The sequence below is a fragment of the Malus domestica genome, chromosome 17, assembly GCF_042453785.1.
Source record: "Malus domestica chromosome 17, GDT2T_hap1".
NCBI lineage: Eukaryota > Viridiplantae > Streptophyta > Magnoliopsida > Rosales > Rosaceae > Malus > Malus domestica.
The window spans coordinates 8,153,657-8,223,915 of NC_091677.1; the positions used below are offsets into that span (position 1 = coordinate 8,153,657).

At 38.0% G+C, this 70,259-nt stretch overlaps 7 protein-coding genes and 2 long non-coding RNA genes across 11 annotated transcripts; 4 read left to right on the forward strand and 5 right to left on the reverse strand.

Annotated features, from left to right (window-relative positions):
- Window positions 1-2,320: 2,320 nt before the first annotated feature.
- Window positions 2,321-5,399, reverse strand: LOC103442613 (transcription factor MYB101). Its single transcript, XM_008381419.3, has 3 exons — window positions 4,924-5,399; window positions 3,337-4,291; window positions 2,321-2,930 (listed from the first exon to the last, which is right to left on the reverse strand). The coding sequence occupies exons 1-3, from the start codon at window positions 5,263-5,265 to the stop codon at window positions 2,647-2,649; spliced, it is 1,581 nt and encodes a 526-aa protein (XP_008379641.3). The 5' UTR covers window positions 5,266-5,399; the 3' UTR covers window positions 2,321-2,646.
- Window positions 5,400-9,862: 4,463 nt separating this feature from the next.
- On the reverse strand, window positions 9,863-11,716 carry LOC103411267 (probable membrane metalloprotease ARASP2, chloroplastic). Its single transcript, XM_008349914.4, has one exon. The coding sequence runs from the start codon at window positions 11,539-11,541 to the stop codon at window positions 10,174-10,176; it is 1,368 nt and encodes a 455-aa protein (XP_008348136.3). The 5' UTR covers window positions 11,542-11,716; the 3' UTR covers window positions 9,863-10,173.
- A 4,059-nt stretch (window positions 11,717-15,775) lies between these two features.
- On the reverse strand, window positions 15,776-18,686 carry LOC139193699 (uncharacterized). Its single transcript, XR_011578118.1, has 2 exons — window positions 16,807-18,686; window positions 15,776-16,725 (listed from the first exon to the last, which is right to left on the reverse strand). It is a non-coding gene; the product is annotated as an uncharacterized lncRNA (long non-coding RNA).
- Window positions 18,687-29,098: 10,412 nt separating this feature from the next.
- LOC103404826 (uncharacterized) lies at window positions 29,099-31,637 on the forward strand. Of its 2 annotated transcripts, XR_011578120.1 has the most exons (3): window positions 29,099-29,265; window positions 30,444-30,957; window positions 31,189-31,637. It is a non-coding gene; the product is annotated as an uncharacterized lncRNA (long non-coding RNA). The 2 variants fall into 2 exon arrangements; XR_011578119.1 differs by lacking the exon at window positions 29,099-29,265 and having other exon boundaries at window positions 29,943-30,957.
- An 817-nt stretch (window positions 31,638-32,454) lies between these two features.
- Window positions 32,455-33,407, reverse strand: LOC103404827 (aquaporin SIP1-1-like). The gene has a single exon (XM_008343794.4). The coding sequence runs from the start codon at window positions 33,279-33,281 to the stop codon at window positions 32,559-32,561; it is 723 nt and encodes a 240-aa protein (XP_008342016.2). The 5' UTR covers window positions 33,282-33,407; the 3' UTR covers window positions 32,455-32,558.
- Window positions 33,408-48,427: 15,020 nt separating this feature from the next.
- LOC103425941 (L-ascorbate oxidase homolog) lies at window positions 48,428-52,118 on the forward strand. The gene is made up of 8 exons (XM_070817234.1): window positions 48,428-48,851; window positions 48,942-49,051; window positions 49,949-50,219; window positions 50,394-50,496; window positions 50,586-50,931; window positions 51,009-51,374; window positions 51,483-51,561; window positions 51,656-52,118. Exons 1-8 carry the CDS (start codon window positions 48,711-48,713, stop codon window positions 51,866-51,868), a joined length of 1,629 nt encoding a protein of 542 aa, XP_070673335.1. The 5' UTR covers window positions 48,428-48,710; the 3' UTR covers window positions 51,869-52,118.
- Window positions 52,119-53,502: 1,384 nt separating this feature from the next.
- On the forward strand, window positions 53,503-54,741 carry LOC103425976 (glycine-rich cell wall structural protein 1-like). Its single transcript, XM_070817235.1, has one exon. It carries the CDS (start codon window positions 53,607-53,609, stop codon window positions 54,522-54,524), a length of 918 nt encoding a protein of 305 aa, XP_070673336.1. The 5' UTR covers window positions 53,503-53,606; the 3' UTR covers window positions 54,525-54,741.
- A 1,721-nt stretch (window positions 54,742-56,462) lies between these two features.
- LOC103404830 (DNA repair protein RAD16) lies at window positions 56,463-62,987 on the forward strand. The gene is made up of 16 exons (XM_008343796.4): window positions 56,463-56,853; window positions 57,148-57,252; window positions 57,512-58,575; window positions 58,823-58,945; window positions 59,034-59,107; window positions 59,350-59,413; window positions 59,501-59,647; window positions 59,728-59,813; window positions 60,086-60,155; window positions 60,416-60,535; window positions 61,077-61,304; window positions 61,475-61,579; window positions 61,659-61,811; window positions 61,923-62,011; window positions 62,136-62,216; window positions 62,316-62,987. Exons 1-16 carry the CDS (start codon window positions 56,808-56,810, stop codon window positions 62,386-62,388), a joined length of 2,628 nt encoding a protein of 875 aa, XP_008342018.2. The 5' UTR covers window positions 56,463-56,807; the 3' UTR covers window positions 62,389-62,987.
- A 924-nt stretch (window positions 62,988-63,911) lies between these two features.
- Window positions 63,912-68,869, reverse strand: LOC103404831 (dihydrolipoyllysine-residue succinyltransferase component of 2-oxoglutarate dehydrogenase complex 1, mitochondrial-like). Of its 2 annotated transcripts, none has more exons than XM_008343798.3 (15): window positions 68,663-68,869; window positions 68,214-68,275; window positions 67,979-68,056; window positions 67,755-67,815; window positions 67,615-67,639; window positions 66,684-66,754; window positions 66,516-66,590; window positions 66,264-66,319; window positions 66,105-66,149; window positions 65,694-65,975; window positions 65,506-65,600; window positions 65,072-65,162; window positions 64,819-64,929; window positions 64,457-64,651; window positions 63,912-64,359 (listed from the first exon to the last, which is right to left on the reverse strand). In XM_008343798.3, the coding sequence occupies exons 2-15, from the start codon at window positions 68,247-68,249 to the stop codon at window positions 64,168-64,170; spliced, it is 1,413 nt and encodes a 470-aa protein (XP_008342020.2). In that variant the 5' UTR covers window positions 68,250-68,275; window positions 68,663-68,869; the 3' UTR covers window positions 63,912-64,167. The 2 variants fall into 2 exon arrangements, with proteins under 2 accessions (XP_008342020.2, XP_008342019.2); XM_008343797.4 differs by having other exon boundaries at window positions 67,755-67,818; window positions 68,663-68,860.
- Between the last annotated feature and the right edge of the window lie 1,390 nt (window positions 68,870-70,259).

The following is a 70,259-nucleotide window of genomic DNA, read 5'->3' on the forward strand; positions in this document are numbered from 1 at the left end:
TGTGCCAATGTAGTGAACATTCATGCGTTACCTCCATTCCCTCAGGCCACTATTATTCTCCCACAATCCCCGCAAGCTACCAGTCCTGACTATCTTACATATGATCTGTTGCAAGATATTGCATGAGGTACTTAAATTATTGGATTAACATAAACTCTTACATTAGACTTAGGCCTTCCACAGTGGAGAATAATTAATCATAAAATAGGAAAAACGAAAAATTAAGTAGGTTCCACGCTTAATAGTACAATTTAGCTTTATTGTCACTATTGTAGCAATAATATTATCATAGGAATCAAACTCATCAAGGGTTTTGATTTCTGTTTATATGAATCAAACCACCAGAGCATTGTGGAAGTTCTACTTCCATAGTGGTATGGATAATGATCTGTGTTCCCTCCATAGAGGAACCTACTTGTCCCACCACTTATAATTAACATATCTTCGTTGTATGAACATCAAAACCGGAACCGTCCATTCTCTTTATTATCATCTAAAGATCATATCTGCAAAATTTCATTTACTTTGGAGGTCTTTTAGCTATTCATGCGTATTAAACCAATCAAAGGTTTTGGTAACAAGTAGCACCTCATGATGAACCATTCATTTGTTTGAGGCATATGAAGGGCTAAAAGACATCTAAATTTTTTTTTTTTTTTGTGTGTGGATATAATCTTTAGTTGATAATAAAGAAAATGTGCGGTTCCGATTATGATTTTTGTACGATAAAGATACGTTAATTATAAGTGTGGAAACAAGTAAGTTCCCCATAGGAGGAACAACATTATTATGTGAGTTTGATTCCCCATTTACAAGAGAATCAAGATGTTTGAGTTTGATTGCTATAACATGATTTCTTTAGCGGGGTGTGAGTTTGATTCCCATATACTATAAGAATCAAACTCATGAGACACATTACACTCAACAATTGGAGTTCAAGTTTAAATTCCGGCCCATTGTGTAAATTTACTTTTAATTCATAACAATCAAACTCAAATTCCCAACCCATTGTGAAAAGGTTAAGTTGGAAATATTTGACTCTTGACTGATTTTACATTTCTGCGTATAAGCGAACAATGAATAAGAAAAAGAATGCTATTATTGAAACTAATAATACTTCATTGTGCAAACACTCATAAAAAATTTATATATTTTAAGTCAACTATGAAACGCACGCTACGTACTTCGGTACTTGAACATTGATCATGCCAATGGTTAAGTAGGTATATTTTGTTTTTTTATCCAACTCAACAATTGATCTAGTACATAGATGTGAACCAGAAACTGAAAAAGGTCAAGCAAAATCAGTAACGGATACAAGATATACATTGTTTCCCCATTGACCAATTTCCCTTCCCTCTCGACTCACTGGTTCTATAGTAGTGGTCAATAAGTAAAACTAGTTGAAGTTTACTATTGGCTTTTTTTTTAAAGTTATTTTCTGCACCTTTTTAAAAAAGTTTTTTTGGGCTTTTTAAGGAATTTTAGTGATATATACATCGATCATTACCAATTTATGATGAATTAGAAAAGCAAATGGGGTAGAACTTGAAAAAAAATGTTTGCGTGCATGGTCACTCTCCAATTCAAAAGCAGCAACTCCTATGTTTGATCTTACATTTTCAATACTTTTTTTATTACAACATCAGTGAGGGAAGAAGCCAGGCGGTGAATAGGGAAAAGTGGTTATGCGTGAACCCCTTCTTTTTGCCAAAATAAGCCAACCCAACTTGAGATCGAAGGATGGGTTGGCTCCCGAAGGCTGCAAAGAACACCTCTATATTTAGCAAATTTTCAGTGATATTTTTGGCTGAATTTCGTGATAATGTTGTCTTCTTGTCTCTTGGATTTTGGATTTATTACATCACAAGCCCTAAGTTTGGCATGGCATGTGCTAAAAAATTTAGAAAAAAAGTTAAATTTTAGTGCAGATTAGGAAACGTCACAAATAGATGAAAAATCGTCACGACAAATGTGAGGGTCACATAAACTTTTGTGATGACATTGTTCGGCCACAGCCAACACTCAAAAGTTTCTATTCATTGGGTTGGTTGAGTTCCCTATTTTTTGAAGCATAAAACTTCTCCATTGGGTTCGTTTAATCCAACAGCTAGCATTTTATCATATTATAGAAAATTAAGAAAATTAATTGAAAAAAAAACCCCACAAATTAATAGATATTTAAGAAAGGAAAACATAAAATAAGATAAATTTAACAAGAATCCATGAAATGGTTCTAACTCATGAAGAACTGGTGCCATTAAAGCTGAAACTAAAACTCTAATTAAGTTAAACACTGATGATATATACAACACACGCATAACATAAACAACATTTTGATTTTGGTTTTTGAGTTTAGTTACTCGACTTCAACATAAACGCTGAACTAAAATAGAAGAGAAGTTTCATTAACCCTAAGACAATTTTTGTCTTCCTTACTGCTAGAATAACTAGCCCTAATTATGAAAACTCTAGCTAACTAAAAAGATAAAACCCGCGAGACGGATTCACTAGCCTAGTGAAACTCTCTAGCATACTAACCATATGCACACTAAGCTCTAGTCCTCGTCAGTACTCATATGTATGGACACTCTCACTATCTCTAGTCTGTTGAAGCAGATGATCTCAGCATGAAGCTTTCAATTCTCAGCATATGCCGGGCATGTTGTTCCAGTAGCAAGATCCTAGGGAGCGCTTAACTTCGGATGTTGCCGCAGTGTTGGTCTTGACTGATGGTGTCATTAATGGTGCATTTTGCTGAATCTCTAGACTCACATTGTCACTAGTAACGACACCTGACATCGATGCGCGGTTGGACATGCATCCTTGCACGTACCATGACTCAGACACTGCAGGTGCAGAGGGAAAGTTGAGCAGGTTCAACAGGTCATCATCCATATCCTCTAATGGATCCTCATTTTGTTTCATGCCTGTGCAACAAAACCACAGGATTATACATAGCATATATATATATATATATATATATATATATATATATATATATATATATATATATCGGTATGATCAAATGATAAAAATCAACTTGCTACATTCGTCAAATTTGTTTACTAAATTTTGTTGTCCAAACGTAAAGAGTTAGTATTTCAGTTATAATTTGAGCCCACTAGATATTGTCTAACGACTAACAACATAAAATGCTTATATTGTCATACTATTGATTAAGTCGGTTTATAAATGTGTTTACAAGATAACATTAGTCTAACAAGATAGTATTACCATAACATGCGTACTCTTCTATTCAATTTGGTGAACAATTTTGATGACACTATTAATTACACTAAAACACAAAAGGCATGCAAAAGTTTTTGTATTTACCAATTGCTGACGGAGAGGAGCTACCATCCCTCTGATTGTCAGCACTATTCTCGCCGCTACTCTTCGATTCAACCTGAGCGGTGTCTTCGGCCTCCTCCTCAGCTGACTCTTCCCCCTCCTCTTCCTCCTCTTCCACCATAAGACCTTTCTCTTTACTGGACCACCCTGACGAACAGCTGTCGCCACTCTTTGCTTTCTTATTCGATTTATTCTGAGCCTCCACCAAAACATCATCCAACAGACCACTATTCCCTTGGGACGGCACAGGTGCAATATCATAGTGATCTTCACCAGCGGTATAGCCTGAGCCCCCCATCTGACCCTCACCGAGGCCATTAATACTCAGCAGTGTTTGGTTGGAAGGGAGCTCTGGATTGGACCCTTGAACCAAAGGGGTTGGGTCATAAGTAGGAGGCCCCATGATCATGGAGCTCGGACTAAGATTGTTGTAACCACCAAACCCTCCATGAGAATTGTACTGACCTATCAAGGCTTGGTTTGGAATGTTGCTTTGGTTGAAGAGAGCTGAAGTCGATGACGACCCGAATGGAGAAAACGGGGACAAAGGCGTAGCAAAGCCACCATTTCCATGGAATTGAGTCATGGGATTGGAGTAAAGAGAATAAGAAATGTGGTGGTGGTTTTGAAGAAAGTAATTGTTATTAGGGTTTTGGTGGTCTGAGGTGGAGGAGAAAGTACTTGTGATGTGGTCGTAAAGAGAAAGCTGCGAGGGACTGAAATTGTTAGGTTCCCGAGGCTGAGAGGAAGACAGGAGTGATGAGAATGAAGAAGCAGAAGACGAAGAAGAATGTCTAAGTTGGTGGTGGTGCTGGAAGGCGGCAGCCGGTGCTTCTTGTTGAAGGTCACGAGGGTAAATTGGCAAACCGGCTCTCTGGCGACGCTTCATTCTAGTATTCCAGTAGTTCTTTATTTCATTGTCAGTCCTGCCGGGTAACTGATGATCGATGATATGCCAAAAAAAAAGCAACAGACAAACATGAGCTTCAGAGAAAGAGAAAGTCAAACAAATTGAAAATTAAAGAAAGAAGATAATCAAATAGGTAAGAAAATTAAGGGAAATGGGGAATCTGGTCAAAAAAATGAGATCAGTACCATATATACAATAAGAACACATTAATTTTTTGGCATATACAAGAACAATGGATTCATTATTAATAAAAAAATTTGAGCTAGCAAAACTCAGAAACTAAGATTTTTACACCAAAAAAAAAATTACAAAAAGGGGTTTCAAACTCTGAATCTCTAACTTTACTCAGAGTTTAGAATTTTATACTTCTGAATCAAATAGAATAAGGAAGAGAATCCTCCACTAGGTTTTTATACATTTTAGACAGATAGTCCAAGAAGACCAAAAAAAGGAAGTGAAAGTAACTCAGGTCACAATCAGAATAAAAGATAAGAACGAAAAAAGAAAAGAAAAATCACATAAAAAGGTTTAGACCAAGGGACAAGAAAAAAGAAACAAAGAAAGAAAAAAATTATTCCATAGAGTACATAAATAAAATAAAATAAAATCCAAAAAATAAAGAAAACCAAAAACAAATGAATGAACAACAAAAAATTAACCTGAGAAGCCATACGAGCCCATTTGTTGCCGAACTTAGCGTGAAGCTCGATGATCAGTTTCTCCTCCTCAGGAGAGAGTGAGCCTTTCTTCAGATTAGGCCTCAGATGGTTAGCCCATCTGAGCCTGCAGCTCTTACCGCATCTAGCCAGCCCTGAATTCTTCTGCACCGCATTCCAGTTTCCCTCTCCGTGCTTCTTCACGTACTCAATCAAAATCGCGTCCTCTGCAGCCGTCCAGGGCCCCTTCTTGAGGCTCTGCTGGTGGTGGTGGTGGGAGCCGCCTCTCTGAGCTCCTACCGCCGCCTCATGAACCCCGTCCATGACTCCGCTGTTGAGCATCATGATAATTTTTAGGCCTATACCTAGCTAGCTCTATATTGGTTATATGTGTAGCTACAAGCCTCCTATGTTTCTTTCTTAATTCTTTGAGGTTGGTTTTGTTCAATGTGGCTTTTTGTTTTATGGGATGCTTGAAATGTTACTTTGAGAAATTGGGAGAGAGAGAGAGAGAGAGAGAGAGAGAGAGAGAGAGGAGATGAAAGTTTGGAAGGGTTGATCTTCTCTCTCCTCTCCCAGGGTGTGAGAGAGAAATGCAAGAGAGAAAGAGGGGAGAGAATTGGAATCCGGAGAGAGAAAGACAGATACAAGAAGCTAGAGCTTAGATCTTGTCTCTATTCTAGCTTTGTTTTTGTTTTAGATAGGGATTTCAGATTGAGAGAGAGAGAGAGAGAGAGAGAGGATGATAGGAGAAAGGAGGGTCTCTGAAGTTTGGGGACTTTGGTGGGGAGGGTGAGTGTGTGAGGAGAGAGGAGGGAGGGGGGGGGGGTGATTTATTTAGAGGTATGAGCTTCCATTTCGGTCCGGGTTGCATGCTAAGTGGTACGTCCATGGACACGTTTTTTATGTCCGCCCTTCATTGCTATTAAGCCACACTCTTCCCCTCTTTCACTTCTAGAGCACCATTTTGGACATTTCCACTTCCCCTATTTCTTTTTTCCTATATATAAAGGAAATCAAGTATTGTAAATTCAAATCATATTAATTTCATTTGTTCTTCTTCTTAGGTCAAACTTCAAAGATACATTTTAAGAAATACGTTTGAAATATACCATATACTAAACCAATTTGGACTACATTTACGAACGGCATTGCTCGCCGAACCTCTCACGAGTTCAGAGTTCATGTGGGGTCCATCGAGAGTTAATTACAAAAGATATCTTACCTTTTTAAGACTAAAACGACATGCGGAATTAAAAGGCGGACGACTTTTCTTGGCATTCTTATCCAATCAGTATTGAAAGTTATTATTAAAGTTACGTCAGCTGTGGTCTGTATTATTAGTTTTTGTCGTATGTTATTATGAAATTCTCATCGAACTTATCAAGGGAAGAATTCGCATCGCTGTCTTAAATTTATTCCAGGAGAAATTTTCTCTTTATATTTAAATATATTCGAGCATTTTTTATTTGAAAAATAAAAGGACGGAAAAAACAAAGTTATCACCAATTCTCTTTTTCTGACTCCTTTTATAATTAATTACGTGGATATAAAATATGCAAAATTCGACACCACTTAACTTATAGTGCTTGCTTAAGTTTTTATTTGCGGGGTGAATTTATGAATATGATAAAAATAGTTTAATTTATCAATCAAGATTAAGTAGTACTATTGAAGTTTACTTGACTCACAACATAATTTAAGAGTATCATCATAAGTTTGTCAACTAATATACTTAACAGTGAAATTTTAGTTACATTGGAAGGAACATTTAAACTTAATCTAGTCCTCACTCATTTTCACCTTCCTCTCTTGCTATTTGAGCACTCAATGGCAATTTTGTATTTCTATTAAAATGAACGTTACCTTCTCTTTTATTTTGTATGTTTGTGATTACTTTATATTCACTCCCTTTCTTTCCATCAGTAAATATTTGAATTTTTTTTTCTTCTTTCTATAAAATGCTAATGGCTTTCCTTAAAAACGTATATGCATTTTGACTATATTAATTATTACTTGAACATGGTGTTTTTAGAAAATTTTGTTTATGAGTAATGTGAAATAGTAATTTCTTCTTTTTTAGAAGTTGAGTAGCTTGTTTGGTATGTAAGCAAACAACATGGCGAGAAACTCAATTGGGTCAACCACAATCCTTTGTTCTTTGAATTTCATCCTAAAAGTTATAGAAGTTAACTCTATTTTATTATATTTAGTTGTGGTATGCAGCCTTGTCTGGTACGAAACTATATTCACCAGGATTTTTATTTTTTATTTTTAAGAAAACCTCGACGGTGTGAGGGAATTTTATTGATATCGAAAAAAAGATACACCTAGTAAAACCTAGTAAAGGGGACATAAACCTAACCCCTTATAATAAAAGAAAAAAAGGATAAAAAAAATACATGAAAAGAAAGGAGACATAAACTTTACCCTTCTAGAAATAAAAACAACAAAGATACAAGGAAAAGAGGGGGGACATGAAACCTAATCCCTTTAAAACCGAACCTAAAGGTCTAAATCTGCAAAACAGAACAAGTAACATCACAAGGTTAAGAAAAAAAAACAAGAAAGTGAGACAAACATGTATATCGAGAGACATTAATTTGAGAAGCGGAACCCAAGCAAGCCAACATAGTCTGAAAGCATAACAACACGAACCATCATTGGAGAAGACAATCCCATATTAGCAAAATTGTCTGCAACTGTATATTCACCAGGAATAAAATACAATTTTTTTTCTTAAGACCATTTTTATTTATCATAACTAGAATGAATTGTTCTAATTATTTATTCAAAGTTGTGATGGAGGTATCTAAATGAAATGCTAATTGTTATAGAATTTTGAAAATTAGTTGTGAGTTCAACTACAAGCTGGTGGTTCGGTGATAAATGACGGATTGCGAGATTACTTTCAAACTAAAAACTAGAGATCTCGGGTTCGAAATCTGCTGCTGGTGTGGAAGTCAGACTTGTAGCTAGTGAAAGGCTGAAATACCTCTGTGAGTCTTTCCGGCCCCTGGAATGAATGGATAACCATGGTTTGCCACCAGTTGTTCTTCTTAAAAGAAAAAATAATAATAAATTGTGAGTTCAATTTATACGGATTATTCCCATAAAAAAGTATTAGAAAATGTGATCGTTTTGATTTAATTTTACAATAATGGAATTAGTTTTCGTAGTCTCAAGTTCAGAATCTGTGGATCCATGTCTTAAAATATTGTAATTGTTACTCAGTTACATTTACATTTGTTACTCAATCGTATTACATGTGTAATTGTCGTGTTAATATCATATTTATACAATAATCTTTTTCAATGCCTATTACATGTAGAAGATTTGTACAATTTACATGATACTTTTAATCACTCTTTTACATTATTTAAATTTAAACTTATTATACTTTACAAGCTTTTTTATACACATTTTTCGGTCAAGTAGAGATAATGTCGAAAACAATTAATGACAAGTATTTCAATGAATAATCTATAATATTTTGATTAAGTTAATAATATAAAAAAACAAATACAGACATATATTTTTCATAAAATATTTTTGTATGAACTTACATATTCGTTTCTTATCAATTTTGTGTCGAAGCTTTGGTTAACAAGCTTGTTCCTCAATGTGTTAGCATAGTATACTTTTCTTGTAGACATTGCATAAGTTGCAAATTCAATTTTTTTTCTCATATTACTTTGTACAAATTAAATAAACAAACAGAGAATGAGAAAATCATTTATCTTTTTTCATTTGAATTTAAGTAACAAAAGATACATTTTGTTGATTTTTAAAATTCCAATCACAAGACAATCATGAACTACAAAAGATTGCGGCCCATAAAGGCTTTCAGGCCCATGTAGAATAAAGCCAAATATAAATCATATCTTTTTGAAGGATTAAAGAACTTTAGATATAATAGTTTAAAACGCACTACTATAACACTATCAATCAACTACTCAAACACTACAAACTTTTAACTAAAACACTACCCATGCACTTTAAAGACACAAAAAAGGGACTTTCAATGAGACTTACCAAGAAATCATTTGAAAATTCTCTCAAATGTATTGCTCTAGTATTTTCTAATTTTGTATTGCATTACTAACAATTTTAGCCTAATCTCAATGAAGCTTTATAGTCCCATATAAAAGTGCACCAGTACGCTTTGTGATAAAGGTATCTAAAAGCCTTCCTCTTTCTCTCAAATAGTGCCGCGCGACACACACCCACGACATGGAAGTTTCTCAACTTAGATACGAGTCAAGGAGTGATCTTCTGACTTCTAAATACCAACACCAAAAATAAAAACAAAGGTTTGATATCTTCACCACATCTTCTAACCTCTGCATCATCGCTTACGGCACATCTTCTAACTTGTGCAACCTGACTTCATACTCCGAAGACCGAAGTAGCACCAGAGTATACCATATGATCTTCAAATCAATTGGTGCCGTTTGCATTCAAATAAGGAAGAATGACTTTTAAAGACCAACTCAACATAGCTAACTCCAATATAAAGTCTGAAAGTATATCTATTGGTCTGTATTAAGTCTCTCTTCCAAGACAATTTCGCATTTCTTTCTAATCATTGTGCTGGAAACAGAAAAACTTACTACATTGATTCTCCGGAGGACGAGAAACCTCCTTCTGCATCGTGAATTCAAGTTGTTGCCACTTGTGTTTAAATTCTAACACAACACAATAGAGGTGCAAACCACACCTGGAAAAAATTGCTATGACTCTACTTGCTAGTAACATTTAACAAAGCTAAGTCCTGATAGAGGTCTTGAACCCGTCAAATCTAACAAAGCCGGACTCATTTAGTGTTTCATTTCGTACACAAAGAGCATGAGCAGCAATCAAACACCAGTGATGACTCCACTGTTTTACGCATAAATTTTCTGATAAACACAAACCCAATTACCAAATATTTGCCACAGAATTTGAGTATAACAGTTATATTCATGGACTTTCATAAGTCAAAGCAAAAATGTAAACAATGTTGCCAACGGGGTTTATAAAAAATTATGATTTACAGGACCATAAAGAACCACATTTTGTTAAACAACTTGAAAAGAGAAGATGCCCGAAGTACCTTCTACACATTGTTCGAATCAAAGCAACGATATATGTCGAGAATCCCCAATGTTCTTGGTTTGTTTCCTTCTTCAGGCATCAGATGATCTAATGCCAGCACCACAGGGCTTTCCCGGAACCCAAGTTACATCCAAACTTCTGAGATTTTGCAAGCAATTACAACATGTCCTTGATAAAATCGAGATTAAGCGTGTCCTTAACGATAAGGAACAATCCTAGGAAAAGAACAAGGGTTATCCCTGATGACATAATCCCCTGCTCTACTTCTAGAGGGAGCTTTCGCCCGCCCCTAGCAGCCTCTATGAGGATGAAAGCCAAGGTACCACCGTCTAAAGCAGGTAGCGGAAGAAGGTTGATTACTGCAAGGTTGAGATTAAGCAAGGCTGCAAACTGATAGAGTCCATCAATATTTGACCTTGCAACTTCTGCCCCTACAGCTATGATTGCAACTGGACCTGAAACCTTACTAGCTGTCTGTGAGAAGTTTAGAAAAGTCTGCTTTAAACTATCTAAAACATTAGATGACAAGCCCCAAAATTCTCTCCCAGTATAATTAAAAGCTTCTGAAACACTTTTAGGTTTAACTTTCGTAAACTTAACATTTGGCGATAATTGCACTCCGATTTTGCCTGTTCCATCATAATTCTCATCCGGTGTGATCCCAATTTCAAAATCCTGCTGTCCCCTCGCAACCTTAAGAACCACATTTCTTTTGGGATTCTGCTTAATCACATCAACAATCTCTGAAACACCATTAGGACCTCCTCTTGGCAATTCATTTCCGTTAACCTTAAGGATCACATCACCGGCAAGCAACCCATCTCGGGAAGCAGCGGAGAATGGGCGAACCTCGGGCACAAGCACCCCAGGATAGGCCTCTTGTACAGGCAAACCAACAGACAACACTTGAGTAAGTATTATAAGATAGGCAAAAATAATATTGGCAACCACACCAGCTGAAACCACAATTATTCTATCCAATATTGGCCTGTTCTTAAGCAGATTCTTATCGTCAACTGGAATATCACTATCTGGATCATTATCTGGAAACCCCACAAACCCACCTAGAGGAAAAGCTCTAATAGAATACTCCACATTGTTTGCATTGAATTTAGCTAAAATTGGACCAAAACCAACTGCAAACTTACTTACATGGATGCCTTGGAGATAAGCAGCAAGGAAGTGACCGCTCTCATGGACAACAATTATGGCCGTTAACACAGCAGCCGCCTCCAAAACCGACTGAGCACTTTCAAAGTTGCCATAGTCGAACCCAGGAATCGCACAAGTCCTAAACTTGAACCTTTTCCCATGTGGGCACCTGCCATTTTCAATGAAAAATCGATCCTTGCAGTGAAAACCAAGGTCTGGTGAAGAAAATGAGCAGCAAATGGAAGAAGATGGAGGTTTTGGGTGGTGGGTTTTGGGTTTTGATGGAAAATCAGATATGGGTGATTTGGAATTGGATAACTTGATGAGAGAGAAAGAAGAGGAGGGTGGAGAAGCTGAGAGATTAATGATCATGGTTTATTTCTGTGGTTTTCTGGTAGGTGTTGTTTTAAGAAGGTGAGGTTTGGTTTTGTGATGGAGGAGGGATTGGATAATTCATAATGTCCTCCCTTTTTTGGGTTTTGTGGAGGGCAACTCAACTGAATCATTTGTCTTCCCTCCCTCATATTTTTCAGCATTCGGGTCATCGGGTGTGTCGTGTTCTCTGTGCTTTCTTTGGTTTTTGGATTAGTTTCTGTGCTTTTTAGATGGGCCTGTGGGCTGTGTCGTCAATAAAAAGAAGGTCGTGTAATCCGGTCTGGTAGAAAACCATCGACGACGTCTTTGTAGCGATATTTCAAGTAAATCATACATCGTTATATGAAAAGTTCTTTTTTTAATTACCTGCAAGATTTGATTTGCAGTCGAGAATCTTAAACGTTAAGACTCTTTGATTTTATTTATAAGAGAACAAATAATTAAGTTTGTTGAGTAATTAGAAAGATAGACATATCAATGCATAAATCTAAAGTTTTATTGTTGATATTTTGAGTTTGTCAGAGCAATCGAACTTGGGTGAAAAGAGGCAGACAGACTGCCTTAACACCCACAAATTTTAAATTTTATTATTTGAATAATTTCACAATATTTTAGTGGCTACCCTTATCATTTTTTGGTTTTCCAAATGAGTTTCACCCTAAAAAAATTGTAGTTGTACACAATTCCCATGACTCAAGGATGGCTTTTGCTTTTCATTGTTCAAAATCCATATCCATTTTATGGTAGTCTCATTTAAAGGTAGGAGGGCCCTAAAACTTGACCCAATGGTGTTTCCCCATGGTTTACTTGGCCCAGTTGAGGTTGCCAGAATGCTTTGCATACATGATGCACGAGGTTTTAAGTTCTTATCTTCTTCACCAGCAGGTGTGTGTTCATCTCATATTGGTTGTTTGATTGCTTGGAAACTTGCGTGTAAATCTGAGTATGCTAAGGTTATAATTACAACATATTTGTATGTGGCATGCTGTAATTTTCGAGTAATGAGAAATAACTCATTAAATATATAGAACTAATTGCGTTCTATAGTATAAAATCATGATAATAATCATACAAATGTGTAAACTACATAATAAAAGTATAAGTATTCTTAGTCATTAGTACTGTGGTAGCAAATTTATGTCGTTTTCAGTCTTGATGAAATTGTACCTACAAAACAAATAAACACTTTTGATCAAGGCCAAAGCCACACGCGAGCCCACGAGGTGTTGGGAGAGGGAGGGGGTTTGGCCAGCAAATCTTCGATACCTAAGTTAGTTTCTTTGTAAAAAGAAAGTTTATGACTTTAGTGCATAAGAGCATTCTCATCACTTATGAATAAAAGTCACGTATCAGCTCCAATATTTTATGTACTATTTTTTGCTTCACAAGTAATTGACCAACTTAACGAATTAGAATACTGTTATTTCCCTCAAATCAAATGCAAAATCTAGCAAAAGATAAGAAAAGGTGAAAGATCTTTTGTTTGGAAGGAACAAGACGGCTACAACAAAAGGGTTTGCTTGCAAAAGTAAGCTTTTCGAAAGGAAGAAGAAGCTACTATTTGGCTTTACAGGGTACTTTGAATTTGAACATTGTCACACCAATTATTAAAGAGCTGGTGAAAAGGAAAATAAAACTTAATTAAAAGTAATCAGATATTTCCATGATTTCTACTCAAAATCCAAACATATCTGCTAAGTGGGACTAGGATTTGATTTCTTAGGAGGCAAGACAAACGGAGCAGAGAAAAGTTGGAATCCATCAAATTATCAAAAATTGAAAGGGGGCCATGGGTCCTTGTCAATAGCCCCATAAATGATAAATCTAGCAGCTCTGGTTGCTATCTTCTTCTTGACCCACCCACCACCTACCCACACAACCTTCACAAAGAGCCCTTCGACCAGCAACTGATGCTATTGATGATGTTTCTCTGACATCAATGCATGGCCAAGCTTAAATGCTACTCGAGAGAATCTTTTCGTTTTTCACGTCCAACCATCTAATATCAATAATTATATCGATAGGTTATTGATTGTCGATATAATGTTTATATTACTGAGATTATATTTTGATACTTTGGTATTGCATAGCTGTCGAAATGTTTATCAATAAAAATCTACATGAAAAAGCAAGTAATGACGTCGTATCATCTTATTAAGTAACGTGACCGAAGTAGTTTTTTATCTTAATTTTGAAGAAAGTTATGAATACAAGTAATTGCACTACGCGATCTTTTTGTCCAAGATACGCACAAAGGAAACCCTTCATTAAGGTCTATCAAAATGTGCCTATGTGAGATCTGAATGCAGGTGTCTTGTTATGTATGTTTTGAACAGGTATGTTATGTGACACGATTATCGTACCCAATACTTTCTCCTAGTATTTGCTCTTCAAATCTTTGCTTCTTTTTTTCTTTTCACTATAAAGGTGTATGAATACATGTAAAATGAAAGTACTAGTACCAACAGGATCTTCTCTGGATTCTTTGGTGAGGATCCTAGAGATCCATAAATCGTGTCCGTTCATCATACATCGTACGATCAGGTACTATTTGTATTTAATTTTAAATAAAAATATTTAAAATGATTTCTGATCGCACGATATATGATGAACAAATATGATTCACGAATCCCCGGGATTCTCATATAGAGGATCCGGATTCATACTAGTATACACCCTTTTTGTTTCAATATTAGTAATTGAAGGGTAAAAAATAGAATGATAGTTTGAAGTCATATCGAAGAGGATGACTTGTATAACACATGTATACCATTAATGAAAAAAAGATAAAGGCATGTTTAAGTTTTTTTCCACATATTTTTGTTTTATTGAAATGAGACATCACATGCTTATATTCCTATGTCATCTAAGTTGTTTTCCGTATCAAGAGGCTTTAGTAAAAGTTTTATAACGATGAAATGAAAAGAAGGTCAAACTTTTGAGTCATGTCACATAAGAAGATGATCTCTAGGGTGAGTATCAAACCAACCGATTCGAATCACTTTGGTTTGGTTTTGACCAATAAAAAAAGTCAAATAATTTAAAATTTGAATTGAACCAATATACTTTTGGTTTTATTCAGTTTTGAAGGAAAACTAATGAAAAAGGCTTGAAAACTTTGAGTTTTAATGATAAGGACAAAATAAAGGGTAAAGTGAATAGTACCATGATTGACTTTTTAGTGTAAAAATATGGTTTTTCGTTAAAGTGAACAGTACCGGATGTTTTTCGTTAAAGTTCCCCAGTTTTGATACTTTTGAAACTAACTAAAACCAAAACCCAACCATGTATCTTTTAATTATTAATTAATTTATTTTAAAATATCAACTTATTATAAGTTAATTATTTAGAGGTTTTACCATACACATATTATTAGTTGTAATGATTATTAACAATTAAGAGATTTTTTATATCAGGTTGTAAATCTACTCGAAATAGATCGAGCTTGCACCGAGTTTGGCTTGTGTTTGGTTCGTCAAAGCTCGACTCATGAAAGAACCAAGCCAAGCCTAGTTCGTCTTGATTTAAAAACAAGTCAAGCTACCATGTATTTGGAGGCCCAAGTCAAAGACAATCTTTCTGTTTATTTTTTATAAAATCGAACCAACCAACTTACTATATGAAAGAAATAGCTCGAAACAACTTGAGCTCAGTATCGAACTTGAACTTTTTAAGGTTGCTCAAGCTCAGTTTGAATAAGAAGCAAGCCAAGACTAGCTCAAGCTCAAAAATTATTAAACAAGCTAAACTTAAGAACATTGATATTGGTTCGACTCGCCTCCTTTACAGCCCTATTTATATGTATTTTATTCTTATGTGAGTTTGTAATTAATAAATTGTTTGCTAGCATGAGATTGTATTAAATTAAAACTTAGTTCTATTTGACTTGATAAACTTTTTATGTCTCGAAAAACTTAATCTTTCAATCGAATTGGAATGCGTGAAATGTTTGGATGTTTAAAATATTAAAACTCTTGAAATGTTGAACTTTTTTTATTGATACGTTCAATAAGCTTACTGACTGAACCAAACCAATTCCCAATGATTTGGTTTGATTCGATTTCAATGGTGATATTGATCAAAACCGAATCATTCTCTCTTTTTCTGTTTAGATTTCTACGGACAAACATTTTTACAACTATGCAATCGAAGTATCAAGATATAGTATCATATGGAGAGAGTAATGTCGGTAGTTATCAATATGGTAAATTGAAAAGGACCACATGACAAGAAACAACAAAAGTGCATTACCCCTTCCATAAACATGAAATTAGCCTCCAACACAGTTTATTACATTGTCGGTAGTTATCAATATATATATATATATGGTAAATTGAAAAGGACCACATGACAAGAAACAACAAAAGTGCATTACCCCTTCCATAAACATGAAATTAGCCTCCAACACAGTTTATTACATGTACTCATGTGATGTGATCATATTAAAGCACGAAAACACAACAGACAATAATTTCTCAAGATATTATAAACAAGTAACCAAAAGGGTTAGGATTTCTTACCAATTTATTTGGTAACAAATTGAGAAAACTCATATAACGTACTCTAGTGCTTTTCTTTTAGCATAGACACTCTTTCTTTCATCCATTACTTAAAAAGATAAAGATCATACACATACAATTACATGTACAAAACAAGTAAACAACAACACTCCTTTTTTTTATTTTTTATAAATGTTATATAAACAAGGAGACGTATATGATCGGCTATATGTAATTTTCTTTCCATAAACCACACATATAAATACTCAATTGGGCGTTTTGTGAGAGATTCGTTTGTTTCATAGATTATATCTCCATAAGTCTACAAAACCGATTAACCGGCTCAATACTCGCAGTTGTATGAAAGAATCTTTTCGGTGTTGCGCATATGAGATACGTTGATACAGTGATAGATACATATATTCCTTAGACTAGCCGTTGGAGAGCTAGTACTTGGCCACAGAGATGGTGAAATGTTTAATGCAAAGCCAAGAGAAAGAAAAGGGACGTAGGACCTACTCACATTGCAGTTATGGTTACCGATTCACCAGCTCGGTTCTGGATCTGAGATTCCTGAAGCCTTTGGTCCATATCTAATTAATACGATGCCTTGACAGTCCTTCATGCATGTCTGTTTTCTCTCTCCCCAAGTCTCTTTCACTTTTAATGTTTTTAGAGTTTTCTGTAATTTTTTCGTCATCTGAAATTTTAGATCAGTTCTATTCCTCTAGTGAAAACGAAACAACGAATGAATGGTTTATACCTCAAGATATATACAACTGTGAACTGTTCTATCTTCTATGTTCGAGTCAATGGTAATAGCCACAGTTAGGTACAATTTATATATGCTGGTCCTGCACAAACATAGGTTTGAACGTGCTACGGAAAGCAACAGAAAATCAAAGAATTAGAGAAAAGAAGAACAAACTGAATACAAAGTCGTATTATTATTCCAAACCTACCACATAACGTGAAAATACATCTTATCAAACTTAAATTATATTGAGTTACAAGAGGATATTAACACCTAGTGCATGTTACAAGGAATAGGAATTGAATTCATTTTGGTTCTTGAGCTCCTTGCATTTGCTAAAGTATATGTATGACAGTATGAGAATCATTTAACTTCTTAATTTTACTTCATGTGTTTAATAACACGTGAAATAAGAAAAATGCTAGTTTTTCCATGAAATCCGTAATCAAATACCTAAACTTTAAGAATCAGATAAATTAGCCCAATGCACTCTTATTTCCTTACTTTCCCCTATTTCTAAGTTCTCTTATTCCTTCTCTTATATCTTTAAGTAAACATGCCCCTAATTCTGAAACAAACAGGAAAGCAATCTAAGTTATCTAACCATAACATAAAATATGAAAGGAATCATAATCCTTATCTCACTAGAAAATCCTAAGACATAAAATACCAGAATACTCTAACATATACATAAAATACGCACAAAGATCATGCGTGTATGATGAGTTGATTACACGATCTTAAAATTTAAGCAATTTTGAAGCATTGCTCCTGCTTTAAGGTTCCTGCTGGATTTATTTTATTTAACATATACATAAAATACTAATTTGATATCTCATTTGTGTTAAAGCAAGAAAGAACGTGTTTTCTTCTCTTTCTTTTGTTTTTATAATTTATTTGTTTTTCTGTTTCAAAAAATCTGGAAGGATCTTTCTTCCTAGATAATTGAATATACAATGATATAGTGGGAGAGAAGGGCATGGCCCGACCTGGAGCATCTGCCCTTAATTTTCTACCTACTCTCTTGAATGACAATCACCTACATCATCATGCTTTTTTCAGCACCTTTCCAATTTCCAAATAATTATCTTTGTCTCTCTCTCTCTCTCTCTCTCTCTCTCGCTCTCTCTCAGACATATGGTATCACCAGTCGGCAGCAAACCCTAGCTAGCGGGGAGGAGGTGATGATATACGCATATATGTTATGATCATTTCAAGTTTCTTTCCAATTTTCTTTGCCTAATTGGTTTGATATATAGAAGGTATATATATGGATCTAATAGGAAGCATGCATGGATGTACAATTATATCTTAACACAAAAGACTATTTCTAATAGAACCCAGAGAGAATCAATTAAAAGAAAAATTAGCGCTTAAATCATGGGGTTTCTAATAACACCCAGGGAGAAATTGAGGCTCTAGGAATAAAAGAAGGAAGGGGGATTTTGATCAAGAACAACATACCATGAATATCTGATGATGAGTTGAAGGGATGGATGGAGAAAGATGCAAAAGGAGATATTGACGCGGCTCAATTAGAATCGTATGGCTAAGTCTCCGATATTAGCCACGCGTTCAAATTGAGGCGCGCCAATACCTTTGCTATGTATTCACAACTTTCTCCATCAAAACCTAGAAATTGAACCAGACTTTCTTCTGTGCGTGCATCTTCTTCCTCCATAACTACTGAAAAACCCAACTGCAGCTCTCTCTCTCTTAAAAGTTGCTTTTTATAGACAAAAACGGCCAGTTTGATGCATTTATCTCCTTTCTTCTGTTTTGACTTATTAGCTAGCTTTTGGCATCTCGCCCACACTGCCTAAACGGAAGCAAAAGACGAAGGCTCATAAAACTCACCTGTCCCAACTTGAAACGGTTTTTGTGTTTATGTACGTATTGCCAATTTGGCAATATTTTGACTCATATTTATGATGAAATTGGGTTCCACCATAAAACCAATTGGTAATATGGGAAGTAGCCTAAGATCATATAAGCACATAGTAAACCTTGTCTCTCACCGATGTGGGACAACTCTCAACACGCCCTCGCACGTGTGGCGGATTTTCAAGCCTACACGTGGACAATAACTGGATGACGTGGACCGCGTGTGGCCATTTGGATTCACACGAAGACAACCCGCTCTGATACCAAGAAAAGAATGCTTTTATTCTTCTCAATGAGAGGTATTTATACAAGGTGTACAACCATAATGTAATAGGAAGAAAACTAATTACATGAGATTACACGGAATTGATATCAATTAGGAATCCTACCTAAAATACAAAGTCAACACTCCCCTTCAAGTTGGTGCATATATGTTACTCATGCCCAACTTATGTAAGAAACTTGAAAACTTATGACTTGAAATAGCTTTCGTGAGGATATCTACCAACTGATCTTCTGTTCTTATTGTCGGTACCTCAATTATTTTTTCTTCTAATTTTTCTTTGATGAAGAACCGATCAACTTCAACATGCTTTGTTCTATCATGTTGAACTGGATTATGTGCAATGTCACGGGCAGCTTTATTATCACAAAATAATTTCATGGGCTGATCATGTAGTATACCAAATTGCTAAGCATGAGCCTAAGCCACAAAATTTCACAAATCCCCAAAGCCATACCTCTATATTAAGATTCTGCACTGGAACAGGCAACCACATTCTATTTCTTACTTCTCCATGTAACCAAGTTACCCCCAACGAATGTAAAGTAACCTGATGTTGAGCGCCTATCGTCAATCGAACCTGCCCAATCTGCATCAGTATAAACTTGAACTCTAAGATAATTATTCCTTTTAAACAAAATTCCTTTGCCGGGACTTCCCTTCAAATATCTCAAAATTCTCATCACTGCATTCATATGTTATTCTCCGGGATCATGCATGTATTGACTCACTACACTTAAGGCATAGGCAAGGTCCGGTCTTGTGTGTGCCAAGTACATTAAACGACCTACTAACCTTTGGTATCTCCCTTTGTCAACTGGTACTTGATTAGGATCAACGCTAAGCTTCAATCCTTCCTCTAATGGTGTAGCTACTGGTTGACAAGCTGACATGCTGGTTTCGTGCAACAAATCAATAATATACTTCCTCTGTGATAAGAAAATTCCCGAACTCCTTCTCAATACCTCAAGCCCCAAAAAATATTTCAAAGATCTAAGGTCATTCATCTCAAATTCTGTAGACAAATATCTTTGCAAGGCTGCGCGTTTTTCTGGGTCATTACCTGTTACCACCATATCATCTACATACATAATAAGTGCAGTAAGTTTCCCATTTAGTCTTTTCAGGAACAGAGTATGATCAGAGTTACTTTGTTTGTAGCCAAATGCTCTCATAGATTTTGTGAATCTTCCAAACCATGTCCGAGGGGATTGTTTTAAACCATATTGGGATTTCTTCAACCTACACACTTTTCTTTTGTATCTATCTGGAGCATTACATCATGGTGGAAGATCCATATAAATCTCTTTTGTCAAGTCTCCATGCAAGAAGACGTTCTTCACATCGAACTGTTGTAAGGGCCAATTAAGATTTGCAGCCAAGGACAACAAAACACGAACTGTGTTGATCTTGGCTACAGGTGCAAATGTATCTGTGTAGTCGATTCCATATTTTTTTAGTGTATCCTTTTGCTACCAGTCTTGCCTTGAAACGATCCACCGTCCTATCTGCTTTGTATTTCACAGTATAGACTCATTTTCATACCACAAGTTTCTTGCCAGTTGGCAAGTCTGTGATCTCCCAAGTAGCATTCTTCTTCAAAGACTTCAACTCTTCATTCATTGCCGCTTGCCAACGTGGATCAGCTAAAACCTCATGCACACTGTTAGGAATATATATAATAGATAATTGATGCACAAACGACTTATTTGATTCTCACAGGTGACTGGTAGACACATAATTACTTAACGGGTATAACACATTAGACTCAGGGTTGAGCTTACTCACCGGATACCTAGTTTTGCATTTAGGGTCAGCTTCATAAGTAAGTTTAGAAATACCTTGGTTAGCGCGATCAGGAAGACAACGTGGTGGTGGTGCATCTAGGATCGAAGACGATTGATTATAGTTATTAGGACTCAAGATCAACTGTGAGGTAGCTGGCGACACAGGGCTGTCCGGTGGTGAGGAGACTGGCAGTGAGTTATCTAGCGATGTCGACTCGTCCCTTTTAAGGTTTTCAACATTGTTTCCATGTGAATGATCACCACTTGTCTCCAAGACATTACCACTTAATTCCAATTCATTCACATCATTATTTTCGTGTGAATGACCACCACTTATTTCTAAGACATCACCGCTTAAATCCAAATCATTCACTCTATCTATATCCGGAATAGTATAATCAAGAGTTTGAACTTCTTTCTGATTCTCCCCCTGAAGTTAAGACTTAGGATTGGCAAAGTACATATCATTCTCATGGAACGCAACATCCATAGTGACAAACAACTTATTTGTCGATGTGTGATAACAACGGTATCTTTTCTGCCTTGATGCATACCTCACAAACACACATCGTAAGGCTCGAGGTTCAAGCTTACTTCGCTGTTGTTTATGAAGATGAACAAAGGTCACACAAGCAAACATATGAGGTGGAAGATTAAGGACTGCTGGAGCATCAACATGTGAAGAAAGTGCCTGAAGGGGTGTCTGAAAATCAACCAATCGGGATGGAACACGATTAAAGAGATACGCAGCTGAGGTGAGAGCTTCTCCCTAATAAGATAACGGGAGACACGCCTTGAGTAAAGAAGCACGAACAACCTCCAGAAGTTGACGGTTCTTGCGTTCGGCAACCCCATTTTGTTGTGGAGTATATGGACATGTAGTTTGATGAACAATCTCATGATGATCAAGAAAGGCACGAAGTTCAGAGTTAACATATTCACCACCATTATCACTCCTGAGAACCTGTATTTGTGACTTATATTGTACTTGTACCGTTTTGTAAAACTGTTGAAACAAAGAAGTAACTTCACTTTTGGATTTCATCAAACAAACCCAAGTCATACGTATGTAGTCATCAATAAAAGTAACGAACCAATGGCGTTTTAAGAGTTGTCCCACATAGGTGAGGGACAAGGTTTGCTATATGCTTATATGGTCTTGGGCTACTCCCCATATTGCCAATTGGTTTTATGGTGGAACCCCAATTTCATCATGGTATCAGAGCGGGTTGTCTTCGTGTGAAGCCAAACAGCCACACGCGCTCCACATCACCCAGTTGTTCACGTGTAGGCTTGAAAATCCGCCATACGTGCGGGGGAGTTGTCCCGCATCGGTGAGGGACAAGGTTTGCTATGTGCTTATATGGTCTTGGGCTACTTACCATAAAACCAATTGGCAATATGGGGAGTAACCCAAGACCATATAAGCACATAGCAAACCTTGTCCCTCACCGATGTGGGATAACTCTCAACAATTTCCCTAATTTATTTTCTGCTTAGTGCTTAACCTTTAACTAGTCAATGACTCCACGTAGGGCTATTCATTATTTGTTGTGAAATAGGAGAATTTCTTGCATGTAATCGAAATATGTCCCTTTAAATAAGTATAACACTCATTCACAGGATAAGTGTTATATTCGCATGGAATATACTCTCAGTTATAGCTAAGTATGTCAAAGAGAGAAAAAAAATCCTTGCTTGCAAGTGTGTTTGGAAATATTTTTATATGACTGAAAAAACTTTTGAAGAAAGTTCTTTGAAACCAATTTTTAGTAAAAGTGCAAGTAAATCTTTTAAAAAGCACTTATATGAACATATTTAGGTTAAAGCGTTTGGAACTCAAAAATGCATTCACCAAAAGCACTTGCAGCACACATAACTGGTGCTTCTTTCAAGATGCATTTCAAGTGTTTTTGGGGTCTGAAAACGTATTCACCAAAAGCGTTTTCAGTCATTTTAAAAACACTTCCAGATGAGTTGGCATCACATATTTGATGTTAAGCATGAGAAAAACTTTCTTGCAACGCACCCGTGGAATCCCAATTAAGCTGAAAAGTAGCCTCTGGATGATCTAGAAGCATATATACAAATTATAATAATTTATAATTTAAAATGAAATTACGAGATTGTAATTATTATTCTAATGATATTCCTCTTCATTTGTAAGTGAGAGGTTTTAGGTTCGATTCTCACCAAATGCGAGTTTGAATCACATTATTCCTAACTCATTGTGAGGTTTAGTCCACTCCCTCCACCCTTTTAGTGTAGACACAATCGTTCGTTAATAAAAATAAATAAAAAATAAAAAAACTAATTATTGCTACCGACTACTCATATATTGGACCAACTTTTCCAAGGACTTGGCTCCCACATACCAAATTAAGTCTTAAAGCGAAATCCAAGTATGTGGTGATTTCTAGAGTTAGGTGAGTAGGTACAACCCCAAAATATATTATGGAAAATGTTGTTCAAGAACAGAAAATTCTCTGCACTTAGCATCAGTGTATGTCCAACTGGTTATCTAGGCAACAACATGATCAAACTACATAGATATATAGTTTGGCCATACTGTTATACAGAGCATACACAGGGTAGTTTAAGCTAGACTATGCAAATTAGGTTAATTAACTTTGTTCTGTATATGTACCCAATTCTGCTTCTTGAGTCCCTTGTTACAACATATCTTGGGACAGATTAGTCCAGTAAACACTTATTGTGTTCTTATTATGAAATCTAAGGAATTAAGAAAAATGGAGCCATATGGAATGGTATGACAACTATTAGAAGGCATGAGAAAATTCTCAAAATTTAAGATTGAATAGTATGACAACCTAACACCATTTAAAGTATACCTCAACACTAGGATTGTTAGGAATCCTAATAGAAACAAAATATCAAAATACCAAAAATATCATTAAAACTTAGAATAATGTTAACCTAGTAAACATTGAAATTCAACATAAAAGGTCATATGTCACGGCTTAGAGAAGTGCTACACTTGTGATGTCATTCTCTTTAAAATGACAGATCATGGTCCAAATTGGAGCTCAAATCTGTAACACGTGTACTTTGTTGTCGAATGTGTGCAGTGTCCAAGCTAATCATCAATCTGTTCTTCAACATCAACTTTTGTTTTTGTTGGTAACCTAGGTTAAAAAATAAAACCAAAATTGACCATTAGAGATCACTCGAGAGCTAGCTTATTAAGTCCATGAATATCATCCAAGAAAACTAAGCAAATAGAGTCAACTGTGTATATATCAGAGCCTCAAACCAATTGTCGGCCTGCCTGCCTCCAATCCAACTTTCGAAACAAATTGCGAAAAAAAAAAAAAAATATTGTTGAGCCAACTAATTAAGTTAAAGACCCATCACTGCAACGTGTTCGGACTGCAGCCTCACAAAAATAACTAAGCAAATTAAGCACATAACCAAATGTTAGGATTTTACAAGGCTTAATTAGATTAATTAGTTATAAATTTTCTTTAACTACTTTCTGTTAGGATTTTACAAGCAAAATTTCAGGTGTCATCCTGGATTGCTAAAACCCTTTTCGAATCGAATTCCGAGATTGATTCTGAAAATGTTTCCAAGGCATTCCAAGTATTTGAAGTTTTCGAAAATCATGAAACCCAACAAAGAAGATATATGTATATTTGTGTTCTGTGTGATTCTATTGATTATTTGTATATCTAATCTTCTACGACTTGGGTCTTTGGTCTTTCGGTTGTAAATTATAATCCTTTCCTCTATTGATAATATTGTCAATTTTCCTTTAAAAATGTGAGAACTACACAGAAAATGAGTGTTGTGTCGAGACGAGAGAGTAAGCAATGTTACGCAATTATATATGCATTGCTAAAGCCATTGCTCTAGAAAGCCAATGCCGCCCAGCGAGACGGGCAAGTCCCAGTTACGGGTGTAGTTTCCACTTGCACTCTCGTGTATCGTTTGGTGCTTAGAAAGGCATACCCTCGGACATAACGGGCTAACTCTACACATAATATTCCTAAGGCACATGCCCCAAGGTTTTTCATCTTCCTCAATACCTTTATTGCCCTCGTATCAGAAGCCCACATTACTAAGCTTGACAAACTAAAATCTCAAGGAATTCGTTGATTAAGTGCACAAGTTAACTATGGGTCCGTTTTCAATGGGAATTACATTTATAAGAAGAAATTGGAGTGTTTACTGATATTTGTACAGCTAATTAGTAATTAGTTGGTTTTCTATGGCAACTGTGCCGTGCAACCCAAGAAAATTTCAATTGAATACACCTCCCTAAGTTAGATACCCCACACTATAACGTCTTCCTACGGAAATCTCCCAAAAATAACTGAGCGAATCAAGAACTTAACCAAATGTTTTAGGAGTTCACATATGCTGCTACATTTATATATAGAGGGGGCGTTATGGTGCGTTAGAGTGGACTAAAACTGGACTCTTTTCTTGGATTGCACGGCATGGATTGGACTGCTTTGGGGTTTGATCTACGTCTTGGCAGTGAGAATGAATGGTTACTCTGACCCAAGGCCCGTCTTCAAGGCCTCAACACTCTTAGGCATCTCAATATATAGCTTGCGTTGACTACGCACCATGGGGCATTAACTGTCGCCATATACAACCAAACTAGTTTTTGATTTAGTAATACTTATATTTCAAATGTTGGTAGAGATCCTCAAAACATTTATTGGCCCAACATCGAGTCACAAGTTCACGTTACTAAGGGCTGGTTTGGTATTGTTGTGCTTTAAAAAAAAGCTGCTGTGAGAATAAGCGGCTGTGAAATAAATCAGCAGAGTGTTTGGTAAACTTTTTTGTAAAAATGCTTTTGGAAAGAAAAAAAAAAGCAATCTGATAGTGGGTCTTTTCATTAAAGGAGCATTGTAGCTCCGTGTGCTTTGAAAAAAAGCCAGTTTTCCAAAGCTGCAAATAGCAGCTTTGGCTTTTTCCTTTGATTTCAGCTTATTCTCACAGCAGCTTCCAAAATAAGCCCTTTTTTTTTTCAGTTTACCAAACACTTAAAACCCTCACAGCTTTTTTTCATGGGTGCTTTTTTTTTAATCACCTCAATCCCAAACCACCCCTAAGCTCAGCAAACTAAAGCCCACACACGCACTTTTTAACTGACCAAATTATGAGTAATATGGAATTTACTAAACAAAAAGAAGCAAAATTATTCCATCACTAGAATTGAACTGAAAAGTAAAAACAAGGAAGAAAAGTCTCTAGTGCCTTAGCTTTTGCCGTCGGGTGCTGATGCCATATATAATTGAGGAGGCAGCATTCACAAAACACATGCCCAATTGGGTTGGTTCACATGCTCTTCAAACCTCAAGACATGATTACTTTTTTACCACTTTGAAGAGTTCTTAGATGTGTGCTCATGGATTGGAACATGTAACTCCTTTTTTTTAAATGAATAAAGATTAAAAAAATGAACGGTTTTAATGATGAAATTTATACAATAAAGATAAGTTATTCTCAAGAATAGAATGAGAGATGCAAATATCATACATCGACGTTTAGGTCTCAATGAAAAAAATTATAAAAAGAAAGAAAAAGGCTGAGAGAAGTATGAGGGGTTGTTCAAAGTCCATAAATTCACAATAGTTGAGGCAAACTTTTATATATTGACATCCTCAGTTTAAATTATCTCCACGAACTACAAGCATCCATACTATCCTAACCCTATTTTAAATTCTGTCATGTGGTCTTGTCCTTTTCTTGGGGGAAAAAAATGTTAATTAGTGAATGCGTATATGACAGGGTCAAAATTTAAATAAATTCTGTTTATTAATTGTCAATATATTTTTACCACATTGTGTTTCATCCCCTTGGAATCGAGACTATCCTTGTGGGCAAATAAATCTTTTGGAAATATTCTCCCATTTGCGAATAAAATCAACGATTGGAATTATTCAATTTATTAATCTTCATTTGAATATTAATTCTTCAAAAAATAATTTGAATTCGACATCGTTTAATCATCTAACGTGTCAAAGAAATGGACGGAATTTATCATGAATGACTAAATATCTCTCATTGAAATTGTTTTTTGTAAAGGTGATCTTCAAATAAAGATTCAGATATTGAACGATTCAGATATTGAAATTTATATAGTTAAGATACGTTATTAGCAAGTAAAAAATGAGTTCATCACCCAAAGAGAGAATGCAAAGTGTTATCCTCAAATAATCAAACGCATAATCTCATGTGTACGGCAATAGCTTTGTATATAGTTAAGTTCTTAAAGGTATTCTCATAATGTATCAAAAGTACTGTTATCAAATTTTCACCTCTCAATAGCGTCACCTTAATGCAATAAAACGACTTTTAATTAAAGTAGTTAAAATTATTTGCTTACGAGATTATGTGTTTAATATTTATTTTAAAAGGGTCATAACTGAAAGCAATTAAACTGTCTAATAAGTAAGTGACTTTGATCGTCCAATACATCGTATAATCTTTTTTATTATGCAGGGCCGGTCTAGAGATTTTTGAGGTCCGGGGCGACGTCAAAAAAATTGCCCTAACTTCATGTAAGAAAATTATTTATTTTCACACATAAGACATCGAAAAAATTATACTTAGAAAAACACTTCAAACTCAATAATTTAGATACACAGAAAGACTAATTTATTTTGTATTGAGAGAGGGAAACAAAAAAAACTTCGGGCTTACAAGTAGATAGATGATGAGTTTTGTTTTCCATCTGAACTTTGAATGTGTTTTTGAATAAATTGTGAGATGTTTTTTTTCTTATTTACTAACCTTGTCAATATGGGACTAAAAAATAATGATGTTTTCGAGTCTTTAATTGATATGTATTATTAATGAATGGGCAATAAATTAAACATTTTGATGATACGTCATATAATTTGTAAAATTGGTCTACGTATTATTCTTTGTTGAAGATTAGACTTGAATTAAAACGAATATTTAAAAATAACAACCCACATAGCTACTAGATAGTAACTAAAAATAAATTAACAACCAAACAAAAAATTGTAAAAATTGAAAAAAATAAACATGCACATAGCATTTCGAACTTAGGATCTCTTGTTAATTTTAAACAACAAAAATCATTGTTTCTAATTAAACTTCTTGATCCTTTAACCAAATTTTATAAATTTATACTCTTATAAAAAGAAATTTGTAAAAAATGGAAAGTAAATAAGCACACATGGTGTTTTGAACCTAAGACATCCTCATTATTTTCAAATGACAAACCACCACTTCTAGTTAAATTTCTGTGTCTTTGAACCAAATTTTATAAATTTATACTCTTATAAAAACATATATAAATATATCACCCTAATTTTTTTGGGCCCTAGACGGTCGTCCTGCCTGCACTAGGCCTGGGCCGGCCCTGTTATTATATATATATTAGTAAGCATGCATATATGCTATGCATATATTGTTGTACTTTTATGCACAAACAGAAGCGAATTATAACAAATACAGAAGCGAATTATAACAAATATATGCTATGCATATATTGATGTACTTTTATGTGCAAATGGAAGCGAATTATAACAAAGTATCAAATATCAACATCGTAGGCGAAAGCTAAAACAAACAATCTCAAACTAACACAAGAGATTTAAGTGGTTCGGCGTAAATCCTAAGTCCACGGGCGAAGCACTGCGAGCAATTTCACTAAACAAACGGAGATTACAAAAAAGTGTTTAAACTTTCACAACCCAAATCCCACAAATTACAAACCTTAAACCAAACGAGTAGAGTACTCAAACCTAACAGAAAAGATTCTCCCAAATTGCTCTCTTAACTCACAAACTCACAAGTTGACTCTCACCAAATTGTCACACGAATGAGCCACACGAAATACACTAACCCTAAGGTCCTATTTATAGTGCATAGGACTTAGGTTACAATAAAAATCCTAATAGGAAGTAAATCCAAATCATAATTAAATAGGTAATTAATAAAATCTCTCCACTAAGGAAACCAACTAAGAAGTCAAAATCCAAAACCAAATAGAACACCAAAACTAAATAGGTAACACAAACCTAATTTTTTTGCATCATCCTAATTTTCAGCTGTAGAATCCAACATATATTAAGCAATTGACGACATAATTGTCATTCTTCAAGGGAGGTTGACAAAACTTATTTTCTTAAATAATAGTATAAATAAAGAGGTCGTGAAACATTACACACCGCATGCATGGCTGGGATCATCAGCGTGTAAATATTCCTTCTGTGTAAAGTAGTGAGAGCTCAAGATCCACTCAGGGCCAGGTTCAATGAATCTGAAAACATTACCTACTTTTTTTCTGTGCTGATTATTATTTAAACATTGTTCATGGTCGGATTAGACGTCACAAAAACAGAGAGAGTTGGTGTATGCCTGCGCGCGATCTAGGGATTTCAGAACATTGTTCCTGATATGATATGTATCATGGCCTTTGCTGAAAGCTTCTCGATCTCAAACTGCTCCTGCTTATAACTACCTCTCCTTCTTCTTCAACCTCTTTCCTTGAGCTCCATGGTACGTTTCCTCTCTCTCTCTCTCTCTCTCTCTCTCTCTCTCTCTCTCTCTCTCTCTACACACACACACACACATACATATATATGTGTGTTCAATGGCGAATCTAGGATTCTAACTTTGAGTAGTCCTAACCAAGGGACGTTAAGCGCTAGTCAGGTAGCGGATTGGGACGCCTATGCACCTAGACGGGGTCTAGGCGACAAACTAGGTTGAATAGGCATATTTAAGTCAACTTACTATGCATCATATATACAAGTAATGCCTATTTACACTTACACAAAAAAAAAAAAAAAAAAAAAAAAAACTATACTTGTATTGAGAATTTGAGATTTATTATTCAACATAGAACTTACCAAAAAAATAGAATTTTTGCTTTAGTAATTTAATGAATTTGATGATGAAAGTGCAAGCGACTACAAGCTCATAATACATTACGAAATACATTTCAGAGGTCGTATGAATTTATAGGAATTAAAAATAATAATATGTGTCAATTACATATGGTATAAAAATATTGATTAAGTAATACACCATCCCTTTGCTAATTGAAATGCTAGGGTGGCATAGACAACAATTTAAACAAAAAAAAGCAAAAAAAGTGAGAGTTGGACAAGTCGGAAATGAAGAGAACAAGTCTTTATTCTTTGTTATAACCAAGGTTCAAAAATAGCAGAGTCATGGTGATCTTCTCTCTTCCATCACATGTTGAATCCGCTAGGTGGTCCTTAGAGATTTTTTCTTTAGACGTACGGTGGTCCAAGAGTGGATCCGCCCCTGGTGTGTGTGTGTGTGTGTATGCATGTATGTATGTATATATATTCGTGCCAGATCAAATTTCCTTGTTGCTTTTTGTCCGTTATGCACAATCTATCTGGGTTTTGTTGTTTTCTCGTGTGTTTTATTTGATCTCGTATTCGGATTGCTAATTTTTTATGAGAAAAACAGTGTTCTCTTAATAATGTTTTTATTATATATTATTATTAGAAGCCAGTGATCTTTCAAGGGTTCTAAAATAATCCTTCATATTATTACATTATAGTCTAATTCTGGTTTTAAAATGTAATACTATATATTTCTTCCTTTTTGCCATTCATTATATAGTCTACAACATACATTGTTCCAATGGGCTTGTGGAAATTTGTCATGTGATTACAAATATGCATATCTAATTTGTTCAGGGGAGCTGAGGATGTCACGGGGTGATTGAATTTGCACAAAATGGTTGCCCCGTTCGATATCTTAAACCCGATTTCTGGTAGCAGTGTTCTTGTTGAAGAGGTCTTGAATGTGGCTTCATTTCAAGGCTTGGATGTAATTGGAGCTTACTGTTGAAATGGAACCAGCAAATAGCAATCCTGGGCAGCCAAGACATACTGCACCAATTTATTGGAAATGCTTTCAAGTTCAAGCCACGGATGTGGCTGCAGTTTGCATTTTCCTCAAGAATTTCTGTCAATGTTCAAGTCAGGTAATATTATCATGCCACTACTATTGTTCTGTCAGGATGAAAGGGAAGGGAGGAGGTGGCCGGAGGAAGTAAATAAGGGCAAGGAGTGTAGGCTAAAAATAGGAGACGTCGAAGTTAAACAAGAGTCAAAGCTCCCCCATTTCAATGAGAATTTTCCCAAGTTAGAGTGCCCATCTGCACCATGGTTGGGTTTGCTCTTCACTTATTGGTGCCACATTTGCCAGGTAATAAGATATTACAACATAGTTTAAGCATTGTATCCTTGATCGTATCCATGCTGACTAGAACAGTAGGCTCATTCGTTTGCACCTAAATTCAAATTAATGTCCATAATTTAGATTAGATTAAATAGAATATCGTTGGAATAAAATTAACATGATTTAAGTACTTAATAATTTGGATTTTTGCTACCCATTAATTAATTATTTGATGTTATATTTTGATAAATAAAATAGGCTTCGGAAGAATCACATGTTGACTTGGATGAAGGGCAGATGGTAAGCACTCATGATCAGATTAAGTTGGCCAAGTTCAAGCCAGATGGTGACCTGACCATCACATGGAACATGCAAAGCAAGAATGGCAGTTTACATTGTCCTCTTTTTGTTGACCCCCCTATGATCATGACCGTCAATCATCATCACGGTCATGATCAATTCCACATGGATCTTCTAGTATGGAACACTAGGATCTCTCTCTCTCTCTCTCTCTCTAGGGAGTTTCTATTTTGTTCTACTGACGAGTTCCCCTTAGCAACTTCAAGTATTTTCTGTTCATGTGTAATAGTGCACTTGATCACACAGTCTACCCCTGTTATTTTTCCTCAACTTTGATAAACATTGGTGGCAGTTTGTATATTTCCAATTTTATTTGATTTTGTGAGCAACATTAATCTGTTTGATTTTATGCTTTAGTTTGCTGATTTTGGATTTCCTATAATTTCCAATGTTTAATAAAGCGAGCGAGATGGCTTTCCTTTAAAGTACTGAATGTCCTGAATCTTCTTATTAAAGTATATAAATATCAACAATACTCATTTCAAATCGGAGATCATTTAGTCATTCAAATGTATAGAACAAAAATGAAACTCTCCATCCAAATTGGGTTTCGTTTCCATGGTAACTCCTTTGCATTGATGCCTGCAATGAGATAGATGGGAATCATGCTGCACCATTTGTATTTGTACACAAATCCTTTTAGATTTGTCAATGCCATGAATCAATTCTGTATGTCTGTAGAGGATTTATCAGAAACGTTTCTGATGCTGTAGTTTGGTTTAATATGCCAAAAAGCAACCCTAAAAGACGCAAAGGGATGCAAAGCGAAAGGATGCCGGATCACTTCTTCCTGAAGGAATCTGGGGGGAAATTCAAGTTGATCAAGCATAATTCTGTGCTTCCATTCTTAAAGAATCTCTCTTTGATTTGATGGTTAAATGTGTACAACTCTGTGTTTCCAATCTTTTAAGTGAGAGATGATCACTTGGTAAGTTGTGCATTTTGTGCCTTTCTAAACAAGTTGCATATATATATATATAGGAATATGATCAAGGGACAAAGATTTTGACAAATATTGTTACACTTCTTCCCAATCTTTAGATCTAGTTTAATCTAGCGGTCCCTAAGTAAAACTTAAATTGTTCTCGCTAAGAAATGAGTAACGAAATCAGTATCAACATCGAAGGCCTTCATAATATTAAATCTACAAAATGAATCCCAAAATTCACAATTGTAAATCATTTCATTCATAAGAGAAAGAAAAGAGAATCACAGACACCATAACTATTGAATCAAATATCTGCATTAACCTAATGTTCTTTTCTTTTTCAAGCTTTCTTTTCCTTTGGTACTGGTGGGGGAAACAAAACCCTAAAAACCAAAGCAGCTACAGTTGCTCCAACAAAGGGGCCAATCCAATAAACCAAGAAAAGCTCCCAACTGTTGTGCCAATTATTTACATACGCCCACCCAAAAGCATTGGCAGGGTTCATGGAAGGTCCTGTGTACCCATTTCCGGCGACCACCAATCCAATCGTCACGATCGAAAGCATCCATATCTTCACAATTGGATTTCTAGGCCCTCTCAGCATAATCACAAGCAAAGCAAAGCAAAGAAGACAAGTCATCACCCCCTCAGCTATAATACCAGTATACAAATCCACTTTCAAAGAAGGCCCTCTAAGCATGTGCTTGTACTTCTTTGGCATCACTTGTAAAATTGCCTTGGCGCCACCTACTCCGCCGGCCGCCTGAGCCGGGAACCGAACTGCCATGGAGAGGAGAGAAGTTCCCGGGTTGAGACCAGCAGTGTAGAAACTGGCGGTGGTGGAGGGGTTGAAGCTGGCACCACCCAAGAGCTTGCCTATCAAGCTGATTGTTAAAATCAGAACTGTGGAAATTATTGTGGTGATGAAAAGACCTGACAAAGACCTAGCTTGGATGCCAAGAAACGAGGCTATGATGGATGTGAAAACTCCCATGCTGGGTGCACAGAACACCCACATGGAGGTCAAAATTGCATCTCCTGCAGCTGCCTTGATCACCCCCATCTTATCTTTCTTTTGCAGCTTTGCTCCTACAATTTTTCTCTGTTGAATCTGCTTTTTCTGACCCGTATATATTGGTAGTGCGTCCCACCAATGTGGGAAAACAACATGTGCACTGCAAATCTCAGCCGTCCAATAAACTAGAAAAGCACTTATCAGATTGATTCGATTGGTAGAGCCATGGTAGAAAGCACTTGTGGGCATCGTTCACCAGCCGTTCTCCTACCACTTGCTTACCTACCAAAAATATTGGAATACACGAGCAAAACGTTAACCTTTTTAAATTACGAGTGAGGTGGCTTTGAAAGCATGTATAAATAATTGACCCATTTTGTTTGGTTGGACGTTGACAGAATTGTGCCCGTATGCATAGAAAAAGGATAGGAGTCTTTGATTAAATTGTGCAACATGTTTATACCATATTTAGATCTCGTACAAATACTCGAGGAACTTAAATGTAATTATGTGATAAAGGAATGGGCACATATGTAATAAGTGAGGAGTCATTATTCTATAAAAGGACCCCTCACCCTCACAATTAGGGGAGGCCATTTCTGAGGCCAATTCCTAAGGCTCCTCACCCCCTCAAGCTCTCACTCTCAGAGCTCTCTCTCTCTCAAATAAATACCTAATCAATGTGGACGTAGCCCAAACCTTGGGGTGAATCACGATACATCTTGTGTTATTTACATTTCTTGCAGATTCACAGTCGGATTTACGTTGTTCCAAGACCTCCGGTTTTCTGCATCAACATTTGGCGCCGTCTATGGGAATTGATACGAAAAGTTGTGTCGGTTCTTTTTCATTTTTTCACCTCCGCCGTGAACCTGCAAGATCACAGAAAACTCAGAAACAGAAAAGATCCAAATATCAAACACTCATCAGCTCTCTCTCTCTCTCTCCTGCTTTCCCTGTCTGTATTTTGCTCATTTTTCATCAGCCCAGTCCTCCATCTTCTTCTTCTTCCTCGTCAAATCAATGAGCTCCCATTTCACTTGATTCTCTGAATCTCCAACTGATCAGGTGAAACTCTAAGATGGAGTGGACGACGGTCCAGGCGTGGACCCAGAAAATTGAGCAGTCGCGATCGCAGCCTTATACTGTCGAGAGTATAAGTTAGTTTCTAACTTGATCGAGCTCCGAAACCCCTCTCGTGATCTAGCTCGCCACCACTCACTGAAATCCGCTCGAGCTCTGCGCCCCTTTATTTTCTGCCGCACCGGAAAGACATGCATAGCCGACCGTCGCACAACCGGCTATTCGGCTCAACTTTTCACTCTCGGATTTCAGCTCTCTTGCTCGCCATGGTCGCCATCTACATCGCCGGCCGATTGTGGCAGGATGCTGCTTATAAGGTTTATTTGATTCAGAAGCTGGATAACAGAAATGGTCAGAGTCAATTTGCTATAGTCGTAGATGACACACTTTAAATTATAGGTTGCAGGTACATTGATCCAATCTATTATTTGACATCACCACCGATACGACCTCTCCATTTCCAATGGACGAAGAGCAAGTAGTAGTGGATCCTGGCAGCTTCTCTACCCAAACCCAGAAGCCAAAAGCCGTTTTTCCCCCAATCTGCTTTTCTCTACTCTATCTGAATCCCAACCCATAAATGTAAATCAACCCTTACACCCTCAGAATTTACCGAATCCAATTGGAAGACGCAATATTCTGGATTCTGGGTTCTCTTCATTTTCTCCTAATACCTCAAAAATCCTATCCGGGTCCCTCCAAAATCCCACATTTTCGAGTAGTATCTTCGTTACGGGCTCCAAGCCTCTTGCTTTGAGCTTTGGAAATGCTGTTTCAGGGAAAAATATCAGTGGGTGTGGTGTATTGGGGCTGCCAACGGTGAAAAGTTTGTATCCAGGTTGCGGCAGGTTCGGGTTGATTTGTTTATTTGGTACTCAGGCTGCTGTGAAGCCGTCGACGTGTGACGGGCTGACGGTTGATAGAATCATTGCTAGTAAGTGGCTGATTCTGGATGAGGATGAAAGTGATTGGAAGAGTCATGCTGCTGCAATTACACAGTCTATTCATCTTATTAAGAAACGTTTGCAATGGAAGAAGCTGCTGATTAAGTTAGATATGTTATCAGCGGAGGTGAATAAGCCAGACCTGTGGAATGATCTTGTACACGCAGGGAAGATAAGCCATAAGCATGGGTCTCTTTTAGGTAAAATGAAAGAAGTGTAGGCATTTGAGCATGTAGACATGGTAAAGCTTGCCTGTAAGGAGAATGACGCAAAGCTGGAATCGGTAGGCCTTCAATACTTCTCATAGGCATGTTATTTCATGGCCTGTGCCGCCTTGAATAATTAGCATCAAGTCTTCAAGCACTCATGAATAAGATAAGAACTGGTGCAAGGTTCCTTCTATCTGCAAGTGCAATGGATGCTCTCTGAGTCGGCCAGGGCTGGGGTCAAGGCCAGCAGTGATTGGGTCATGGACAGCATGGGCAAAGGGACAAGATAAGATTCTTCATCATGAACCTGCCCATTTTCTAAAAACCAACTGTCGACCACCAACTTCTAAATCATGCATGTTCCTCTTTTCTGGAAAAAAAAAAAAAAAAAAAGCAAAAGAGAAAGCAAAAGTAAGGAATAATCACCCCACCAGAATGATGTAATTTATTTTTATTATCTTTCGGAGACATCTGTATAAACCCCATCAGAAGGTAATATGTATAAACCCCATCAGAGGGTAATTAAAAAAAAACGGCAAAGCCCAAAATAAATAGGCTAGAATGTTGTGTGGAGAGCGAATGCCCATAAACCTAAAATAGCACCAACCAGGTCATCAAAAGTACGCCCAATACTCCACAATTATTCGGCAACCCGCCGCTATTACCACCAACCAGGTGATCAAAAGTACGCCCAGTACTCCAAAATTATTCGGCAACTTACCGCTATTACCACTAACCAGGTGATAAAATGTACAACCCGTACTTTCCTTCATGCCACCAACCAGGTGATTAAAAGTACACCCAGTACTCCAAATTATACATGAGCATTACTCATGTCATTCATACATAAACATTCATGAGCATCACTCATGATAATCATACATAAACATTCATAACCATCATTCATGTCAACATTCATGAGCATCACTTATGTTAACATTCATGAGCATCACTCATGACAACATCCATGAGCATCACTCATGTCAATCAGCTTCAAAAGCTTCATTTACAGAGCTCTAACTTCAAAAGCATCATTTACAGAGCTCTAGCTTCAAAGCTTCACTTGCAAAGCTTCACCTACAAAGCTTCAGTGCAGGGTATACAAATACCGCCTCTGAACAACCGCCACTTCGGCCCATACATGGATTCAATTTGAAGTCTTCAGCCAACAGACTCTATTGACCGAAGACTTGGGGAACTACATTATGTACCATATATTGGGCCTCAACTAGGCCTCATGAAAATACTTGGGGGACTCTAGCCCATTATTCATGTATTGAGGATCAAGCCCTTATTCTATAAAAGGGACTCCCTCGCCATCATTAGAGAGCATCGCCGCCTACTGAGCAACAACCTCGTCGTGAGCATCAACTTTAACCCATCATTTATGTATTGATGAGCGAGCCCTTATTCTATAAAAGGGACTCCCTCACCTTCAACGCCACAAGTTGAACCAACCAAGGCAACATAAGCCACGAGTCGAACAGCCTCGCAACATGTGCTACTCCTAGTTGAGCATCATTTCAGATTGAGCACCGCCTCATATCGAACATCAGTTCAAGACAACATCTAGTTACTTCGGCCCACACATGGACTGAATTTCAAGTCTCCAGCCAAAAAACTCTCTTGACTGAAGACTTGGGGGACTACTGTTTATACCATATTTAGGGCCTCGTATTTAGATCTCGTACAAATACTCGAGGGACTTTAATGTAATTATGTGATAAAGGAATGGGCAAATATGTAATAAGTGAGGAGTCCTTATTCTATGAAAGGACCCCTCACCCTCACAATTAGGGGAGGCCATTTCTGAGGCCAATTCCTAAGGCTCCTCACCCCCTCAAGCTCTCACTCTCAGAGCTCTCTCTTCCTCAAATAAATACATAATCAGTGTGGACGTAGCCCAAACCTTGGGGTGAATCACGATACATCTTGTGTTATTTACATTTCTTGCAGATTCACGGTCGGATTTACGTTGTTCCAAGACCTCTGGTTTTGTGTATCAACACAACCTTCGAAAAATATGATGGAATCTTTCCTCGTCAGCAAATTTGATCTTATTTTACTTGAATAAATGGAAGCCCACCAAAGTAGAGCAAATTTCTGAGTTCGTATTAAATGACGAAATTTGAATTTCACAAGAAAAAATGATATTAAAGTCGAGTTGCAGAAGGAAAAGTTTGAATTTCATACACATTTTTCTCCTTGTGTACACTTTATTTATTTGTTACTTAATTATCTTTTAGCTTGTCCAATCTGAAAGGATAAATCAAATCCTTAGAGTTGATGAATTCATTGTAAGTTTGATATGTAACCAAAACATGGGTTGAAAATGGTTGTCGCTTGCCTAAAGAGTAGTAGAATCCTAAAGTCTTTGGGCTTCCTAACAACAATTCCATTCAGCTTGGTCTTCTATATCCATCTCTGACCACAGTACATTTTTGGCCACCAAGTTTTAAAATTTCTCTCTGACCTTTTTTTTTTTGCCATCTTTTTTTTTTGCCAAGCTATAAAGGATATGTATGAAGGAGCAAAGACTGCCGTAAGAACTCATGAAGGACAAACCGAAAGCTTTCCCATAACTGTAGGATTACATCAAGGCTCATCCTTAAGTCCTTACCTTTTTGCGTTGGTAATGGATGAGTTAACAGGACATATTCAAGATGATATTCCTTGGTGTATGCTGTTCGCAGACGATATAGTGTTGATAGATGAAACTCAGGAAGGGGTAAATGCAAAGCTTAACCTTTGGAGAGAAGTGTTGGAATCTAAAGGTCTTCGCCTAAGCCGATCAAAGACAGAATATATGGAGTGCAAGTTCAGTGCAAATGGAGGCCAAAACGAGTTAGGGGTGAGGATCGGAGATCAAGAAATACCAAAGAGCGACCGTTTTCGTTACCTAGGATCTATCTTGCAAAAAAACGGAGAATTAGATGGAGATCTCAACCATAGAATACAAGCTGGATGGATGAAGTGGAAGAGTGCATCCGGCATGTTATGTGACCGCCGTATGCCACTGAAGCTCAAGGGAAAATTTTATAGGACGGCAATAAGGCCGGCGATGCTGTATGGCACAGAATGTTGGGCGGTGAAACATCAACACGTACACAAAATGGGTGTAGCGGAGATGAGGATGCTTCGTTGGATGTGTGGGCACACGAGAAAGGATAAGATTAGGAATGAGGATATCCGGGGTAAAGTAGGAGTAGCCAAAATTGAAGGAAAGATGAGAGAAAATCGGTTACGGTGGTTTGGACATGTGCAAAGAAGGCCTACTGACGCTCCGATTATAAGATGCGACTATGGGACAGAGGTTCAGGGCCGAAGGGGTAGAGGAAGACCTAGGAAAACTTTGGAAGAGACTCTAAGAAAAGACTTAGAGTACTTGGATCTAACGAAGGACATGACACAGGATCGAGCACAATGGCGTTCTAAGATTCATATAGCCGATCCCACTCAGTGACTTGGATTTTCCAAGTCTCCAACCGAGAAGTTTTCCTCACTCGGAAAATTAAGGGAACACTACCCCAACCTACATGCTCCACTCAGAAAGCTTCAACATACAAGCTTCAACAAAAGAAAATTCAAAGAACTTAGCGAAGAAGGCTTTGGTGTATTTAACACAATACGTTGAAATGAAGGAAAGCTTATTTATTGATATCCCCGATAAGCTACAAATATGTACATATACATGAGTCAAAATAAACACACAAGAGGGAGCCTTCACAAAGGTTGCTTAGGAGAAGTCTCAGTAGTCGGTAGAGCCCCAGAAAGAGAAGGCACCGGAGGGGGATCATTTGGAGCCTCAGTACTGGACAGAACCCTAGAAGGAGGAGGCATCAGAGGTTGATCATTTGGAGCTTCATTACGCGGTACAGCCCCAGAAGACGAAGGCAATAAATGCCTTTGGAACAAACCCACAAATCTCTGATGATCAAGTAAAACCTGACCATCAGTTTCCTTCATCTGGTCAAGCTTCCTCTTCATGTTTGTAGCATAGTCATGTGCGAGCCGGTGCAACTGTTTATTCTCATGCTTGAGCCCTCTAATCTCCTGTTTGAGACTCATCACTTCAGCCGCCAATGATTCAACTTGGCGGGTTCGAGCAAATAGGCGTTGGGCCATATTAGACACAGAACCTGCACACTGAACACTGAGAGCCAGCGAATCCTTAACAGCTAACTCATCAGACCGTTTGGAAAGTAGTCTGTTATCTTTGGGAGTGAGAAGGTTCCTGGCCACCACCGCAGCGGTCATATCATTCTTCATCACGGAATCCCCAACGGTAAGAGGACCAGTAAGGGAGACGAAGGATGGGCGCCATATGTTGTCTGGAGAAGGCGGGGCTGCCTCTTCAACAAGGTTCAAGTCAAAACGACGGTCGGAGGGGCCAGACATTTTCAAAGGTGTTGAAGAGAGAAGAGGTCGGACAAATCAAGATCTTAGAAGTGCAAGAATGAAGCTTCTACTGGTGGAGATTCAAGTGTGCTTTGGAACTTAATGCCAGCCCCTATAAAAATCTGCACTCGACGGAGCTTCAGAAATCGAAGAGGCGCCTGCTCAGAAATCGAAGAGGCGTTTGCTTTCTCAAAAGCTGGGCTGCTTAGAGATCACGAGGGTTGATCTCAGAAATCGAAAAGGCGTTTGCTTTCTCAAAAGTTGGGCTGCTCAAAGACCTCGAAGGCTGATCTCAGAAATCGAAGAGGCGCTCGCTTTCTCAAAAGCTGGGCTCCCCAGAGACCACGAGGGCCGATCTCAGAAATCGAAGAGGCACCTACTTTTCCAGCCTTGTCAGCACCTGTCACACGCACACTCAGCTTTGCGGAAATTATGGGCAGTCTGTCGAAGACTTCTGGGGAAGTAGAAAACACATGAATCTTACTGTTCAATCACCCACTTCCCACACGCAACAATAGCTCATGGGTACCACAGATAACTTTGCCAAAGTTCTCTGCCAAAGTTGAGCACGTGAAGCTTGCAGCTCCCACTACATCGCTCTGACCAAGAAGGGTAAAAGAATAGCAAAGAAACAGCACTAACAAAGTTTATACCCATAAATTTTGAAGGTCTAGCTACCATATTATTACCCACAAGGGTAAAGGAATAGTACCACTGCTGGATAATTGGAAAGTCCCTGTGTGTCAACCTCTGTGCTTCGTGGCAAGGTAGACTAGCAAACATGCCCAACCTTTACTCACATTCGAGAAAACACTCCCAATAAGATTGCTTGCTCCAAAATCGAAGAGGCACCGTCCTCCGAATCTCGAGAGCCAGACTCCCAACATGACTACTTTCTTAAAAATCGAAGAGAGGGTAAAGGAACAGTACCATTGCTGGATAATTGGAAAGTCCCTGTTGCTTCGTGGCAAGGTAGACTAGCAAACATGCCCAACCTTTACTCACATTCGAGAAAATACTCCTAACAAGATTGCTTGCTCCAAAATCGAAGAGGCACCGCCCTCCGAATCTCGAGAGCCAGACTCCCAACATGATTACTTTCTCAAAAATCGAAGAGACACTGCTCCTCGAATCTTCAAGAGCCAGACCCCCAGCATGATTGCTTTCTCAAAAATCGACGAGGCATCGTTCTCCGAATCAATCGAAGAGGCGCTCGCTTTCTCAAAAGCTGGGCTGCTTAGAGACCACGAGGGCCGATCTCAGAAATCGAAGAGGCACCTACTTTTCTAGCCTTGTCAGCACCTGTTACACGCACACTCAGCTTTGCAGAAATTATGGGCATTCTGGCGAAGACTTCTGGTGAAGTAGAAAGCACATGAATCTTACTGTTCAATCACCCACTTCCCACACGCAACAATAGCTCATGGGTACCACAGATAATTTTGCCAAAGTTCTCTGCCAAAGTTGAGCACGTGAAGCTTGCAACTCCCACTACATCGCTCTGACCAAGAAAGGTAAAAGAATAGCAAAGAAACAGCACTAACAAAGTTTAGACACATAAATTTTGAAGGTCTAGCTACCATATTATTACCCACAAGGGTAAAGGAACAGTACCACTGCTGGATAATTGGAAAGTCCCTGTTTGTCAACCTATGTGCTTCGTGGCAAGGTAGACTAGCAAACATGCCCAACCTTTACTCACATTCGAGAAAACACTCCCAACAAGATTGCTTGCTCCAAAATCGAAGAGACACCGTCCTCCGAATCTCGAGAGCCAGACTCCCAACATGACTACTTTCTCAAAATCGAAGAGAGGGTAAAGGAACAGTACCATTGCTGGATAATTGGAAAGTCCCTGTGTGTCAACCTTTGTGCTTCGTGGCAAGGTAGACTAGCAAACATGCCCAACCTTTACTCACATTCGAGACAACACTCCCATCAGATTGCTTGCTCCAAAATCGAAGAGGCACCGCCCTCCGAATCTTGAGAGCCAAACTCCCAACATGATTACTTTCTCAAAAATCGAAGAGACACTGCTCTCCGAATCTCGAGAGCCAGACCCCCAGCATGATTGCTTTCTCAAAAATCGAAGAGGCATCGTTCTCCGAATCTCGAGAGCCAGATACCACAGACCACTTTTTCAAAGTGCTCTGACAGAGTTAAAACATGTGAAACTGGCAGCTCCCACTACCGTGCTATGACCAAGCAGGGTAAAGGAATAACATTACTACTTCTTAGGGAGACTCCTATATATGTCGACCTCCATCCCCAACAGACAGGCAGACCTGCAAAAATGCTCAACCCTTCATCATATCTGAGAGGGCACTCCCAACGAAGCCTTTCGAAATATTCAGCTTTCCTTCCCCCCGATAATACCACTGCAAACAAGCTATACTAGAGCAAGAATATCTCATATCATCAGGGTTAAAAGCAAGAGTATCCCATATCATGCTTTTTCCCTGTCTTTTCCTTTGGCCTTGTTTTTACCTGCAAGACAAGGAGAAAGAGAGCAATCAGTCAGCACTTGGAATCAAGCTTCCAGCCAGGAACTGACTGCCTGGAACCCCTTACCTGATTACTTACCTGGCATTGCTCTCGAGTACTCATCTTCAACATCTTATATTTCCAGGGAAGATTCCGCATCTGCTTGAGGAACAGATAGGGCAAGTGCGAAGGATACAAGGAAGCATGTGGAGACAAGCGTACCAGCACACGTGCCGATACATCCATTACGCTGTCAAAAGCAAAAGTATCCCATATCAGCAGGGTGGAACGTACTCTAGATTTGATGGACTTGTTTTGACCCTCAAATTCTTCAGTCGGCCTTATACTCTGGAGGAAACCAGAAAACCCTCCAGCTCAGTTCAAGAATAAGCCTGTGGAAAGTTACTTCTTCAAAAGCAAAAGTATCTCATATCATCTCTTCTCATTTTTCTTCTCTTTATCCTTCATGCTGCTGCAAGATGGGGAGAAGGTGAACAATCAGTCGGAGCTCTGATTGCTTACCTTGTCTGTCACCTCTTTCAGCAGACCCCCTAGCTCGGCGACTTGGGGGACTCCTACTACATGGTTTGTATCGCGCTTGACCAAGCCTGAAACTACAAGTAAGCTTCAAGTGAAATTGATACATTACCTTGTGCATCTCCACCAGTTAAAGATACCACCCCTGGATGGAGGAAGAGTACTTCCAGAGAAGATGCCACATCTACCTATGAGACAGATAAGGCAAGTCAAGACGACACCACACTCCGATACTTAGAAGTTTTGTGATTACGAGATCATTCTCCCACAATATTTCCTAATGTCATTTGTACTAAATCATTCACTTGTACTCACTAAAGGAGAGCTTGAACCTATGTACTTGTGTAAACCCTTCACAATTAATGAGAACTCTTCTATTCCGTGGACGTAGCCAATCTGGGTGAACCACGTACATCTTGTGTTTGCTTTCCTATCTCTATCCATTTATATACTTATCCATGCTAATGACCGGAGCAATCTAGCGAAGATCACAAAAAGCGACCGTTTTCGCTACCTAGGATCTATCTTGCAAGAGAACGGAGAATTAGATGGAGATCTCAACCATAGAATACGAGCTGGATGGATGAAGTGTAAGAATGCATCCGGCGTGTTGTGTGACCGTCGTAGGCCACTGAAGCTCAAGGGAAAATTTTATAGGACGGCAATAAGGCCAGCGATGTTGTATGACACAGAATGTTAGGCGGTGAAGCATCAACACGTACACAAAATGGGTGTAGCGGAGATGAGGATGCTTCGTGGGATGTGTGGGCACACGAGAAAGGATAAGATTGGGAATGAGGATATCCGAGGTAAAGTAGGAGTAGCCGAAATTGTAGGAAAGATGAGAGAAAATCGGCTCCGGTGATTTGGACATGTGCAAAGAAGGCCGAATGACGCTCCGGTTCGAAGATGTGACTACGGGACAGAGGTTCAGGGCCGAAGGGGTAGAGGAAGACCTAGGAAAACTTTGGAAGAGACTCTAAGAAAAGACAGTACTTGGATCTAACGGAGGACATGACACAAAACCGAGCGCAATGGCGTTCTAGGATTCATATAGCCGACCCCACTTAGTGGGAAAAGGCTTTGTTGTTGTTGTTGTTGTTGTTGGAACGATGGAAGAAAGCACGTAACTAATAATTGAAAATATGTTTACCCAAAAGAAATTGAAAATATTAATATATAACAAATCAATTATGATGATGCTTTGGTCAAGAAGAAATTTTTTTGATGACGGCTTGGATTTTGTGGGGGATACATGACCAAGTTTCAGTGAATTGTTTCTTAAAAAAAGAAAAGCACTTCAAGCTTACTTTAATCCAAGCATTAAGCCCATTGGTGTATGGAGACATGTGTCTTGGTGGGTAAAAGATCTTGGTAGGTCATCACACTCAGCTCTTCCACACTGGATTAGAGTTTATGCGGTCTCCGAGTCCCACTCATAGCTCGTTGCCTTAAAAGTAATTAAAATTAGAGAAATTAGATTGAAAAGAAACTGATTTTTTTACTGTGAGTTGAAGGGTTCGTTTGGATGTACTTTTAAAATAACTGAAAACATTTTTAGAGAAAATATTTTTTAGTTTCAAAAGCACTTAAACTGTTTTCTGCAAGAAGCATCAGTTACGTGCTTCTTCCAGGAAGCACTTTTAGTGTTTTTTCAGAATTTACTTGCATTTTTACTAAGAATTGATTCCAAAAACATTTTCACCAAAAACGCTTTCAGTCATTTTAAAAATACATCCAAACGAGCTTGAAATTTTTTATTTCAATGAATTTGAAGCAAACTCTCACAAAGAACCATAAAACTTGAATCCAATCAACAAGGGTTCAATCATTAAGGGCTCGTTTACTAATCCGTAATCAAGTTGAAGGAAATTGAATTAAGGAGGAATTTGATTGAGGATGAAACAGAATTAGATTATTGTTAAAGTTGTTTACTAAACTAAACTGGAATCAGAATACAAATGATATTGGTTCTGTATATATTGTTTACTAATTCACTGGAATCGGAATTAAAACTAGCTTGATTACTAAAATGTCCTTGTTGAAAATAATTTATTTTTATACTATAATTATTGAAAATTAAGTTTATCTATATAAAATTAAATTTATCTTTACAAATTTTATCTTTTCTCCCTCCCATCCTCTCTCCTTGTTGAAAATAATTTATTTTTATACTATAATTATTGAAAATTAAGTTTATCTATATAAAATTAAATTTATCTTTACAAATTTTATCTTTTCTCCCTCCCATCCTCTCATCCCTATCTTTTCTTCACCAACTTCCAGAGCACTCCCAGTCTCCCATGCATCTTCGTTTAAACAGTGGTAAATTTCTTGTAGCAAGAGAGACAACAATTAGCAGAGGAGCAAGCCCGGGCATCCACCCTTACATCTGTAAAGCAAGAATTGGAGGAAAAGCTTGCAACTATGTCTAGAAAGGCTTCAGGTACCAAAGTCATCCAAATGTACATTTCTACACCATAAAGAATTTCAGATGTTCAAGTTATAAAATGGAGAGGACTTTATGCCTTGCTGCCTTTTTCTTTCCCAGCCAACACAACCCATCCCACCACATATCATACTCACAGGTCTTCCATGCTCCCCTAATCCTCCATATCTTTTTCTTCCCAGCCCTCACAACATCCCATATTCACAAATACACCCACTATGTAACATCTCACATTATCCAGGGGAGTAGATCTTTTATGCCTTATATGTACATGTCCACCTCCATAAAACACAAGGCCTTTTGGGAGCTCATTGGCTTTGGGTTCCATTGGAACTCCGAAGTTAAGTGAGTTCGCACGAGAGCATTCCCATGATGGGTGACCCACTGGGAAGTTATTGTGTAAGTTCCTATAAACAAAACTATGAGGGTGTGAACGGGGCCCAAAGCGGACAATATCGTGCTATGATGGAGTCGAGCCCGGGTTGTGGTGGGGGCTCGGGCCGGGATGCGACAATTTGGTATCAGAGCCAATCCATGGCCGGTTGTGTGCCGACGAGGACGTCAGGCCTCTAAGAGGGGTGGATTGTAACATCTCACATCGCTTAGGGGAGTGGATCTTCTAAACCTTATATGTATATTCCCATTTCTTCTTAGCACAAGGACTTTGGGGAGCTCACTGGCTTCGGGTTCCATCGAAACTCCGAAGTTAAGCGAGTTCGCGCAAGAGCAATCTCATTGTAACATCCTACATCACCCAAGGGGTGGATCCTCTAAGCCTTAAATGTATATTCACATCTCTTCCTAGCACGAGGCCTTTTGAGAGCTCACTGGCTTCGGGTTCCATCGAAACTCCGAAGTTAAGCGAGTTCGCGCAAGAGCAATCTCATTGTAACATCCTACATCACCCAAGGGGTGGATCCTCTAAGCCTTAAATGTATATTCACATCTCTTCCTAGCACGAGGCCTTTTGAGAGCTCACTGGCTTCGAGTTCGATCAGAACTCCGAAGTTAAGCAAGTTCGCGCAAGAGCAATCCCATGATGGGGTGACCCACTGTGAAGTTCTCGTGTGAGTTCCCAAAACAAAAACCGTGAGGGCGTGGTTGGGGTCCAAAGCGGAAAATATCGTGCTACGGCCGAGTCAAGCCCGGGATGTGGTGGGGGTCCGGGTCGGGATGTGACAATTTGGTATCAGAACCAATCCTTGGCTGGATGTGTGCCGACAAGGATGTCGAGCTCCTAAGGGGGTGGATTGTAACATCTCACATTGCTTAGGAGTGGATTCTTTAAGTCTTATATTTATATTCTCATCTCTTCCTAGCACGAGACATTTTGGGAGTTCACTGGCTTCGGGTTCTATCGGAACTTCGAAGTTAAGCGAGTTTGCGCGAGAGTAATCACATAATGGGTGACCCATTGGGAAGTTCTCATGTGAGTTCCCAAAACAAAAACTGTGAGGACGTGGTCGGGACCCAAAACGGATAATATCGTGCTACGGCAGAGTCGAGTCTGAGATGTAGTGGGGGTCCGGATTGGGATGTGACACACTGCCTCCCATATTCACGTCCTCCCACCACACCAGCCACCTCCCAATTTGGGTGGATTTGTAGAAGACAAATTCTGAGGACAATTTAAGAAAAAAAGTCTGATTCCTGGAGGACACAAATTAAAGGAATTCAATTACCACCCATTGGCTGTGTCGGTCGGTTTCTTTGAGAAAATAAAAAACTAAAAAAAAAATCTTGAAAGACTTGAGGTGCATGTGTTATACTAAATTATTACTGTCTGGAACCAAAGTCTTCGGTAGTCAGTAAGATTTGTTGCCCAATTAAAAATGCATAATTAAATCTAATATCTTTATTTAGCTATTAATTCAATGTGTTTAGTCAGATGGAGTGAAGGATCACCCACATAATTTTATATTATTGTCTTGCCTATCACCGACAAGGCCCCATGAATATTTTAGTCAAGATGTCATTTTTTTATTTCAACAAGGCATGTTACTCGTTCAGACAATAACAACTACAATACTTTCAGTATTTGAAGTTAATCATGCAATATTTCTCTAAACAAGATAAATTTTAGGGAAATTGATTGTTATACGACAATCACAAACCACTTTTGCTGAAATAGGAAAATCATTAGGATTGACATAATAAACACAAATTTAGACACGAGAAATATCTCAAAATGCCTTTATAACCGAGAACTTTAAGTTCAATTACATCGTCCGTTTTAGGAATATAGAAATTTAGTCCACCTTTCCCTAATTTGAGCTCCTTTTTCACCAATCACAAGCCAAGCAAAATGGAACTAGATTATCTTCTGAACTCAGGATGGAGATCCTCCTGAGCAACTTATTTGGATTGTTCAAATTTAATTCAACAACTACAATTATTATAATTTTTATATGAGCCATTTTTTAAAGTCGTTAGGTCAAATTTTAACAGTTCAGATAGGCTGCTCAGGAAGATCTTTATCTTGAGCTCAGGAGATGATCCACTTCCAAGTAAAATGACTTTCTTCTGCAACTGTATGATAATCCCAATACCCTAATCAAGCTCTTTTTATTTTACCAAATATATAAAATAAAACGTCCTAAAATTTTGAACTTCGTCACACAATCCTAAATACGCGGTGTGGACTGTGGACCGATCAGTGACTGCAGCAAAACCTATTTATTTGCTTTACATATAGACACTGGACTGCAACTAGTACAGCTCATAGACCTAGTTTGGGGGTGAGGTGCTTAAAAAAAGCACTCATGAAAAAAAATTGTGAGGGTTTTAGGTGTTTGGTAAACTGAAAAAAAAGGCTTATTTTGGAAGCTGCTGTGAGAATAAGCTGAAATCAAAGGAAAAAGCTGAAGCTGCTATTTGCAGCTTTGGAAAACTGACTTTTTTTCCAAAACACACGAAGCTACAATGCTTCTTTAATGAAAAGACCCACTATTAAACTGCTTTTTTTTTCAAAAACACTTTTACAAAAAAGTTTACCAAACACTTTGCTGATTTATTTCACAACCGCTTATTCTCACAGCACAACCGCTTATTCTCACAGCAACTTTTTTTCAAAGCACAGCAATACCAAACCAGCCCATAGACACTCGTACCCTATTGGCTTACTAAAAATATCCAGGAGGTCTCATCTAGCGGACAAAAGCACTTCTGTAGAACCCTCTCAAAAGTGCTCAAAGAAAAAGCAAAAACAGAGAGAATAAAAGCAGAGGAGGTGAAGGGGAGCTTCACAGAGTGAAAGATAAAGATTCTAAAGATTGAATCTTTATCTTCTGGGAGGGTTTTATTTTCCCATTTCTCCATTGATTTCTCTCAAACATCCATATAAGAATATTGGGTTGGTTAGAGAGAGAGAGAGATGGGAGTGTACAAAAGTGCTTGTTGTGTGGTATTGGTTGCCCTGCTTACGGTGACCTGCACAAATGGGGAAGATCCGTACAGGTTCTACAACTGGAATGTCACCTATGGTGATATTTACCCCCTTGGAGTTAAACAGCAGGTAACTTTATCACTACCTTCTCTCTCTCTCTCCCCCCTGTGTTGTGGGAAATTTTGTTGCTAATAAAATGGGGTTTGAATGGAAACGCAGGGGATATTGATAAATGGGCAATTTCCCGGGCCGCAGATCGATTCGGTCACCAATGATAACCTCATCATCAACGTTTTCAATAGCTTGGATGAACCTTTTCTCATCTCTTGGTCAGTCATCGTTCCCTGTTTATTTATTTTTTCATTAATATAATGTTTATTGTTAAATACCAATTATGTATGCCTTTATTTTTCATAACTGAATCACTTAGAAATGAGACGTGAGTTAGGCTAGTTGGTTGGTCATGGTAGGTAGTGCTGCTCTATTGGAATTAAGTTTGAATCTCCCTTCTCTCTAGATTAAAGCAGTTTAGAATATCGTCTTTATAAAAGAAATGGAATTTAATTTTTCACCTTTTTGAATTGGCACGTTTTCGTCACTTGGTTCATGTGGCAAAAAGTGAAAACATGGAAAATGATTGGTCATTCTGGTTTACATCAGTCTCTCAGATCCATCCGCTCAACTCGGATTCTTCAGCGCACATCCAGCTGTTCAATTCAGCAATATGATGTTTTTGCGAATTTTTTTCTTAAAAGATATACTACTTCCCAATCGAGCTTTTCATGTAACAGTCTCTAGGGTTTTCGATCGAATTTGTCTTCTTTCCTGTAGTTTTCATTAGCAAAATTCCTAGTTCGACTAACCAACTGTTGAGAGTTGTCCCACATCGGTGAGGGACAAGGTTTGTTATGTGCTTATATGATCTTGGGCTACTTCCTATATTGCCAATTAGTTTTACGGTGGAACATCAATTTCATCATGGTATCAGAGCGGGTTGTCCTCGTGTGAAGCCAAACGGCCACACTCTCCATGTCACCCAGTTGTTGTCCACATGTAGGCTTGAAAATCCGCCATACGTGCGGGGACGTGTTGAAAGTTGTCCCACATTAGTGAGGGACAAGGTTTGCTATGTGCTTATATGGTCTTAGGCTACTTCCTATATTGCCAATTGATTTTATGGTAGAACCTCAATTTCATCACCAACAAATCCTGCAACTCTTGTTTAGGAATGGAGTACAGCAGAGAAGGAATTCCTGGCAGGATGGGGTGTTTGGCACGAATTGCCCCATCCCACCGGGACAGAACTTCACATATGCTCTTCAAGTCAAGGATCAGATTGGCAGTTACTTCTACTTCCCTTCCCTTGGCTTCCACAAGGCTGCAGGAGGTTTCGGTGGTATCAAAATTGACAGCCGCCCGCGTATTCCCGTACCTTTCCCTCCTCCTGCTGGAGACTTCACTATACTCGCCGGAGACTGGTTCAGTAAAAATCACACTGTAAGTATCTGTAACAATTTTAATGCGCAGTTGTTCGCTTACTACATAATGTGGTATAAAAATGTGGTCGTTATTGCGTTAACTCATGAGTCATAATTGTAATTGAATACATAGTACAAAATGAGGAATGTGATATGTGTTGTTCGTTGATGGGATTGTTTTGAATCCTTACAGGATTTGAAAGCAATCTTAGATGGTGGGAATAATCTTCCCTTCCCCGACGGACTCCTCATCAATGGCCGTGGATCCAATGGGTTTACATTTACAGTTGATCAAGGTAACTAATGAATATAATCAGCATTTTGATCACCATTTCTGTCATTTTTTTAGTACTCGAGGCATTTTGATGTTATATTTGCTTGGCAGGCAAGACATACAGGTTGCGGATATCGAATGTGGGGCTTACAACTTCCATCAATTTCAGAATACAGGGGCACACGATGATGTTGGTTGAGGTGGAAGGCACCCATTCTCTTCAAAATACTTACAGTTCTCTTGACATTCATTTGGGTCAGTCCTATTCTGTATTGGTTACAGCTGATCAACCGCCGCAAGATTACTACATTGTTGTCTCTTCGCGTTTCACGTCACAAGTGCTCAGTTCAACCTCCATTCTCCACTACAGTAACTCTGCAGGAAGTGTTTCTGGTCCTCCCCCCGGTGGCCCAACAACTCAGGTTGACTGGTCTCTTGAACAAGCGCGATCTCTCAGGTAACTAATGAATACAAGCAGCATAAAAGAATTGTTGAATGTTTCTATAACTCATGCCTTTTCGTGTATAATACCAGGCGGAATTTGACAGCGAGTGGTCCAAGACCGAACCCACAAGGCTCGTATCATTACGGATTGATCAACACCACCCGCACGATTAGGCTCATGAGCTCTGCTCCAATTATTGATGGCAAACAGAGATATGCTGTGAACAGTGTATCGTACATTCAACCAGACACGCCACTTAAACTTGCTGACTACTTCAAGATCTCAGGGGTTTTTTCCCTTGGAAGCATCCAAGACAACCCCACTGGAGGCGGCGCTTATCTTCAGACTTCTGTCATGAATGCTGATTTCCGAGGCTTTGCTGAACTCGTGTTCGAGAATCCAGAGGATACTGTGCAGTCATGGCACATTGATGGCCATAATTTCTTTGTTGTAGGGTAGGTTTCTCGAACTTCAGAAGTTCAAGCTTTTTTTTGAATTTAATACAATGCCAGAAATTCCATAAGAACACATATCTTAAACTGTGGTGATTCCGATATGGGCAGGATGGACGGTGGACAGTGGACACCTGCAAGCAGATTGAGATACAATTTGAGAGACACTATATCTCGCTCCACCGTTCAGGTACATTGATAAATCCAGTTTTGAAAAATCCTATACGCGATTTACAAATATGTCTTCGTGATCGAACTTATATGTGTCTGCTTTCTACGAACAGGTGTATCCCAGCTCATGGACTGCACTCTACATGCCGTTGGACAATGTGGGAATGTGGAACATAAGGTCTGAGAACTGGGCTCGGCAGTACTTAGGCCAGCAATTCTATTTCCGCGTCTACTCGCCTGCGAATTCATGGAGAGATGAATATCCGATCCCAAAGAATGCTCTTCTATGTGGTCGCGCATTGGGGCGTAGAACTCGGCCTCTTTAAGCAAAGCTGCATTTGAAACTGTGAGCATTGTCAGGGTCGTAGATGTGAACTAGGAGAGGATATTGTCTGCAAATCAAAGATGTAGGGGGGGCTTAACTCGAGCCATTCGTCACCCTTTGTTAGTTTGTGGCTTCTCTGTGTGATCCAAATCAAACTTTCTGGATCTTTTCTTAAAGATGGATTGTTATCCATCTTGTATTCTTTGTTTAACATATTTTAATCAGAAAAGAAAATTATTTTCGTTCGTTAATTTCAACTGGATGATAGAAACTAATCGCGAATGTGACGAACACTAGAAAGCATAACTTCTAACATATTACTCGTAGCTTGTAGCTCAGTTGATTAATATCATGAAATTGTGCATCTGGGATCATGTATTTGACTCCTCCCGCCAGTATCGCTTCACTTGCATCAAATAAATAAAAAAATAACGTCCAATCTGTTAGCCAAGGCTTATCACACCAGTTCTTGATGGAAATTTAAAAGAAAAACTAATGAAAATGGTTTGAAAACTTTGAGTTTTAACGACAATGACAAAATAAAGAATAAAGTGAAAAGTACCAGGATTTATTTTTTAGCGTAAAAATGTGGTTTTTTGTTAAAGTGAACAGTACAGAAAGTTTTTCGTTAAAGTTCCCAAATTTAAATATATGCTGAGTATCAAGTCACTCAATCGCTAGTTAACCATTCGGCACAAAACCAATTAGCAACCGGTGAAATTAATCCAACTCAAAACCAATTGGCTACGAATGGATACACTCGCAATGCCACGCACGTTCCAGCCCAACTTGTTCCCGAAAACTTGACAATCCTGCATGAACATTTACAGGCCACAGCAATTTTCCCACTTGTTTCTGCAAATTGCAAAGTGGAAGGTGGGTGATTTAATTTGGCAAAGAGTAATATTAATGGTAGAGCGTCGGTAGAGTTGACCCGCTTCAATTTGCATGGCCCTGCAGATGCAAAATTGCAGAGCTCACATAAAATTGGTTGGGAAGTGTTTGGCCTACTTATTGTTATGTCAAACTTTCATTAAAGCATACATGTTCATCAAATTGAATTAGAGATAAATCCAACATGTGAGAGTCAAACAAATGAATTACAGCCCTTGGAAAAGTGAAATTAATCCTCCCTCATTCATACATTCATGGGATATTCATGAAATATAGTGGAGAAATGTGTGAAAAAATGCATGTCAATATATCCAATGCAAGATGAACTAAACATCATTTACCTTTCAAATTTCAATATAGAGGAGAAATATAACCGTACTATTATTTAACTTTCATACGTAACAATGTAGAAAGAAGCAGAAGTGAATGTACATAAAAGTCAAATGGTCAATGCAAACTAAACTGATCTATATACGCGTGTCTCATACCAATTACGCACTATTATTTAACTTTCATATGTAACAATACGAGAAGAAGCAGAAGTGAATGTACATATAAGTCAAATGTTCAATGCAAACTGAATTGATCTATATATCCAAGTCAGCCTTTGAGTTTTGACTTACTCCTCCATTTGGCATTTAATGGTTGGCCAAATTTCCCAACTGTGACAACGCGTGGCATGAACATGCAGCCATTAAAGGCTGTTTAGTGTAGCAGTACGTACTGTATTTTTGGCTAAGGAGTTCAGGCCCATAAAAGGATGGTCTTTTGAAGGAAGAAGATCGCAAGCTCAGCTAGCTATCTGAGATTTAATTAAGCATTTTTCAGAAGAAAAGAGAGAAGCCATGGTTGTCTGTCGAAAATGGCTTTCTTTGAGTCTTGTTGTTCTGTACATTGTCCTCCAATTGAGTGCAATCACCACTCTAGGTGATGGGAAAGTTGACAAAACTAGATTTCGCGGTGATGATGATGATTGTCAATGGGGTCGGAGATGTGGTGGTCGGTTTGATCGAGGAAATCGTGGTAGGGGACCAAGGGGCGGTGGCTTTGGAGGCGGAGCTGGAGGAGGAGGAGGCTTTGGTGGTGGTGGAGGTCATGGTGGAGGAGCAGGGGCTGGTGGTGGTATAGGTGGTGGAGTTGGAGGTGGTGCTGGAGGTGGTGGAGGAGGTGGTCATGGAGGTGGGTCGGGTCATGGTGGGGGTTTTGGAGCTGGTGGCGGTGTAGGTGGAGGTGTTGGAGGAGGTGGTGGTCTTGGAGGAGGCGGTGGAGGCGGTTCAGGAGGAGGTGTTGGTGTTGGTGGAGGTTCAGGCCATGGGGGCGGTTTTGGTGCTGGTGGTGGTGCAGGAGGTGGAGCTGGAGGCGGTGTTGGCGGTGGAGGAGGTGCAGGAGGAGGTGGTGGCGGCGGTGTGGGTGGAGGATCAGGCCATGGAGGCGGTTTTGGTGCAGGAGGTGGTGTCGGAGGTGGAGCTGGTGGAGGTGTTGGCGGTGGAGGAGGTGGAGGAGGAGGAGGAGGAGGAGGAGGAGGTGGTGGTGGTGGCGGTCTTGGTGGAGGTTCAGGCCATGGAGGTGGTTTTGGTGCAGGCGGGGGTGTAGGCGGCGGAGCTGGTGGTGGCCTAGGAGGTGGAGGAGGTGCTGGTGGTGGTCGTGGTGGTGGCCATGGTGGAGGAATTGGAATTGGAATTGGGATTGGCATTGGTGTGGGAGCTGGTGCCGGTAGCGGCCAAGGATCTGGAAGTGGGTCCGGTGGAGGTGGTCGAAATTAAACGTAGATTCTGCATGGCTGAGTGCGGTTAAAGCTATTGACACCAGCTTCTATTAGTTATCAATTTGTAATTCAGCAAAACAGCTTCAAATGGGATAGCAGTCTTTTGTTACAATAAATATTTAGGCACATTGAGTTTAATCTCTTGAATTGGTATTGTAATCAATCCACAATTTCCGCTTAAGTTGATTTAATTTGTCTTCTTATCACACAGTAAACATCATTAGCCATCAAATATTCATACTAACATAGTTTGGTTCAAATTTTTTTTTTTTTTAACAAACGATATTATCTACACTAAGAAAAAGGGGTGAGCTAGTTGGTTCAGTATTGTTATGCTTTGAAAAAAAACTGATTCTGTTATGATGCGAGAATAAGCTCATTTTTGCTGCTTCACGTTTTCAGCTTTTTTTTCACCCAAAATTGTGAAAATAAGTTGCTTTTAAGTGTTTACCAAACAACTTTTTGAGCTCAGCTTTTTTTTTATACCCATTTTTATAAAATCACATTAGTACCAAACCAATACTTAGTCTCACAATGAGTTAACAATAATGTGGTTCAAATTCGTCTTTCACGAGAATCGAATATAAGTTATCTCACTTAAAAGTGAAGAGGAATACCACTAACCGTAGTACCAAGTGACAATTCAAATGATTTTAAGAGAAATGCTAAAGAAATTATCTCAAAAGTAGAACTCTCTGCCATTTGTGTTTTTGGCACAATGATTTATATTGTTGATACATGACTTAACGTTAAATATAAAATAACATGAAATCAATAGAAAATCTTATTTTAAAGAGTCTTCTTAACATTTCTTTTATTCTAATTCAACGTACAAACTATCATCACTTGAACACAATTAATTTCAAACTTAATTTCTCCACACGTAACCTATAAGTGGAGAAATTCAGCACATGGGATTAATGATCGCTTAACACCAATAGACCAAATAATAGTTGGCGCTATAACTTTAGTGACAATATAATGAAAGAAAAATTTGTAATTCAAGTAATTAAGATAGGAATTTTATGCTATATTAAAACGTGTAACGATGCGTATTTGACTTCGAAACTTATCACATTAACTTCCCTTCATATGACTTTAGATTTAGAATCTTAATTCACCTATCTTCCAATTTCATTTGTAAATAAAAGCAATATTTTATCGGAAGTCCCTAATTGGACGTAATGTAACAATAGCCAATAAGTTATGTTATTTTTGTCTTACAAAGAATATTATTACCTGTTTGAATGATTGCTCGATGAGTTGTGATTGGGAAATCTTCACAATTATTAGCCGTATTCGTGTGATGGGGAAGACTTTCCAATCTTGCTTCTGGTCTTGGGTTCCAAGATCAGCAAATGCTGCGGCGGACTTCGTTGCTTCTAACTTCACACTGGAGATGCGTGACTTAGTTTGGGTCGAAAGACCCGAATCTTCTTTTGTGAGAATTTTGAACAAGGATGGGCTCCCTTGTCCCCCGTTTGTGTAATTTTTGCTTTGGTTGTGGGATGACGTTTCTGCCATTTGTGGCTACGTCTTTGTGTAATCCCATCTCTCTATTGCTTGTTTCGTCTCTTTGTTAGCCTTTGTTGGCTTTCGTTGTTCTTGCAGGCCGTTGTGCCCTGGTTAATCCCAGTTTCTGTTAAAAAAAAAAAAAAAAAAAAAAGAAGAAGAAGATATTAGTTGGCTACTTCATCATCAGTCTATTCTTTCGATATCGAAAAGATTCATATAGACATTTCATCTAATATTTACTTTTTTATATCTTCCAATATTTGTCCAGGCTTGCAGGGTACGAAAGATCAAAATAAATGTAAAAACATTTTTTTTTTTTACCAAAAACAAATTGTTTATTTTACACAAAACTTCCAGGGTAAGGGTGCGACTGGAGAAAATGAAAAGGGATAAGATGGTAATTAAAAATTCAAATAATTCCAAGAGACGAAGGTGTTTCTCGTGCCTCAATAAAACCACTTCCCCGATGCCACATCCACCGTACACTCCATCAAAAGTCCCAAGGGCCCCACAGATCGACGGAGAGTAATCAGCACGCGTACGGTTGCCGCCAGAGGCGTGGCGCACGCTTGGGAAGCCCCAGAGGCGCAACGTCGACGTGGATTCCCGCTGCTTCACTCGCCAGTCCCTGTCCATATAAAGGTACGCACTTTCCCGCCGCTCGCTTCCAGATAGTGCCCTTTTGTCGTCGACTCCGCCTCGTCCTCACTCAGTACAAATACATCGAAACTCGCGATCGCAGAACCCTAACTCGCTTTCTCCGTCAATGGAGCTTCGTTCTCGCAAGCGCACCGCCGGCCCTTCGTCCGACGGTAAAATCTTCCCACTCAAATTCAATTGTGTGTGTGTATGTATGTGTGTGTGTGTGTGTATTTCTGATTGAAGTTCAAAATTGTAATTTACAATTAGGATGTGACCTGTTAGGTTACCGAGAAAGTTCGAATTGAAGTGTTTTGAGTCTTAAATTGGATCGGGAGGGATGCGAATTTTGTTTGGATTTTTTCTTTGTTTTTTTGTTGTGTGTTATGTATTATTTTGATGTTGGAATTTAACAAGGAGAAAGCTTTTGACTTGAATAAAATTATGGATATTTGTTGGATGTGCAGGAAATGAGCAACACGAGGAAAAGGAAGATGCTTATTCACCGTCTGATGAGGATACTTATGTACCACCGTCTTCGCCTTCCGCTTCTGATTTTGAGAGTGAAGAAGGTAAAACAAAAATTAAATCTTTCTTAACCAGATACGTATAAGAAGTTAAGAGTTTAGATTTTGGTTAAAAATTCGCAATTCTTGTCGAGGTTTTTAGTTCTGATTACTGTGACTGGTGGTTTGGTTTAGCGCTCCTTTCTTGATTGGGGAATGTTTTCGATTTAAACAAACAATGTCAGTTTAGCGGAAGGTTGAATTTTGTTATATTGGTGAGTTTGCATGCTTTATTGACATAAATCTGGTGTTTTGATGCATGTAGGTGAAGAGTACCAAAACAATGTGGAAGTTGTTTTTGACTTGAATGATAAACCTAATGGTAAAATGAAGGAGCCTGCGATAAAAAAGTCGAAGGTGGTGGTGGAGAACAAGGCAGAAGCAGGAGGACCAAGCTCGATGGTGCCAGCCCCCAGGTTCACATCAGGTGAAATTGACGATCTTAGGTTGCACGACAAAAAAAAGAAAAAGAATCGTAAATCTGGGGGGCAAAAGCGGCGTTGGCAGTGGAATACGTGGGAAGAGGAGCATGATAAATGGCTTGATGACAACGTAACTGAAGATTTTGATCTGGATACTCAGAAGAATGTGATATGCGATGCTGCTGAGGCACCATCTGATCTGATTATGCCTTTGCTAAGGTACCAGAAGGAATGGTTGTCATGGGCCGTGAAACAGGAAGAGTCTGAAACTAGAGGAGGAATCCTAGCAGATGAGATGGGAATGGGGAAGACTATTCAAGCCATTACTCTTGTCCTTGCTAAACGGGAACTTAATTCGACATGTTATGACACTGGTTCTTCCACAAGCTTTCCTAGAATCAAAACCACCCTTGTAGTTTGCCCTGTAGTTGCTGTGAGTCAATGGGTTAGTGAAATAGAGCGGTTTACTTCAAAGGGAAGTACAAAGGTTTTGGTTTATCATGGGGCTAATAGAGAGAAGAGTTCCCAAATTTTCTCAGAGTATGATTTTGTCATTACTACATACTCTATTGTCGAGGCTGACTACAGGAAGAATGTGATGCCTCCCAAACAAAAGTGTCAATATTGTGGAAAGTTGTATTACGAGAAGAAAATGTCAACTCACTTAAAATATTTTTGTGGGCCTAACGCTTTTAGAACTGAGAAGCAGTCTAAGCAACAAAGGAGAAAGCATCCACAACCAGTGTCGCAGAAGACATTTGAGTCTAAAGGAAAGAATGGAGCTTCCAGGAAGAGATCAGCACTGAACGAGGAAGATGATATGGATTCAGAAGATATTGGACAGCGCTTGAGCCTAGATAAGTCAGTTTTGCATTCTGTGAAGTGGAACCGTATCATTTTGGATGAGGTGCGTTGACTTAATATAGTTGTGGTCGGGTATTGGGGGGAAGGTAGTGGCTATGTTTATGTTGAAATAAAAACCCTTATATTTCAGTTAATTAGAAGTGGAAAACTGATGTCCATGTTTTTGTTTGATTGTGTTTTCTTCGATTTATTCCCAGACAACCATTTTTTTTTCAAGACTCAACTTCTCTTTACTTGTTTGATATATGTTATTTTGGAATAAATGTCTCTAACTTCTTGTTTAAAACTAGGCCCATTATATAAAATCAAGGCGTTGTAATACTGCGAAAGCAGTTCTTGCTTTAGAGTCTTCATACAAATGGGCTCTAAGTGGCACACCTCTTCAGAACCGTGTTGGAGAACTTTATTCTTTGGTAAAGTCTACTATATTTTAGAACATATTTTTTAAACTCGTTTTTTTATGGCCATCTAGCTTATATAATTGGAATTGCATTTGCACAGATCCGCTTCTTGCAGTTAGTCCCCTACTCATATTACTTATGCAAGGATTGTGATTGCAGGACTCTTGATCATAGGTATGGTGTAATACATATTATTTATAAGTTGCATGCCTATATGATACAATACATATTATCAACATATCTCGTATTACTTATGTTGGATACATTTTTCCTTGTTAGGTATATATGACAGACTTCTGTCAATAGTTACTGCTGCCTGCTTGTAACTAATTAAATGTTTTCTGGCTCTTTCTCTTGTATTTCTACTTTTTTCTCAAGTGTTTAATCATTTTTTCTAATGTAATTGTGACCTGCAGCTCCGCAGCACAATGTTCGAATTGCCCTCATAATTCAGTTAGACATTTTTGTTGGTGGAATAAAGTGAGTTTCTAGTTTGGTATATTTTTTTGTTGATTTCCTTACAGAAACAGATGTGCTTACATGTTTGTAATCCGTGTTCCTTGCAAGTATGTGGCGACACCGATACAGATATATGGAAATCATATCCAAGGCAAAAGGGCCATGTATTTGCTAAAACACAAAATTCTAAAGAACATAGTCCTGCGACGAACTAAAAAGGGCAGGGCTGCTGATCTTGCACTACCTCCTAGAATTGTAAGTTTTGTTTCTATATGGCTGTGTGCAGTTCTGAAGTCTAGATTTCTTATGTTCCTTTCTTATTCTGCTACCTATAGGTTTCATTGAGGCGGGACACCTTGGATATCAAAGAACAAGGTTTTTATGAGTCAATATATAATGATACTCAGTCACAATTTAACGCGTATGTCACCTTTTTCTTTCTCTCTTTTCCTTCTTCATTTGGCCACTATTGCTGTTTCAGTACTCATATTGGACATGAATGTGAAATGCTACTTGCAAATTTTACTACGGTGACTAATTTGTGATCCTAAACACTTTTTTTTTTACTTCTCTTGTTGCCCCATACAACTTATGTGGACAATGCTTTGCCTCTGTTGGCATGCTAATTGCCATTATTGCTGTTGAATATACTGAGCATTTGGTTTGGTGAATAATATGCTTTCTTTGTTACAGATTTGTCGAAGAGGGAACTGTGATGAACAATTATGCTCACATATTTGACCTTCTCACTCGCTTGCGACAGGTCAATATACTTATTGAATGTGCACTATGCTTTTTCAGTTACGAGATAAGCTGTTCTATAGCCATTTGTCAATACTTTGTTTTATAAGCATAGATAAGATGAAAGGCTAAATCTGATATGTAACAGTTTTGATCTTCAAATTTGTAATTTTTTCTTCTTTTAACTTTTGTCCCTTTCTGTTGCTTATTGTTTTTTTCATCAGCAAAGTTCTGTTTGGTTCATTAGTACTGTGCACTTATTTTTTCTTTTACTCACTACAGGCTGTTAATCATCCTTACCTTGTGGTGTATTCTGCATCTGCTGCACTGAGAAATGGAAGCAACATTAATGTCAATGAGAAAATCTGTGGAATTTGTCATGAAGCAGCAGAAGATCCAGTGGTTAGTTGATCTTTTCTTTCAGACTAAATAAATGGCTTTGCCATGCTAAAAAATCGCCCCTTCTTACTTTGTTTGTGCATTTTATATTTTCACGATTATGTGATATGTCAATCATGTTTACCAATATAGGTTTGTCATGGAAGGGTGGTTCAGTATTTGTTCTCTTGTAGATCTGTCAGAATGTGTTTTTGCTGTTAACTTTATGTTCTGGATTTCCATAGAAAACTTGCTGCGATAATTTTTGCAATGATAATTATATTACCTCAATTGCTAGTTAATAACTAAAACCCTGTGTTGTGTCAGCTTTGAAGAGTTGAAATGGCTTGATTAAGCGGGACAATAACAAAATGTGGACAATAACAAAATGTACTTTTGATCTAAAAGGAAACATGCTTGTTTGTGCGTTATTGTTATTTCGTTATTTGTTGCTAGTGAGCAGTTAAATTTTGAATAATGACTGCCTTTCATTTGAATAGTGAGTACCTTGCATGCATTTTAAATGCTTCTGTTCTGTTATTGATTTGCTCCTAACTATTTCCAGGTTACTGCTTGTGAGCATGTGTTTTGCAAGGCTTGCTTGCTTGATTTTGCTGCTTCTTTGGGACAAGTCTCATGCCCGACATGCTCTAAACCAGTTACTGTTGATTTCACTACAACACCAGGTCCTGCTAATCAGACCAAGACTACCATTAAGGGGTTTAGATCTTCAAGCATTTTGAACAGAATTAAGCTTGAAAATTTTCAGACTAGCACAAAAATTGAGGCTTTGGTACGTCACCATTTTCTTATTCGTCAATCATTGATATGTTGTTGATAAGGCCATCGAAATAGGAAACTCTGCATTGATGCAGATATACTTAGAACACGTACACATGTCGTAGCGTGCACGTTATCTTTCTTAACTTCCTCATATGCTTTTTTAACTTCCTCTGTCTCTAGAGGGAAGAAATCAGATCCATGGTTGAAAAGGATGGCTCTGCAAAAGGAATTGTTTTCAGCCAGTTCACATCGTTCTTGGATATCATTAACTACTCCTTGCAAAAGGTAAAAATGAATAATATACAACAGTTTCCTATTTGTGCATCAATAGATTACCGATACTAATTTAAAGAAACTGTTGCAGTCCGGTGTCAATTGTGTTCAGTTGGTCGGAAGCATGACTATGTCTGCAAGGGATAATGCCATAAAGAGATTTACCGAGGATCCAGATTGCAGGATTTTCTTAATGAGCTTGAAAGCTGGAGGTGTTGCTCTTAATCTGACAGTTGCATCGCATGTGAGTAATGTCTTATGTCAGATTTAAACTATGTTTTTGTGTCTAAATTATTGGAACTTGAGTCATACACAAGTGGATCAAGTGATTTGAAGACGTTGCATTTTGGACTAGGTTTTCTTGATGGACCCGTGGTGGAACCCAGCAGTTGAGAGGCAAGCACAAGATAGAATCCACCGGATAGGGCAGTACAAACCGATCAGGTCCACATTTTTCTCCCATTTTTACGAAGTGTTCCAAACTTTACAAACCGAAAAATCCATGTTATTCAAAAGGCATGATTGTCCCCCTTCTCTAAGATATCTGATATTTTCTTCTCCATTGCAGAATTATGAGATTTGTGATTGAGAACACTATTGAGGACCGGATTCTAAAGCTACAGGAGAAAAAGGAATTAGTGTTCGAGGGGTAAGTTCGATTTGTTTGCTCTGTACTTTTCTTTATAAATTAATTGGTCATTCATACGATAGCTATCTAACACCGTCTTCTTTGCCGTGTATAATATAGGACCATCGGTGGTGCTTCAGACGCTCTTGCAAAATTAACAGAAGCCGACTTGAGATTCCTCTTTGTCACCTAAGTCCATTATCCGAAGATGAAGCAGGGAATTTCAACAGTTTATCTTGGAATTTACTGCAACAGAATTGGAAACTTTTTGGTCGAAATGATTTTGGAGTTTCAGTTATTACACATTGGTTAGGATCCATTTTTGGGTAATGCAATAGTAAAATCATTGTGGCTAAGTTCCAACTTTCTCCGTGCAATAGTAACATTTTATGACAAATTTGTCTTGCCAAATCTCTCCAAGTTCCTAGTGTTGGCCCTTGTCGGCGATGTTGCTTGTGGAATCTCTCTTCCCGTGCTTCCTTGGTTTGTGTCGGAGGTCGATTTGTTGGTCCTTGGAGGAAGATGTGGCCTTTTTCTTCCTCAATTTTTTGGTGCTTTCTGGTGTGATATCAGGGGGGCAACGGTTAGTGTTGAGTGGATTTCTGGCGACTGCAGCTGCAGCTTCAGTAGCTCTAGCTTAGAGTTTTTTCTGTGGGCTGGGCTCAAAGGTTGGCTTTGCGCTTTGTGCTTAATGCATATTTGGGCTTATGTTGTATTTGCGCTTCGTTGATAAATGTAATTTATCCTTTATCAAAAAATAAAAATAAAAATATCCCTTAGTCCAGAAAAAAATTCCTCTCTAGGTTTTCTCTAGGGATGACAATCCTAATCGTTAAATCCGATAACAGTGGATAACTGTTTGAATGCAACATATTTGGGTATGAAAATTCGGTAATATTTTGGATGTGGGGACAAATCGTGAATATTATTTAGATAATTCGGTTATGGTTTCAGATATGGTTATAGGGGTTCTCGATTCATATATGTTCTCGAATCTGACCAAATAATGTATATAATATGTAACATAATTTATATATTGTAATAGTACAATATATATATATATGTATATATGTATTCATTATTCATCGAACGCATTATCTTGAGAACACAAAAATTACATTGTGTGAGTTGCATTTTTTGGAAAAGTTCAAAAGTTTTGAATCAAAATCAAAGAGAATTCAATGATGCTTATGGAAGATGTCAAAGATTAGCCAACATCACAATATTTTAAATTCAATGCTTTAATTTTGTACTCCACTAGATCCGCATTGAATCATTTTATACTTCAAATATTAAACGACTAAATTATAATGCGTCAATTGAATGAATATATTTCTTGTATTGACGAAAATGGATAAAACCGTTAACCGATGGGAAATCCGTGATGCGGTGAGTATGGTTATGGATAATTTCTATAATTAATTTGTGATTATAAATATGATTTATTTTCATGGTTTCGAAGATATATATAGCATTCTCGTCTCCAATCCAAACAGTTGACATCCCCAGTTTTCTTTTTGGCTGTATTTTCTTTTAAACATCAAATATGCAAATGTGGTTGGTCAAAATACAACTTGGTTTGTAGGCTGGAAGTTAAAAAAGAGCTTTAGAACATAAGAAACTGGATTATACTTCTCGAAAGAAATAATAAAAGGCTCTTTACCGGAAAAAAAATAATAATAAAAGGCAAACAATCGTCACCAATACACCGTTGAGTTGAGTTAAACCGCGCTTTTTATTAAAATCCCCGGTGAACGAAAAGCCGAAGTAACTGGGCTGAAACGAAAAATATACTTTTGATTCTTTCCATTCGATCAACCTGTCCTGCAGAGTATTCCAACTCTTTTATAAAGCAAAAGCATTGGACAAAACACACTTGCCAAACCATATCGGCTTCAGAATGCAGAGATACGGCGGGATATATTGCGTTCTACATATAGATCAAAATCACGGTTCAGGGGCGTCGACTCCTTTACACATCAAGGAGAAGCCTGCGAGGGTCTTCCACGACATCTTTAATGCGGCGCAAGAAGAAAACAGCCTCTCTTCCATCAATGAGGCGATGATCGTATGTCAATGCAATGTACATCATTGGCCTTGGTACAACGTTCCCCCCAACGACCATGGGACGGTTCACTATTGAGTGCATACCCAAAATTGCCGACTGTAAATGGAAAAACAAATCAACATATAAACTTGGCTGCGAGACTCTTGCTACGAAGGTGAGTTTCCTAAAACGAAAAATGAGTACAAAGCAATACCTGTGGAGGATTGATGATTGGTGTGCTTAGAAGGCTTCCATATACGCCTCCATTTGATATTGTGAACGTGCCTCCAGCCATTTCATCAATTGATATAGAACCATCAGCTGCTTTCTTAGCCAGGGTATTGATTTCCTTCTCTATCTGAGCAAAGTTCATACCACCAGCATTGCGGACAACTGGAACGACAAGGCCCTTGAATAAAAGTATTTTGATTGTGGTTAGTTCACATGCGATAATGGAATTCATCGTGCCAAACAATAAATGACCAGAAAATAACTCAGAACCAATGCTCATGGCAGTAAGTTGGAGTTCAACGGAACGTAAGCCAGTTGCTAAGAATCAGCATAATACAAGCATACCTTTGGTGTCCCGACAGCTATGCTGATATCAATGTAATCTCTGTATATGATATCGTCACCATCAATGACAGCATTGACAATTGGCAACTGCTCAAGTGCGCTAACAGCAGCCTGAAACAAATTAACGTATAACTTAAGAAGGGCCCACATGCACAAAACGTATAGTACTAACATTTTACAATAATTTAATAGTACTTTGCTCTTCCAATTTTCATTTGGCAATAAATGACGGTATTTATGCAAAAACACATACTTTCACAAAGCCGGACATAAATCCCAATTTCACACCATGCTTTTCAACAAAGGCGTCCTTATAGTCTGAACGGAGCTTCATCAAGTTAGTCCTGCATTATATAATACCAATCTTTAGACGGAAACAAAGAGAGCCACTAAATAACATTGTCATAAAAAAAATTGAAGAGTTTGGGTGGCAAATTTGTCCACTTTCAAAGTAAGGACAGAACAAGAGAGAGCCACTGTGGTAGATGACTCTCATCCTCCGCACTCATTTGAACACCTAGACAAGTGTTGTCATTCATACGTAAAACTCCAACTAAAAAACTACAATACTCAACATTTATGGTTAAACCCGAAAGTCTGTCGCAAAGAAGATTTGAAAGGAAAGATAAAGGATATTTTGCAAAGAGACACGGTGAAACCATATTTTGAAACGAGGTATGAGCTTACATATCAATCTCATTAAATGTGGTTAAGAGAGCAAATGTATTCTGAGAATCTTTCAAGCGTATTGCCACCCGCTTCCTTAGTCTTGTCATAGGAACCTATACATGAGAAAACAATTTCTACCTATTAAATTCCTTTCTCATCTAATAAGAAATCTTTTTTCTTAGATAAACAAAGAATCCTGAACTTACTCGTCTTTCCCTATCCTTGGGAGGAAGCCGGAGTTCTGAAGCTGCCTGTTTAGGTGGTGGCGGTGGTGGTGGAGAAGGTGCCTTAGTTTTGGGTTGTGCATCCTTGACAGGGGCAGGTTCTGCTTTGGGGACTTGCTTTTCTGCACTTTCCTTCGTTTTAGTAGGTTCTGGCTTAGCATCAGCCTGCTCTGATGGCGCAAGTTGTTCTATACCTTCACCAGATTTGGAAATGATTGCAATCTTTACACCTGGTTCCACAGTCTCGCCTTCCTTGGCCACAAACTACTAACAAGCACATGTTCAAGGTAAAAATAAAAAGATCAGTATACTAAAACCAGAACGTATAATTCTAGGTCGTGATTAGTGATGATCGTAGAAGGAATTTATATTGTGATGTTGCTTGAATATTACCTCTTTAATGACACCAGCTTCAGGACTAACTACATCAATTGTCACCTAGTTGTAAACAAAAATTTATATATATGTCAATACAAAGATTTAGTGAAAATGCATCTCAGCACTTAAGAATGGCAAAATTAACAAACAGGAAAAGTTTGTTTAAAAAATTACCTTATCCGTTTCAATTTGGGCAATAGGCTCGTCAACTGCAACTCTGTCACCGGGTTCTGCACATGTAGCAAAAGCATGACTCTCAAAGAATTATACACTACACTACACACACACACACACGCTAAGGTACATGAGCTATCATCAGCAGCGTGAGTCTCAAAAGAACTCATATTACGTGAATTAAACAAACAGACAAATAAGAAATAAATAACTTATGGATTAAAGTATCACAAGGCATGTTCAGTAACGTACTCTTTAAGAATGTTGCCAAAGTGCCATCAGTAATAGATTCACCCATGAAAGGAACAACAGCTTCTACCACGTCTCCTGCATAAGTCAACCATTAAAAGTTTAATTACTTGCATATATAATATATACAAAGCATGTAAATATGTCAAGACTAATATATTCATTAAATACCACTGTCTGAAGAAAATGATCTATTGCTCAATCGGATAAAAGAATCTGTTTGACATAGGGAAGCGGCTTCCCTGCAACCAAGAACAAATAAAACACCATAAGAGAAAAAGAAATACATTTCTAATATCAAATGAAGTTTTTTGCTCTTCAGTCATTTGGTTTAGGCTTGGGCAAAACATTCTGATTCTAATCCAAGATTAAGGATGTCAACTATAACACCAAACGATCTCATTGCTAGTGGAAAGAGGCAAGCCTTTTGAAGTATATGATGAGTTAATAATTAACAATGCACCTAAAAATTCAACACAAAAACGACAGAACCACTTTCTCTCTTGTTATAGAACTGATGAGGAAGTATATTGAAAAACATATGATCAATCTATTTACAGATCTTCCAAGTGAGATTCATCTTAAGTGTATTAAATGTTCACCTATCGCACTTGAAATTAAAATTTAACATATTCAGTAAGTTCTAATTCCTTAAAGGTGGTCAATGCCCTTGTCTTCCACTTTCCCCAACCCACCCACCAAAAAGATGGGAATTGAAAACCAAAATAATAATAAAAGTATAAGTTCAACCATTATTCAGAGTACTTTCATCTATGATTCCATGAGTCATGAGCAAATAACCAGGCAGCATGGGTGGAAAGAAAAAGGTTGAACAAACCACAAGCTGAACTATATAGGGAAGGAGAATCTTGGTGACATAATTGTGATGAGAGCGTTTTAAATTAATAAGAGAATTAGTTTGAAAGAGAATCAAATTTTGAAAAATCTATTGACCAGGTGGTACTTATAAATAATTAATTTCAGGCAGGCTCACAAGAGCTTATGAAAACCATATCTATGATCGCATATTCCTGTAGACACATTGTGAAGTAGAAGTGCAGAGGACTAAATTTATCACTGAAATAAAAGATCAGAGCTCAACCTGATTAGCGATGGAGCATGATTGCCTGCATAGTTAGAATTTGAAAAGGTCAGTAACACCACAAGAGACAAAAGGAAAAGAAACACACTGGAAAAAGTAGACATAAAAAGAGGGTTTGGGTTATAAAGTCTTAAATTTACCTAAAACAATGTGGTAGCTTGCTCTCTGAACGCATTCATATCCTTTCCCAATAAACAAAGCCTGCTGTGAGCAAAAGCTATTAGATGATATTCCAAAAAACTACAACCAAATACTAAAGTACGATAAGATAGTTGCCATTGCCGCACAACCAAATACCTCATCAAGGACCCTTTCAGTAAGCAAATAAAAAAGCGAACGTGAAACAAAAGCTCAATTTTAGCACCTCTTTTGGTACAGCTCGGTAACAGCTTGGGACGGACACTCCATGCCTAACCTTCCACGCTTGTCCCAGCACCTCAGACTGTCCATTGAAACATACATAAGCAACCACCAAACTATAACACATTGTTTAATTATCACTTGAAACATAGAACAAAGAATCCCAAAACTAAAACATGCACATTGGGGCACAAAATATATCAATTGATGGCAAAAACAACGAAAGTTTGATCGAATACCGAAGCTACTTTACGGCGAATAGTCCCCCAAATCATTGCTCTTCAATTCTTCAGAACCAGACCTGAAAGATTCGAAATTTCCAACCAAATCAGCACCAGTAGTAACCAAAAATCGAAACTGCATTCGAGAAAATAAAATAAGAAGCCTGGATTAAGCTCTGAGCTCTTCTGACCATCAAAAGAACAGCAGTAAGATATGAAATTTGGTCTTATCGATGCAGTCCAAATTAGATACAACAGATTATATAAAAAAATAAATTGAAAATTTAAGGATTAAACAAAGTGAGATGAAAATCATCGCCTATACCTAAAATTCAAAATCATGGGAAGAATTTTGACAATATTGATCAAATTATTCGAAGAAAATGAAATTCAGAAAAATACAAAGTCAGAATTACGAATGTTTTGGTTTTCGATAGATGCAAAAATTGAGGAGGGGAAGAGTTTACCTGGAAGCTGAGAGCGGAGTAGCGATCCAAATGCTGGAAATACAGAAACGAAAAGGAAGAAGTGAGAGGGAGGAAAGGTGGAAACTCCAAGCGGAGGAGAATTGTATGAGCTTCTAGGCTTTTAGCGGCTGCTTTCACGCAGACCATCTTACGTGCGTATCCACCCTTCTATTTTTCCTTTTTTTTTTTTAATTTTTTTTGTGTGCCTATTTTCCTTAGCTTGGATTAAAATAAGTGATCCAGGTCAAAAATTTAACCTAGTTATTGAATTTAGTAGTGTTTTTTATTTTTTGGAAGTGAGATCCAAAAAGGATCGCCAACAAGAAACATTTATTAAAAAAAACACACACTTACAAATGAAACAAATGCCCAATTTATTCCTATAAACAAACAAAGAACGGGCCTAAAAACAAAAAAAATACAGAAAAAGAGCCCAACAACAATGAAGCAAAACAAAAACGAACAACCAAGAACCATCCACTGTGGTCGCCACTACTGATTCGAGAATCAGCCAGCCACTCAATCCTCCACCCACCGCAGAGCATCCCCTCCACAGGCGCTACCGACACACAACCATCAACAGGAGACAGCCGGCGAGAGAGAGAAGCCAACCGTCGGAAAGAAGCTCCTGGAAATTCCCGAGCAACACCGTCAGAAACGGAAGACAATAAGGAGAATGTGGTGGTGTGGGAGACACCCGAGCTGGATACAACATCGAAACTCTACAGAAAACATAGCTGAAACTCCAAGCAAGGAAGGGCCATGAAAAAGGATACCCACAGGGGTTGAAGAATTGGGAAAGTCAAAGGGGAAAATTGGAAGAACCAGCAGCAGATGGAAGGGGAGAAGAAAGAAAAAACAAAAACAAAAAGCTACCCACAGATCCCAACTGCAGCTAGGATCGGTGGCAGCCAAGGGAAGCACGATCGGGATCACTCACACAAGAAGGTGAGAAGCACCCTCATACATTTCTAACATAAATTCAATTTTTAAATTTATACGTGCTCGTTTGAATGTGCTTGTAAAATGATTAAAGGAGGATAATTGTATGAGCTTCTAGACTTTTTGCGGCTGCTTTCACGCCTTTCATGCCGACCATCTTACGTGCGTATCCATCCTTCTACTTTTCCTTTTTTCAATTTTATTTTTTTTGCCTATTTTCCTTAGCTTGGATTAAAATAAGGGATCTAGGTCAAAAATTTGCCCAGATATTGAATTTAGTTCAATTTATATATTTTTAACATAAATTCAAATTTTAAATTTATACGTGCTTGTTTGAATGTGCTTTTAAAATGATTGAAGGAGGAGAATTGTATGAGCTTCTAGGCTTTTTGCGGTTGTTTTCACGCCGACCATCTTACGTGTGTATCCATCCTTCTATTTTTTTTCTTTTTTTAATTTTTTTGTTTTGCATATTTTCCTTAGCTTGGATTAAAATAAGGGATCCAGGTCAAAAATTTGACCTAGTTATTGAATTTAGTTCAGTTTATATATTTCTAACATAAATTCAATTTTTAAATTTACACGTGCTCGTTTGAACGTGATTTGAAAACGACTAAAGGAGGAAAATTGTATGAGCTTCTAGGCTTTTTGCGGT

Excerpts from the sequence above, each read along its gene's own strand:
- LOC103442613 (XM_008381419.3), bottom strand. The coding sequence starts at position 5,265 with ATGATGCTCAACAGCGGAGTCATGGACGGGGTTCATGAGGCGGCGGTA. Across the intron at positions 4,292-4,923 it reads GGGCTCGTATGGCTTCTCAG|TTACCCGGCAGGACTGACAA; the intron begins GTTAATTTTTTG and ends ATCGATCATCAG. Across the intron at positions 2,931-3,336 it reads CTCCTCTCCGTCAGCAATTG|GCATGAAACAAAATGAGGAT; the intron begins GTAAATACAAAA and ends TTTGTTGCACAG.
- LOC103425976 (XM_070817235.1), top strand. The coding sequence starts at position 53,607 with ATGGTTGTCTGTCGAAAATGGCTTTCTTTGAGTCTTGTTGTTCTGTAC.
- LOC103404827 (XM_008343794.4), bottom strand. The coding sequence starts at position 33,281 with ATGGGGGTGATCAAGGCAGCTGCAGGAGATGCAATTTTGACCTCCATG.
- LOC103404830 (XM_008343796.4), top strand. The coding sequence starts at position 56,808 with ATGGAGCTTCGTTCTCGCAAGCGCACCGCCGGCCCTTCGTCCGACG. Across the intron at positions 59,414-59,500 it reads ATTTTTGTTGGTGGAATAAA|TATGTGGCGACACCGATACA; the intron begins GTGAGTTTCTAG and ends GTTCCTTGCAAG. Across the intron at positions 61,305-61,474 it reads GCACAAAAATTGAGGCTTTG|AGGGAAGAAATCAGATCCAT; the intron begins GTACGTCACCAT and ends CTCTGTCTCTAG.
- LOC103425941 (XM_070817234.1), top strand. The coding sequence starts at position 48,711 with ATGGGAGTGTACAAAAGTGCTTGTTGTGTGGTATTGGTTGCCCTGCTT. Across the intron at positions 49,052-49,948 it reads GAACCTTTTCTCATCTCTTG|GAATGGAGTACAGCAGAGAA; the intron begins GTCAGTCATCGT and ends ACTCTTGTTTAG. Across the intron at positions 50,497-50,585 it reads TACATTTACAGTTGATCAAG|GCAAGACATACAGGTTGCGG; the intron begins GTAACTAATGAA and ends TTTGCTTGGCAG.
- LOC103411267 (XM_008349914.4), bottom strand. The coding sequence starts at position 11,541 with ATGATCATTAATCTCTCAGCTTCTCCACCCTCCTCTTCTTTCTCTCTC.
- LOC103404831 (XM_008343797.4), bottom strand. The coding sequence starts at position 68,249 with ATGATTTGGGGGACTATTCGCCGTAAAGTAGCTTCG. Across the intron at positions 66,320-66,515 it reads TTTGGCAACATTCTTAAAGA|AACCCGGTGACAGAGTTGCA; the intron begins GTACGTTACTGA and ends CTACATGTGCAG. Across the intron at positions 64,652-64,818 it reads TAGCTGTCGGGACACCAAAG|GGCCTTGTCGTTCCAGTTGT; the intron begins GTATGCTTGTAT and ends CTTTTATTCAAG.